Raw genomic sequence first — 60,948 nt, forward strand, 5'->3', positions numbered from 1 at the left:
AGGCCATCACAATTTTTACTCGAAAAGCATTATCAGTTGATATTCAGTTTTGTCGTATTTTTTTTCCTCTTTTTAAGGAAATCAAATAGTTCAGATATATGATAACAGTCATGCTTAGCTTTTGAATGCTTTTCCATTTTAGTTTTTTCTGATTTTCGCTACTTGTTCTTTCATTAGGAGAGCCTGAAGTACCGATTGTTAGGATCTGAGGGTGACATTGGTTCATGGGGTCATGAATATGTAAGGTAAGAATGGAGCTCCTGGAGCTCATTATGGTTCTTGGCAAACTGTCTTTTGGTTTCTATTTGTTTACATAACATGCTCAAGTTGGATTGTTATGTAAATGCAAACCTACCTACTTTATTAATTGTTGTCAACTTTTGTAATGTTGTCCACTACACATGATTAATCCTTCTGTTTTGTGCTTCAAATTATTTGTAAAGTTAAATTTTGGGAAAGTTAGAGCTTTGCCTGTGTGAATCGTTTGGGATGGTTAATTTTGAAAAGCATTAGGTTTTATATTGATCAGATCATACAAATATATAGAATGCTTTTATTGTCGAATTTTGGATGCTAGGTTAACTCTTTTAATCTTAAATATAGTCGACAAATAGCATGAATATCAATGGAGTTAAATGAGAAGTTTTCATAGTTTATCTTGTATTGTACTTGAGCTAAATTGTATATCATTATTGTTGAATTAGATTGAACTCATCCTATGGAAAATAAAGGTCATTAATTAACTTCACAGATCATACAAGGGAAGTTCTACTAAAGTTGGGAAATTTGTCAAATTGCCATTCTTTATTTAACAGATCACACAATATTTGGATGCTTAATTCTGGAAAGAAATTAGGTCTTATATGAATCAGATAACACTCATATTTGGGAGTGGGTTGTTATTGAGCCTAGTTTCGAATGCGATGAAAGTTTAGCTGCTAACAAGATCAGAAATTACAATAGGTTTTGCTGATGGGACCTAGAACTAATGACAAATATTCAATTCCTCCTCTCAATGATGATGATATGACGACAAAGGGACTCTTTGACCTCCTTAGTGCTCTCCCTAGCACACTCTCTGATCCTAGTGGCATCAGAAGACCCTTATTTTGATACCCCTTGGACAAACATTGCTTGTGAGCTTGTGGTGCACCCTGGTGGAACAAGCCTTTGAATATTTTGTTCAAATTATTAATGAAGGTACAATAGAAGTCCCCTTTTCCTATTTAGTGCAGTTTTGCTTGTGCTAGTTTAGTATTTTTTATTGTTGTTCCTAAAAGCTGTCTATGCACCATGAATCCAAAAATTGACCATTCCCGATCCGGGCTCAAAATCAATCAACTAACTAGTTTTGGGCGAATCGGCCAATCTGGCTTGGGATCGGCTAATTTGGGCCAAATATGTCGGATCTGATCCACATCCGACCTGCAGACATCAATTGATGTTTTGTCTTCTTCCTTTCTCTCCTTTTCTCTTTCCTCCCAAGCAAATCATCGGTGCTTCTGCGTTGCAAATTCGGCCTCTGTTGATGTCGATCAAACTCTCCTGACATAGATTCAGCTTCGGTGAATTCCGGTGACCTCGGGTATACGAGTTTTTTTAATCTCTTCTCTTCTCTTATTCAGTGCAAAAAGTAGATTTTTTTCTTGCATTTCTTCTCGTTTTGTTCTCGCACTCTCTTGAGAGTTTCTTCTTCACTGCAGAAACAGCAAACTTTGTTTTTATTTTCTTCCACACACTCTCCTACTTTCTTCACTAAAAATCACTGTGCAACAATGATTTTTCATTTTTTCAAAAAGTTCTTTCAAAACGTTTTCTCACTATTTTGCACTGTAAAACAGAAAATATCTACTTTTTACATTTTGTCTCTCTATTCTGAGTATTCTCTTCTTCATTGTAGAGTTAGAGAGTATTTAAAGGGCAATTAAGAGAGATTATTATCGTCTTCAGACACAAGTCACACAATAAGAAGGGTGGTCATTTGGTATGACTAGTTTAATGCAATTCCTCTTTGGACTACCAAACTCTAGACATCACTATTTACCAGCTTATTATAATAATGATAGCAACAAGCATAGGAATTTACTAGATTCAGTTTGGAATTCATCATGATTTTGAGTAAGTGAATACTTTTTCTAATTTCTCAGCTTCATATATGAGTAATTATAACTCTCTTATTTTTCTATCATTTTTTTAATTTATTATAAATTTTTCCTGCATTTTAGAAGAATATTTAAAATTTTACATAATTTAAAAATAGATGGATCCTATACAGTTGACGTGTATTGTTTTTTCTAGCACTGATCTTGATACTTCGAATCTTTATGCTATATCTGGTGTGTATTGGATAGGAATGCCCCATAGCACGTTGGTTAAATATCATATACTCCCAATTGAGTATCTGATTGAGATAAAAAAAATTGGCCAAATATATGCCTTGGCTGGATTCTTATAGGATGCCTCCTAGCGCATTGGATACCTATCAAATAGTACCAATTGAGTATCTGATTGAGAAAAATAAAATATTGGCTATATCCTTGTATTTGCTTGTATTCTTCTAGGGTATATGAGGATTCAGTTCAGGATACAACAGTTCATTTTAGTTATTTGGTGATGTGTCATTTGGTCAAATATGATATCCAGGCCCACTAAGCATACTAAGAGCTTTGCTTTCTCTCTCTCTTCTCTCTTGGTTGCCCTCTCATTTTTTTGTAACTCCAGCTTGATAGAACAGTGGATTTAGTGTTGCTCCTTTCTCTCCCTTTTTTCTTTCTTTTGAAAGTTCTCTATGCTGGTGGATCTAGTGTTTGACAAACTGTCGAGGTCTCCGTTTCTCTAACACTCTTTCCCTTTACCCCACCTCTCTTTGTTCAGTAGTAGATCCCAATTTCTTCTTTTTTCTTTTCTTTTTTAACATCAATCCTTGTTATCCCTTTTAGATTGATCATTGATCAAGAGAAGGCTTGGTGCAACACTATTTGGGGCATACATATCATAATTTAAATGTCATAGATTGGAAGTTATAATGTCATCCAAGGATCCTTTTGTGTTATGATGTTATCACCCTTTTTTAGATGGAAGATAGAGCATATGCAATAAGTGCTTGTTTAGAGGGAAGTGTCTTATCTTCCATATTTTTGCTAGTCTTTTATTTCTTTTGTACTTTTGATTTCCAACTTGCTTTGCATGTCTATTAATATACGTACTATTAAGTATTGAATTAATGCTTCCACATATAGGTGGTTTCTTTAGTGTGGAATTAATCAATGATCACATCCTAATCATTCAAAAGGGAAGGTGATCTTGTTGGGATTCACATACTCACATAATCTTAGATTTGTGGAATGTTGTAAGATTTCTACCTTAGAATGATGATGGTTTTGGAAATTGATAAGCCTATGGAAGGGCAAGTTTGTGGTTTAGAGAGAAATTTATATCTTTAAGATATTAGAAGAACATAGGCTATACTTATGAATTCGTCCATTTGTGATCTTTAGTCTTACTGGAAGGGTCAACCAGTCAAATGCTCCTAGCTTTTTGATAGCTATGATGTCCCTAAACTCTGTATGAGATCCTTTTGGTGAATTTAGCTCAGAATTATTATTCATCTTTAATCCATAATATTTGAATTAGTTGTAGGGCCATGTTTACTTTTATTTAATCAAGGGATAGAGGGGCTATTACAATAGTTTTCTTACTCAAAACACAAAAACCTCATTGATATTAACCAGTGTATTCAGATTATGATGATAACTTTTTCCCATATTATGACTGTGGAAGCTGGTTATAGTCTCTTATATTTACGCCTATGGAGTAATGCTTGTAAATTGTTATGCAATCATCTATCAATTGCTACACCTATCAGTTCGATTGATCTCCCTTTTCTACTCATTCGAACTGAGGTTTAAATGTGAGTTTGAATAACAAGAAAGGTTCTTTTATGCAATGCATTACATTGGGCCTCTTGTGGATTCCTCCAACTCATGACTAAAAGGGGAATATGTGACTCCATTTTGTTCTTCTTGAGATTTGATTAGTGTAAGTAGTCTTCAGTGGATAAATAGGTAGTGGAATAAATTTACACTCTAATATATTATGGCTAATTTTAAAAGATGAAGAAAAGAATGATTATTTTGGATAACTAGAACGAGGCTCCTCCACTGTGGGTGTAGGAAGAACAAGTTGTATGCAGCCTAACTCCCATTGCTTGAGAAGCTGTTTTCCCTGAGCAATCTAAATAACCTAATGTAGGGAAACATTAGAGTGGAATAATATGCTAGCAGTCGCTGCAAAGTTTACAAGAACATACCAAACTATTGTGTGAGATGTGAAAAGAGATACATCCAGCAAATCAAGATCATCTTCTTGTTGATATGCTGATGCTTTTATGATAACTTGACAAATGCCCAAACTTTGCATATACATCCTGTTAATTTACATATTTTTAGTCGATAAATTCTTTTCTGGTAGTTATTTCCTTTGTTGTATATCCTGCTAATTCACATTTATTTTTCTTCACATGGCATTGTATGCATCATTTAGATCTTCTTCCTTTTCTTTTACTGTATTTTCTATAATATTAATGCAGTTCTTTGTGGCCTAACTAGTCTTTTTCTTTTTTCTGTTATTAAATATTGTTTTGGATGTGTATTTGCTGACAGTACTTCATTTTAAAAATATTACCCTTGAATATCAGAAACTTGGCTGGTGAAATCGCACAAGAATTTCAAAAACGCCAGGTTAGGCCTTCTTTCATTTAAATTAAGTGCTGCCAGCATTTCTGTTCTTATTTTAGTTATACTGTTGAAATCATCCTTTTGTTTTTGTTTCTTTTAGCTAGCATTTCTTCTTCAAAATAATCATTAATTGTGCATTTTTTTCTGATAGATTTATTTGGTTGCAATTGTTGATGGTTGATTTAAGACAGATTATAATTCAACAAGCTCTTGATACCTACAGCATTCTCACTAACTCTTTTGATCGTTATTGGTGGGCATGCCTTTTCAATTCACAAAAATGCAGATATTTCATAAGATGCTACATAAGATTATCGGATCCCCATGCATCATAAACTGGAGTTGTATGTAGAATGCTAGTGTTTTATCGCAAAAAAAATATTTTCCTCAAGATAATTTCCTATTGTGTACGAATATTTTTTTTAAGAATATAGTTCATTGAAGGAGGACTAAATACTAAAGCTTTTTAAGGATTTAAAAGGAGCTGCTTAATGTATGTGTGGGCATATCTTTTTTTGTTTTTTTGAAGTTAAGATATGTCTGCGTAAACACTTTTATGTGCTGCCAAAATTGTTGGTATTAGTCACACACTTTGCTTTTAGAACACTAGTTTATTAATTTTTTGATTTCATGGATTAATTTGTTTGTTTTCGACTTTTTGTATTATTTGAACCTCCTTGTCTTGGGTATCCACCAAGGCACTGAGAAAGAAGTTCCTGGTGTTTTCTGCCGACTGCCTATAACTTTGTATTTTTACATAATAAGAAAGAAAGTGATTTGTTGTTCAGTAATATATATGTATATATATTTTATTTAGCTATTTAGTCATTTAACTGATAACTCATCCCATGTAGTGGTCTAGGTTTAGGTATCATGGGGTTTATGCCTAGAATTCATTAGATGACAGTAATAATCTGCTCAGGATGGGGTATGCGCTTGGGTAGTATGCTACTAAGCCATATACTTTAATTTGAAGTTTGAACCACCCAAGGCCTAATTGACCAACCTGGGTCACATCCAGGTGGTTAGGTTTGGTACCTTGTGGCTGCCTAGCTGGGTTTTGATTCTAAATTCTGGCTCAGTTTTTGATGTAAAACTTCATTTGTTTTTAATTAATGTGCTTTTTATATAATTTTCCTTGTATCATAATGTTGGGATCATTTTCTTGATCGGAAGCTCCAAATGTTTCCAAGCCTGGGTCACACACATAATCTCAGCTAGGTAAATGTGGTTTCCTGTAAGCAATTTCTTTGTAAGTTATTCTATTGTTGGTTTGTTACATGTTCATCACTATTCATTTCTTATTGAAAGTTAAATTTCACCTTATTGTGGTACGACATGCGCGACTTAAAATTTGGTTTCAGAATTTCTTTCGTTGCCTCTCTTTATGTTAGTTTTATCTTAGTTCTGCCTTTTTTCAAGTCACTTGTACAATGTGAAACAGTAAACTTTTTCTACTATTACCTACAGAGTACAGAGCTCTGACTTTACTTGAAATAGTAAATATTGATTGTCTTGCTTGGAGATCTTGTTTTCAGGTCTTGATAGTATACTACTTGCTGCTATTCTACTGTTCATCTGCTGATTGACATGTTATTGCCATTAATAAATGGATACTGTGCACTGATTTTTCTTTTATGCAGTATGATGACATGCCTGTTGATGCTTTAATGGAGCTAGTGCAGCAAATTGTTGCTTTCCACATGAAGGTAGGCTTCATATGAAAGAGTTCAGAGATGAAAATATTGTGGATTTTCTTCCGTCATAATAGACTTGTACACTGTTAGCATTTCTACTTGTTGGTATTTTACAATTTTTTTGGCGTTTTATTATACTGCAGCATAATGCGGAGCCTGAAGCTGTAGATCTTCTGATGGAGGTATGCGAAAATCTATCTCTGAACTTTTACATAATGGTGCTGTATATCTGAACTTTGTTGGTAATGCAGGTTGAAGATCTTGATTTGCTAGTAGAGCATGTTGACGCTACAAATTACAAAAGGGCATGTTTGTATCTTACTAGTTCTTCAAGGTATGTAAACTATTTCCTTCTGATATTTATCTTTCTCCTGTAAGCATATTTTTAGCTGAACATATAAGTAAGCATATTTTTAGCTGAACATATAAGTAAGCATATTTTTAGCTGAACATATAAGTACTATGTACTTTTGTCTATATATCTGCATGTGTGTGTGTAGGCGGGTGTGTGTGCCTGTGTGTGCATGCATTAAGTGTATGTATATCTAAAACAACATACGGCTAGAACATGTTAACATTTAAAACAACATGAATCATGATAGGTTGAGACTTGAGACATATGGCTAGGACTCAGATATGTGGTTAAAGCTTTTTGATAATTTAATACATTATTTCTCTAAATGGTAAGCTGGTCTCTATGATCTCACTTACATGCTATTTTTTCCTGATTGTAGACCTCTAGCTCATGGATGCCACCCATGCCAATTGGCATGAGGGGTCTGTGCTATATTGATGAGTTATGGCATTGCCCATGATTACCAATAACACATACAAAGTGGAGATGGAATAAATTTAAGCTTTTTAAATTTTTTGACTGTCGAATTCATTAGAGTGGTAAATATCATAAAATCACTTCATTAGAATTGGATTTAATTTTACGGAACTTTATCTTCATCACTGTCGTCATCGTCATTGTGAGTCTTCTTCTCTAAATATGAAGTCAACTAGAAGGATTCATGAAGACTTGTAATTTTGTCAGCAAAAAGAATAGAATAGAAGCAAAGGGATACACAGGATTGCATGTAGCTGGCACATATATATGCACTAGTATGGCACGCTGTTTTGTTTGTCTATGTTGGAAACATTTTGTTAGCATCGCAAATGATGCAACTCATGACATCACAACCCATTGCTAACATACCCTTAGGTCTAAGCTAAGGTTGCGAAACTCGATATCAGGATTAGTATCAGCTGTCGGGAAAAATGATACTTATCGATTGTATTGTATTGGACCATTTTTTAATTAAATAAAGTTTTAAATATTATCTAAAAACTTATTTCTCTATTTTCTTCTCTTCCCTTCCCTTCTTTTTCTCTTTTAGCCTCTCTTTTTCCCTCTCCCTCTTACTGCTATAGCCCAACTCCCAAGCATTATTTTTTTATTTTATTCTCCATTTCTTTTCTCTCTTCTCTTTCCGTCTCTTTCTCTCTCCCACAGCCCAACTCCTAAGCATGTTTTTTTTTGCTCTATTTCTTCTCTTCCCCTCTCTCTCTCTCTTCTTCCCTCTCCCTCTTATCTGCAGCCAAGCATAGTTTTTTACTTTTTATTTTTTCTCCATGTCTCTCTCTCCCTTTTCTTCCCCTCTCTCTTCTTCCCTTCTCCCTTTTACTGCCACAACCCACAAACTCTCTTTTCCTTCTCTTTCTCTCTCTTCCTCGTTCTCTTTCTCTCTTTCTCTTGCTTTACCTCTCTCACTTCCCCCCTCTTTCTCTTCTATCTATACCAGTCTCGGGCGGGATTGGCCGATACTGATCGGAAATGGATCGTGTATCAGCCGATCTCGATCCGAAATGGATTAGGTATCGGCCAATCTGGCCGAAACTAGGATCCATGGTCTAGGCATGTAAATGTTTGCCTCACCTTCTCCTTAATATTTTATGCGTTACAGAAGATGAATTTTTAATTTTATTCCATCATTTGCATTAGTGTGTACATTTCAACTAGTGAGAAAATTATGCTTTCATGCCAATTTTGTTTGACCTTCTCATTAAGAGTTCACATTTTGTAGAACATAACTTATAGTTGTATTTGAGACTAACTTGTAGTTGTATCTACAACGTGCTAGAGCACATACACCAACACTTGCAATTTAGGCACTAAAATTCATGATATTCTCTAATGCATGTTGGATTATATTTTTGTACTGTGGTTTCACATGATACAGTAGGTGTTGTGTGAATTTGACATTCTGACATCTGCAGTTATGTTTTTCATGTTTTCTCTTGATGACAACCAAAATATGGGGCTTGCTATTTATAGCTGGAGTAACTATCTTTTGATTAACTTTGATTGATCTAACGATGGTTATAAATTAATAATACACTGAAATGATCCTATACTGAGACGATAGGTAGTGGAAGTGTTTCTAGAGGTACATTAAGCATATAAATGGGCGATAGCTACAATAAGTGAGTTGACTGTACATATTTTAGAGTAGTCATCTTTTCAGCTGTCATCTTATTTAACCAATAGATATTTCATCCTCAGTGTGTTTATCAAGTGAATTACTTTTGGCAATCACTGGGAAACTTAAGCTGTTATTTAAAATTATTTTGCAGAATTTAGTGAGGATGCCCTGTAACCGATATTCTAATCTACATTAGGTCATCGGCATTGTCTAAGATTATTTTGTAAGGGTAGATAGCAACTTTTGTTAGGTCAATTTGAACTTCAACTCCAGACACTCTTAATGGAAAATTAAGCTACTTGTGGAACTTTTACAAACAAATGCTATCTGTTATTGTTAGGGCCTTCTTTAAAGGATAATGGATTTTGGAATAATTGTCTGCTCATGCATTCTTATTGGCATTGCAATTTTTTTGGGAAGAAAGCTCCCAAGCTGTAGATATCCTTAATCACTAGTGCCATGTGTTAGTCAGGAATTCTTCTATTTGGACTGTGTCATGCAAGAACTTACAACATCGAAGGGAAGTACTTGAACAATCAAGATTAAGCTTGATAATCTGAAAACAAACTAGAACATGTTTAATTGAAGCACCTCCTTCTGGCTTTTCTAGTTCTACAATTAATGCAGGACAAGTAAAAAAATATATAAACCTTCAAAGGATACCGATCATGAGAATTTATTAAGTACGAGTATGGCAAAATCAAATAGCTAAGAAATAGGTAATACGAGCACATTTAGGAGTAGGGAAAATTCAACAGGGTGACCTTGTAAAGGAAAAAGGAATTTAAAGCAAAATATAAGGCCTTGTTTGGTTCATGCATAAAGTTTTTTATGATAATTTTATTCACGTCTTTTAAATGTAAATTAGGTATATCTATAATTTTACTTGCATTTTATTGTTTGGTTATAAAATGTAATGATTAACTTGAATAAATTTATGTGAGAATTTGTGTTTGATTACTAATTATGAATAAGTATATTAATTGTAATAAAAATTTTGTTTAGAAAATGTCCATAATTTTATCACTCTCTACTTTTGATAAGATTTTATGCATAACTTATTATGTGATTTATCTTATATAAGATTTAATTAAAATGTGCATAAGTGGGTGTTTTGTTGTAAAATATATTTAAGGAAGTCATAATTTATGAATAAGTATCCTTTGTGTATGAACCAAACGCCACCAAAAGGAATATCTGCACTAGCCAAGATTTGGTTTCAAAGATTAATATTTGAGGAAGAATAGCATAAAAGGAGATATCCGCATTTTGTTTTAGGCAACATAGCAATATAGTATATCCAAAGAGAAAAATAAAGAAAGAAGCAAGGGCAACACAATCTGCTATTGTGAAATGTGTTTAGCAAGTGCATTAATGCCCTGATATGCTCTGTGCGCAGAATGAAATTTCTTGCCCAAGGGCTATGTGGACATTAATGTTAAGAATAGTGTTCTTCTGTTTGATTCTTTATTACAACTCTATGATTGGACTTCAGTGCCTAAACTTCAGTGCCTAATGATGTTAAATTGGTAGTGTCAACCAATATTTTCTAATTCAAATTCTGATTTGTGAACACAGCACTGTGATCATATCAATTAAGTTTGATAGGAATAAGCAATTCCCATGCTCTGATTGTGAAGTTAATCATGCTGTAGGAATTTTAAATGATCTAACCATGTAAATATTGCAGCTACCTCCCCAGTCCCGATGATATATTGGCACTGGACATAGCCTATACTATTTATATCAAGTTTGAAGACCTCACAAGTGCCCTGCGTATTGCGCTTCTTCTTGACAACATTCAGGTCCGTCTGTGAACCATACCGGTCTAATAATAAAAAACTAGGTGTAATGCATATCTACTCACATGATTTTATGTCAATGGCAGTATGTAAAGCAGGTTTACACTTCAACGGAGGATCTGCTGCTGAAGAAGCAATTTTCTTACATTATAGCACGCCATGTAAGCCATCTCATGTTGTATTGAGATGTACAATAACACAGGCCTCTGAGATAACTTTTTGTTGGAGTCCTTATTTAGTATTAGTTAATTAATTTTTTATTGGGAGTTGACAGAGTTTGCCAAATTCTCTTCATATGTTCAGTATAGTTGTCTAACTGAACATTTCCTATTTCAATTCAGGGTTTAACAGTGGAGCTTGATGATGACATAGCTGCAGAAGACAATGATAGGGATATATTGCAAGATATAGTCAATAATACAAAACTGAGTGAAGGATATCTTACTCTTGCACGAGATATTGAGGTCATGGAGCCAAAATCTCCTGAGGACATTTACAAGGTGGTTATATTTGTACAATAGGCAATCAACTGTCCATTTTATAGCTGTGTTGCAAGAGTAGATATACTATGCTTGAGAAAAAAACAATGTTTTGATTGCTTTATTTTTGTGGCCTTTTCTTATGTTTGGAGATTGATCTTTTCATCTATTATATACTTCAGGATGATCCTTACTAAATGTCATAATATTCAGCAATATTTCATTGGCTACTGTTGTCTTATACTTACAAAATGAAATGCAAGTTAAATCATGGGGAGAAGTATTCATACACACACACACGCACACATATATATATAGGCATTCTTGTGTAAAGTTAGCTAAGTATTTTATTTGATTAGGTACATTTGATTGATGGCCGAGCCAGTGCTAGTTCAAGTCTTGATTCTGCACGACAGAATTTGGCCGCCACATTTGTTAATGCGTTTGTCAATGCTGGATTTGGCCAGGTAAGCTTTACAACTTGGTATGTGTGATTTTTTAACCATGAGATATAACTACGTATCTTTCCTGATCTTTGCAGGACAAGTTGATGACTGTCCCATCAGAATCTTCTAGTGGTGGAGCTTCAGGAAGTTGGCTATTCAAGAACAAGGAACACGGAAAGGCTAGCGCAGCCGCTAGTCTGGTATTGCTTACATTCAGTTCTCTTGCTGTGAAACTTTTTACCACTTTTTTAGATATTGATACTATAGTCAATTCAGGGAATGATTCTGCTGTGGGACATTGACAATGGACTTGCACAAATTGACAAGTATCTGCATAGTAATGATAATCATGTCGTTGCGGGAGCCTTGTTAGGTGTTGGAATCGTCAATTGTGGTGTGAAAAATGATTGTGACCCTGTGAGTATTTTTTTCTCATTAGATACTGGTAGTGAGTTCATCCGGAATGCTCTATTTTTGTGACATTTTTATGTGACTATTTTCCTTCTCTAGGCGTTGGCACTTCTCCTTGACTACATCAACAGGGAGGATACCATCATTCGTATTGGATCAATCTTGGGCCTTGGCATCACATATGCTGGTTCACATCAAGAAGAGGTTGAACCCCTGTTACTTATTTATTTAGTAATTGGTATGCATGAATAAAATTATATGGTCCTTGTTCTTGCTAACATTTCTTCAATATCAGCTTAGAATTCGTCTGTCACAAATATTGGGAGATCCAAAAACACCTCTTGAAGTCCTTGTATTTTCTGCTCTTTGCCTGGGGCTAGTATTTGTTGGTTCTTGTAATGAGGAGATTGCTCAATCAATCATTTTTGCCTTGATGGACCGTAGTGAAGCAGAATTGGGTGAGCCCCTTACTCGCCTACTGCCGGTGGCTCTTGGTCTTCTGTATCTTGGAAAGCAGGTAACTTCATATTATATACAAATATGGGCATTTTGTTTAATACTTGTTTTTCCTGTACCAAATGTTAGATGAGGCTAAGTGTATTTTTTCCTTTCTTTGTTCCAAATTACTTTGGTATGTCTCATCTAGCTTCATTCCATTTGTAGTGTGTTTGTTGTAAATGCATGCAAAAATGAAGTGATTAACCAGAATATTAGAAAAAAAGATACAAACTTTGCAAATGTGGAGGCCATCACTTGGTACAATGGTAAGGCGTGCCCCTTGCATCGAAAAAGGTCGTGAGTTCAATTTTTGGAAACAACTTTTTTGAAATAAGGGTAAGGCTGCCAATATATCCCCTGTACCCCATGTAGGTGGAAGGAACCATGTGCACTGGATGACCTTTTTTATTTTTGCATGCATTTGAATTCTATTTCCCATTCTATCATATATATTTTGAATGGATTTGAGTTGTTTCTCTTGCATTATTTATATTGAATATTCCTGTTGTTTCATTTCTAGAAAAATTTTCAGAAACCCCTTACGTCATGGACTTTTTATGGTTCAAAGCTTACCTAAGTCGCTTTTTCCAAAAACAAATGCTGCCTTTTATAAGAAGTATCCAATTGACACCCTACAGCTATCATTATAGCACCTTGATATTACTATCACAAAACTTAAGTAATCATACTTCTCAAATTATCAAAATACCTTTTCTGAGAGAATAATTTGAATACCCATTGAACATAGGAATAATTTGACATTGAAAATATAAAAATTAGAAAGAAAGAATTGAGACAAAAATTATGTAACTGATGAAAGTTAAAGTATTATATTTGAGTTCATTGTGGGCATTGATGAGAATGATTTAGAAATTTGAAAAATGTCACCTTGACTAAGATTGGGTATTCCTTTGTAGATTTATATATATTAAATTAACCTGAGGTGTTAAATGTATATATATATATATATATATTTTGCAAAAAGATAGGGGCCTTTGTGGAAAAGAAATAATTTAGTGTTTGAACCAAAATAAACTCCTAAAGGTTTGGGGCCTTTTGCAAATTTACCTAAAATTCTGTCATGCCATATGGATGACTACTTGAATGAGTTTGTTTCCTTTTGCTAGTGTGATTCATTCAGTAAGATACAGTTAGAAAATTCTCTGAGTTGTGCATATGCATTTCTTTTATCTTTTAAGCTGTGGTTTGTTCTTCTCTTGAATGAAGTTTAATGAAGTGATTGCTTGCATCATTCTGTTGCTTGCTTACCACTCTATTTCGATTTGCCTGACAGGATAGTGTTGAGGCTACTGCAGAGGTTTCGAAAACGTTCAATGAGAAAATAAGGAAATATTGTGATGTCACACTCATGTCTTTGGCTTATGCTGGAACTGGAAATGTGCTCAAGGTTTTCTAGTTTGCCTTCCTCACTGCTGGAATTAGAAACTATATTGTTATGTTTGGAATCATTGTCTACTTTTTCCCATGCAGGTCCAGAATCTCTTGGGTATCTGTTCTCAACATCTCGACAAAGGTGAGACCCACCAAGGGCCTGCTGTCCTTGGAATTGCTCTTATTGCTATGGCTGAAGATCTGGGTCTTGAAATGGCTGTCCGATCATTGGAGCGGCTTTTACAGTATGGGGAGCAGAATATTAGAAGGGCGGTACCTCTAGCTCTTGGTATACTCTGTATTTCAAATCCAAAGGTACATCTTTATAGTAATTAGCTTACAGTATTCCCAGTTAAGAATTTGCTTTGGTTTGGAACTAAAACAATACCAAATTTGGTATGTGTCTGATCAGTCTCAAGGATTAGCAGTGATAGGCTACGATAGAGGGACTTCAGGGAGTCCAATTATTACAGCCATTTCACATGACTCACCATCTAGATTTGGCACATCCTGCCCTTCCAACTTGCACAGATCGACGAAGTTTATGGTCTAGATATTTATAACTGTGCCTTTAGTAGTGAGTTGGGTTAAAAAAGCAACCCATCTCCATCCTGTAAATTCAAACCAGGACATCTTACCAACAACATGCAATCTGAAAAAGCTTGCAGAATTTTCCGATGAATGGTTCATAAGTAATGACAACTTTTAGTACCACTGGAAACTATATTCCATCCTTTCAGCTAATTGGTTAATCTATCAGTAGATGCAGCTGATTTGGGAATGAGTTACGCTATTAATTACTGATATGAAACATAAACTGAATAAATATGGTCTTTTGATTTAGAGGTATTCCGTAAAGCATTTCCTTTTTCTGCTGCTTATTGTTTTCTTCTGATTAGGTTAATGTCATGGACACGTTAAGCAGACTCAGCCATGATGCAGATGCTGATGTGTCTATGGTTAGTTTTCCGGCACTGTGAATTATCATGTTCATTTACCCTGTCAGCAGTATTTCCAATAAAAAGGTTTGTTCATATGCAGGCTGCGATTATCTCATTGGGCTTGATAGGTGCTGGTACCAATAATGCTCGCATAGCTGGCATGCTTCGTAATCTCTCAAGTTATTATTACAAGGAAGCTGGCCATCTCTTCTGTGTAAGCCTGTGATAGAATTTTTATACTATGTAGTGGTCATGGCTTAAAATTCATCGTTAATCGAATCAAACATATATGCAGGTAAGGATTGCTCAAGGTCTTGTGCACTTGGGCAAGGGTTTACTTACACTTTCTCCTTACCATTCTGATCGGTTTCTGTTGTCTCCGTAAGTATTACACATTTTGGGCTTATTAGATGTCATAATGGCTGTATATCCTAAAATTTATTCATATCCAGGACGGCGCTTGCTGGACTAGTTACTGTTTTGCATGCTTGCCTGGACATGAAGTCTATCATTCTGGGGAAGTATCATTACATGCTTTACATACTCGTCTTAGCCATGCAGGTGCAAATTTATTCTCTCTTCTTGTCCTTTTTGTTGTTAATGCTGGGACAGTTTTGGATCTGAAGTTTTATTTTTTTGCTCATTGTAGCCAAGGATGCTGTTGACAGTGGATGAGAATCTGAAGCCTCTCTCTGTACCAGTGCGGGTTGGGCAGGCTGTGGATGTAGTTGGTCAGGCCGGAAGGCCAAAGACAATTACTGGATTTCAGACACATTCTACACCAGTCTTGCTTGCTGCAGGCGAGCGTGCTGAGCTTGCCACAGAGAAGTATGTCATAACTCTATAGGCCTTTTATTAATTTCATTATCTTTTTGCAATCTTTAGTTTCTAGCTCATCTCACAACTTGTGTTGAAAATGTTTGTTTCCAGATACATTCTGCTCTCGCCAGTACTCGAAGGCTTTGTTATCTTAAAAGAAAATCCAGATTATCGTGAGGATCACTAAGGAATCTGGTGTTTCACAAGCAAGTCCATGTTTCTTTGGTGGATTGTGGTGCTTCTCCCCATTCATTTGTTGCTGGCGCTAAAGCTGCGGCAGTTGAAGGATATGTAAGCAGTAACAAATTTTCTGCATGCGGATACATATGGGGATGAGATAGCCAAAGATCATAAATATCAGCACAATGTTATAGTTTTCGACATCTAAAAGAGCTGAAAACCGGTAGCCAACATTATCTTGGTTTTTTATGTCTAGCCAAATTTATTGACCTTCTATCAAAGGGAATAGATATCAGTCTTAATCTATGACACAGCTATCTAGCTTGGATCTGACATAAAAACAATACAATGTGTAGGATAATTATGAGCATCTACTTACACAAAATGCTTATGATTATTGTTGGACATCTGAGAATTTTCGTTTTTCTTCCGTTTATTGTGTTTGATACTTGTTAAACAAAAAAAATTGCTGGTACAATGGATACCTTATTGACTGCAAAGTCCCTTTGTCCAACACAACTAGATCAGCGTCGAACTGACTGAAGAATTGTTTGACATCTGCTCTATAGTAGTTCTTTCTAAGATTTCACAGCTATATCAGGCTTTGTTCAAAATCGTGGTTATGAAAACGTGGACATGGAACCACTACTGTGTCTCGAAATGATTGAAGCTGATTAGATATTTGATCTTTGGTCGTTGCTGGACTACACCTGATGCATTTAGCAATTAGTCATTTCGCTCTATATGAGTGTCATAAAGAAATAGTTATGAATGTGATGGAAGATAAGAGAGATTGCATTAAACGTGTCGGCCAATTTGGACCAAGTCTTGATTAATTGGCAATGACATGATCATGGAAATCCAGATACAACTTGTTCTTGGAGTCATTTCTTTTGTCAATTTGCATTCACTTGGTTCATTCAACTATGCTAGGGAGTAGTGACTCCGATCAAGCCTTCCACTGGATAGTGTGTAGTTATTTGGAGTTTCCACCGGATAATGTGTAGTTATCTGGAGTTTTTGGACGGTCTCATACTTTCACTTCTGGGATTCTCTCTCCGCCTCTTAAGAGATAAATATATCATTTCCCTAGATTTCTTTATCTTTCTCGTGAGAGCTTTTCCCTAGATTGTAGTACACTCGCAGTGCATGTAATCAATAACTTTATCTCCAACCTTACAAAATTGGGTCTTCTACGAAGTCTGGGGAAGGAGCAGCAGCTTGTCCCCCTCTTCTACTTTACCAAGCAAAAACTAGGCGTAGAATCCAATTCCTTTTTCGTTTTCTCCAATAAACTCCTCTATTCCTCCTCCCCCTAGTTGATAAAAGAATAATTCTACTCTAAGATAGAGATGCCTAGGAAGAAGAATACCGCCTACGGTAGCAGATGAGGTACTGCATTCTTTCAGCAATCGGAAAAGCTAGCAATTGGTTTGGATTTTGGTTAACGTGATGTTATCATGGTGGGGTCTAAAGGAAGAAGTGCGTGTCTACTTCCTAAATCTTCCACTAGACAACAATGGGACCACTGGTACCTTCTTTTGGTGACATTAGTACCAAATCATTAATCTCGAGATTTGGGTTATGAGGATGTAATCATGGCTGCGCATGAGGGAGATTGAAGGGCCCATCACACGCAAAGAGAGCAAATTAGGGTTGTGGTTGTCAACCAGAGAGTTAGGTCAAAATTAGGGTTGTGGTTGTCAACTAGAGAGTTAGGTCAAAATTAAGGTGGTATTTAGTTTCTAAGTAATTCTACCACAGTTACAACAACCTTAACTTATTTAATTACTTGTTTCAGATACGTACTAAATCATACCGTGTCTTAAAATACATGCTTTTTGATTCATTTTTACATATAAAATTAATGGAAATAGTTGCATCTTAGGATTAGTTGATATACGACGGAGCATATGCATACTTTTATTCCTCCCCAACATTGCAACTGTCCATCTACTCCAATAAATAAGTTTAGGGTTTATGGTGTATCATTGTGTGAAAAAAATTAGGCAGACTAGGAACCCTCACTCTGCTGCCTTTTCGCCTGCTGAACTCTAGGCTTTATTTGTTTCCAACATTTTATCTTCTTGATTCAAATGGTCTTCGCATTCATTAATTAACACTAAACCCCTAAACCTATAGTCACTTAGCCATTCCCTAAGTTCGAAGTTAATTAATACTTTCATCATATTTTATCCATTATTAATCTATAGTGGATCGGTCATACTTCTTTGAAACATATGCCCTGTATATTCTTCTTTTCTCGTAGAAAAAGTTACATAATTCACAAATTCTATAATTAAAATCCATTGTTATTGAATTATTGATCTACAAATTAGGCTAATTAACCCATTCTTACTCTATAGTTAATTTGCAAAGGATCTCTTACAAAAAAGAACACTGTTGAATTCTCACAAGAGATGAAGGTGGTTTCAAAGAAAATCCTCTAAAAGAAAAATCTGCAAGGCTGTTTTACATTGTCACACAAGCAAACTTATTATTGGATATGGGTATATGCAGGAGCCTCACAAGAGAATCATAGAGGGCATACATTGCTAATATGCTTTGGTTAAGAATGTATTAGTGTTTAATCGATCCAATTCTAAAATTTATGTGTAGTTAGTCTACGGCAAAGCGTAGAATATGATTTCAATAGTGGAATTGGGCATGTGAGTAGGTTAAATTGACGAGAAGAACGCCCTAGTTGTGATAGTGGATGGAGCAAATGACATAGTTTAACATATGATAAAGGTTAGGTGGTAAACTTGGGTAGATTGCATAAATGATGTTAACTTGGTAGAACGAAAGATGGGATGAGAGAGAAGTTGAATCGTTCTTTAGGGTCAAGGGGGGTAATTAGTTGAGGAGGAAGGAAGCAATGACGTTTCTAGATCAACTAGATTGGCTAAAACTTGGTGTTAATCGAACTAGAGAGGAAGAGAGTGAGGGAGATGAAGTTAGAGATCAATATCATTCAAATAATCAAAAGAATAATCAAAATGAGTTACCTAGACATGTATTTATAGGTTAGCCCACGTCCTAAAGTAATTTAGAGTTATCCTAAAGTAATTGAAGAGTCCTAAAGCACTAAAAATACGTAAATAATCGATGTTGGTTTTTGAATGGGAGGCATTTGAACACCCAAGATGGTTTTATGCTCTTAGACATCGACGTTCGAATTCCAGGCTTTGAACACCCTGCTCAGGCATTCAAATACTTGGACCTGAGGTAATGCTTCAGGGCTGTTTTGGTTCGTATTAGTCACCACACTTTCCTTACTTTGCCGTCAAGGTGAAAAGTTAGGAAAATAGTCCATAATATTTGTCTCAAAATACCATATTGCCTCATTCATTTTGTTGCCATGTTTCGCTCAGGCCCACCATAGCATGTAAGGTTGGGCTCGACTTTGTCTTCACACCCTCTAGCAGCACCACTCCACATGCTGCTGAAATCAAAGGTTATCGATCTTAGGCTTTGAAGCCATTCATTATCTAGGAGAACATCAACTCCTTGTATAGCAAGAAAATACAAGTCCACCATCAAATTATGGCTTTGGACACAAATCTCTACTCAACAACATAAATTGTTCATTCTTAACCTTGTGCCATTATTGATTACCACTTCAATCTCGGTAGAGGGTTCCACTTTTAACCCAATTTTCTCCACTAACCTCTCATCTAAGAAGTCATTCATACTCCGATGAGGATATGTATGCAATGCTTCTTAACTAAGCTATCTACTCAAAGTATCTTTGGTGTAGTGGTTCTCAAGTACGTGTGCATAGAAAGTTCAGCTTGCATTTCTTCTTCCACATACCCTTCTATTGTCTCCTCTAGTTTCTCCTCGTCTCCCTCAATATCAACTTCAACATCATCTTCCTCTGTCTTCTCAAGTCCATCAATCAACATTATGCTTTTTGTCATTCTCGCACACCTGTGACTAGGTGTCACTCTCTCATCGTAATGAAAACATAGACCTTTTGCTCGACTCTCCTCTACTTGGGCTGGTGTTTGAGTATGAATAGCAGGTCTAAAACCTCCCCCCACATCTACTAAGATCCGACAGGGTGGTCGTTGTCCAGAATTTATAGCAGCAATGTTCAGTCCAGTAGAAAAACTTTTCGCCGTTAGGTTTGACTAAACTGGGTGCCTCTCATCTCGGCTGAGTCCAGCAATCCATATCTAGCTTCGGAGTCCTCTACGCTTCTTTTCCATGAGTATATCATCTTCATAGTCCTCCTCCAAGGTCTGTGGTAGAAGCGCTTTAACATCCGCTTGGACTTCACCCCACAATCTTGAAATAAAAGTGCTTTTCAATAATGAATCAGACCATGGTAGAAAGTAACGAGCACTAATTCTATCGAATCTCTCTTGGTATGCAAGCACGGTAGTTCACCAAACTATCTTAGTGAGGAGAGCATCAAAATTTTCATAGCCCTCTGCCATAAACAGTTTAGTGAGGTTGAAACCAAAAATTTCTCACAGATCTAAGTTTCAGTGTGCAGTAGCAGTTTCGTATTAATGTAGGGCTGAACCCTCAAGATTAAAGCTTGCAAATAAGATTATATGATCCTCTGGCATCCTCTAAAAATTAAAAATTGCTTCGCATGTATAGCCAATCAATCGAATCTCCGTCATTGAATTTTGGAAAATTAGCTACATTCTTCGCCCTTGGATCCCACTGTTGTCATTTGAATCATATCCTCTTTCAGGCCTGACCTGAGGTGGTCATGGCCCCATTCTATGATGGTTTCTCCTCCTTTCTTCCTTAGCTCAACGTGGTTCAAGGTCTAGCTTCTCAGGCCAATAGCCCTCTTCGATGTTGTTCTCAAAATCAACCTAGTTTTCGCGCTCACTTTCAACTGGTTCTTGGGAACCAATATTTGCTTCTCTAGCCAATCCTAGAGGGGGGGGGGGGGGGGGGGGGGGGGGGGGGAGAGCAGCAAGGGTTCCATATTCTGGTTTGGAGGTATTTGAGAGCCTTGAGGAGCCGACGGTTGTGGTGAAATGGTATGAACAGTGGTGAAGAAATCGATTGCGATGTACTTGGGTTGGAGAGTTGATATACTAATTTTTGCATCATCTCCATCTAGTTTTGTGATAACTCTTGTGTGATCTTCATATATCTTTGGGCTCTCTCTGCATTTCTTTGTGTCATAAGAATTAATTGTTGCATCATAGCTTCCATCATTGTAGGAGGAGTTTCGTTGAGGCTTGTGTTGATTGGAGTTTCCTCTAATCTTCCATCCATTGGTGTTGTTTCTTCCGTAGATTTTATATCTCTTGTGTTCACCATTGATGTGGCTCTGAGGTGGTCCAAGGATACCAAATGATATGCCCCGATTAAGAGCGTATTAAGGTTTAATCAATCTAGACTTCAATTCTGAAATTTATATGTAGTTAGGCTATGGCAAGGAGTAGAATATGACTTCGATGACAGAGTTGGGCATATGAGTAGGTTAAATCAATGAGAAAAATGAGAGGAATGAGTTGGTGATTGTGATTGGAGCAAATGACATATTATAATAAATGATAACTTTGGGTAAAGATTATGTGGTAAACTAGGGCAGATTGTGTAGATGATGATAATTTGGTAGAATAGAAGATAGGATGAGGGAGAAGTTGGATCTTTCCTTAATGTTAATAGGGGCGACCAGTTGAGGAGGAAGGAAGCAATAGCGTCTCTAGATCAACTAGATTGGCTAAACTTGGAGTTAGTTGAACTAGAAAGGAATAGAGCGAGGAAGATAAAGTTAGAGATCAATATTCTTCAAATAATCAAAAGCATAATTAAAAGGGGCTACCTAGACTTGTTTTTATAGGTTTGCCCACGTTCTAAAATAATTCAGAGTTATTCTAAAGCAATTGAAAGAGCCCTATAGAAAATAAAAATACGTAAATAATCAATGTTATAATCAAACTCGTCATCGGGCGCTTGAACAGGCCCATGGGCGTTTGAATCCCTAAGATGGCTTTTTGCTCTCTGGCATTGGCGTTCGAATGCCTAGACTCGAGATGATGCTTTAGGGTTGTTTTGGTTTGTATTAATTGCTCTAGTTTTTCTTTGACTTCCCTTGTGTTTCCTAAGAGCCCTTAGTATTGTAAGTTCTTATTTCTTAGAGCCATGGGTCCACATTTATATTCAGTTTAAACATAATTTAATTAGAGGAGACTATTAGTTACTAGGTTTGCCTTTATACAAATTTGAGACGACTAAACAAGAGGAGGAGGTGTTACAAACATATTCTATTCTTAAATAGGCATATTGAGAAGAACAACTTGACCAACCATTAGTGCTTGGTGGTTGTTCAAGAGTGTTTGTCCAGTAGCAAGTTGGAAAAATATATACTCAATTTTTTTAGGTATTACATATTTAACTATTTATCAACTATAAAGATGATTGCAATTAAGTATATTTTATCATTTAATTGATTAGACTGGTCTTAGATATGAGTATGTTGATGATATATAGAGATGATCGAGGATAAATAGATTATCTATATTTTCTATTAAGTTGATCTCTAGTATGACTATGTATCTATCAAATATATGATTAGAGACTAATTATGTTCTAAAGTAGCAACTATATTTGCTCACTAGAATTAGCCTAATATTTGAAAGATTTTCGTATCCTTGGCTATTATTCGTGGCCACAAGTCGTGCATTCCTATCTCATCTACTCCCTTTAGTTTAATGCAATCAAGGTACAAAAATGACAAAGAGGGGGAGTGAAACACATCATAAAGATGTTCCATCGGTAGAATGAAAGAGCGAGCATTCAATCGACAACCTGAACCTTGGAATACCATAGTTTGAAGCCCAACGAAGCTTGGTCAACTAGCAAAGCTGAAAACCCTAAAGTTCCTTCATTGACCGGTTGAACAACATCGTCACATTTGAGTCATAATGGCACTGCACTAATGTGGAATAGCAGACTTTATTGAGGAATGCCAGCCATTCATCAGCTAGGATCTCTTCCACTAAGAGGGGATCCTTCGGGTGCTATTACATAGATTTCTTATTACAAAATAAAGCCGTAGGAAAGGAGAGATCCACTACTATCATATGCCAAATTCTATTCTATTGAGCATTGAAGCTATATTGGGGAGATGAACTTGTCTTCACCACCGCCACCTACCTAGAAGACAAGATGGAAGGCTTATAGATTGCGGAGCCTTCCATAGCATGGGCACTAAAGGAGTTGAATTGATTCATCAGAGGAGTTTTGTTAAGCATTTCTAGAAGGGAGGCTTGAAACTAACTATGTGTGATCGGTGTGACTAAGGTTTTTAAGTAATTTATTTTTAGTTGTATCTCATTAGTGATTTGTTAGGGAAGGTACATGATTTTTCTCTTTGTGTCTAATTGAAAAGTTTTCACATAAATCTTTATTTTGCTTATAGTGGTTTTGCTTACATGTCTTAGTTGCCTTAGTATTCTTGTTAAGACAACAAGTTAGGGTTAGTTATCTTGTATACTTGTCTTAGTATTATTTTACATAGAGAAGTAGATATTGCAAGTATATTGGCAAATAATATGTACAATTTAATTAGCATGAATGTTTTAGAACCTGCAAGTGGTATCAGAGGAGGTCATCCTAGGATTAATCACTCATTGTAGAAAATTTGCAAACTTATGAGTCAATGTTACATTTGCTCAAAAAACTCATGGGCATTACTTTTTCATCCATCAAAAGGGATGATTTAATTGATGATAGATGATAAAGGAATTGATATGAAATTCATAGCATTGTTTGCTCAAAAATTTATGAAATTTTTAAAAACACCATGGGAATTCAAGGCAACAAGCTATGACCTCATTTGCTCAAAAGAACAAAGAGCTTGAAAAGAGAAACGTCTATTTTGAACCCTCTATTTGTCATTGTCATCAAAGATACCAAGCATAGAAGCAAACCTTCAAGGAGAAAGGTGTTACGGACCAGATCTGGAACGATCCGTCCATAGGATGATTATAAAAATTTAGGTGGAGATAGCATCGTGAGTTAGAATTCTAATGGCTTTGTCTTCACCTAAATCGGAGGTCAGGATTAAAAGATAAAAATAAAATAGGCAAAACAGTAATTTCTGACGTTGTGACGGTCGTCGGAGGGTGGTGGACGGCCGTGTAGTAAGATGGCTGCTAGAGGTAGGAGGTGGCTAGGGTTTGGACACTTGTAAGGGATCTACGGTTATAATCTATTTCTATGAAGATAAAGATAATCTAACGGCTAATGTAAAAAGATAAGGACGAAAATAATAACTGGCTAAACTCAGATTTCTCTCAATGATTCAATTCAATTCCCTAAAATTATCAATACATGTCCACTCCTATTTATAGGAGTAAAAATCTATAGCGGATCGGATCCACATGTGGATTATCCGATTTATTTGAAATTCCAAACAATAAAATAAAGCTAACTAACTAACTAAATCAGCTTTCTTTATCTTTCTCGGATTAATCCGTCATTTCTCTACAAATAGATTTCGAATCTGGAGAAGTCGTGAATACTAAAGTTGTAGATCTGGAGGTTGGCGATCTTATCCAACTAGTTTGATATTATTCGAATATTTGTAGAATATTCTGCGAATAGTTTTATGAAACTGCACAGAATTAGACGTAGGTAATTATCCTAACCTTCTAACTAAACCAAATAAGCAAATAAGATAACTAGACTCAATCTATTAAGCCCAATCTCTCCTTGATGTGATCCGATCTGACCCAGTTTGTATAAAAAGGCTCATTGTTTTGAGTGCCAAAGTGTTAAGAACTATGTCAAGGATTTCCCTAATCTAAATATCAAATTGCGTAATTAGAGTTTATATTCACTTGAATAGTATAACAAAAAAATTGGGAAAAAAATGTGGTCTAAGTTGTGATTGATAATGCTTTTTGTAATGTTACAAATATTTGGACATCATATATTGCTCATTATTTGGATGTCTTACTTGAAGTTATTGGAAAAATGTATAAGATACATAATATGATTATTAAAAAGATCAATAAATTTTTATCTATATTCTCTATATCATTTTAAACATGATTGAGAGAATGGTGCATACACCACCTTTAGACATATGTACTTGAGCATGCATAGAAATGCAGCATGCATAAGAGTGCAACCCATTTGGTGATATTTTGGTTGAGTGACATGTTATGAGAGACGGCCTTTTATGTTGGAGAGTAATTTGGTCTTTTTATGTTTGGGTATGTTAGCCTATTTCTCTTTTGCTTTTTGTGCCTATATAAAGGTTTTATATATACTTATTGAAGGTTAATATAAAATATTATATTTTATGTAGTTAAAAGTAGAAAACAAGGAGCTAGAGTGGCTATATATTTATTAATTGCTTGATAGAAAGAAATTCTTGAATCCTTTTGAGATAATTCTTGGCAAATCTTCATAAGTTGAGTACTAGCCCTCAATATTTCACTTTTAATACTCTGATTAATTTAGGGTTTCTTAAATGAACATCAGTTTACTATTTCATTGGTATAAAAATAATATTAATTAATAAAAGAATACTAAGCTAAGAAAAGCTAAAACACTAAATCTATGTGAAAAATCCTTCTTAACCACAAAATAGAAAACCATCGGGCATCAAAATAAAAATTCACCATCGATAAATTTGCTATAAGAAAGTCCACCACAACAAGCTCACACAAGTTTGCTGGCAATGTCACCTCGAACCTCCCGCTATTGATGAAATCCTTGTCAAATTAGAGGTTGATAGAGGCTAACATAGCAGGCAACGATGAAAGCTTGAAAACTGAACTTGGAAGTTATAAGATGTGAAATAGTGATGGCTTGGGAGGTGGGTTAGGGCTAAGTGCTAAAGAGAAAAACTAAAGTAAACTGATGAAAGCAGATTGAATATGAATTTGGGCTTTGATTTAAGTACTTAAAAATTAGAGATGTTGTTGCTAATTTGTAACACTAGGCCTTACCAATTTAATTTTCCTTGTTCACTCTCTGATGTAGAATGAGAGTATCAATGTAGAACAAAGGAACAAAACACACAGAAGCTACCAATAAGATGTTGGCATTCACCAACATGAAAAAATAGATAATCTCAAAATATCTAAATATTCATTAACCTTCAATAAAGGAATCTGAAAAAGAGAAATAAACTAAAATACCATAACATAAAAAGATCAAAATGCCCTCAATTAAAAGTTTAAAAAAAAAAGAGAGGAGCTAGAGTGGCTTTATATTTATTAATTGCTTGATAGAAAGAAAATCTTGATTCATTTTCAAATAATTCTTTGCAAATCTATATAAATTAAGTACTAGCCCTCAATATTTTCACCTTTAATACTCTGATTAATTTATGGTTTTTTAAATGAACATCAATTTGCTATTTAATTAGAGATGGCAACTTTGGGACATATAAGGTGATCAGTTTCACTATAAAGACTTACTTATTGGGAGATGTTAATATGTTGTGAATGAACTCTCTTTCTCCATCAAAGAGTGCTATCACATCCATATACATGAACTATAAAAAATGATATTAATTAATAAAGAAATACCGAGCTAAGAAAAGCTAGAGCACTAATTTACGTGAAAAATCTTTCTTAAGCATAAAAAAGAAAATCATTGGGCATCAAAATAAAAATTCACTATCAATAAATTTGCTATAAGAAAGTCCACCACAACAAGCTCACACAAATTTGTCAGCAATATGCCTTGGATATTCCGCTATTGATGAAATCGTTGTCAAATTAGAGGCTGACAAAGTAAGCAATGACGACATCTTAAGGCCGAACTTGGAAATTTTGAGATGTGAAATAGTGACAACTTGGGAGGTAGGTTAGGGCTACACTAACCAAAGTGTATAGAGAAGACTCAAAGATCTTAGAGACTCTAGAATAAGGTGACATATGGAGAAGATCTAAAGATTTACAAGCTTTAAAAGTATGAATAACTTCAAATAAACTCATGCCTGTAGACCTATTAATGGATTTGTTATATGCAAACTGAGCTATATGAAGGATAAAATCTCAGTTTCTATTATGATCACTCACGAGACATAACAAAGTTTCTAAATGCTACGATTAACAACCTCAGTTTGACCATCTGTTTGAGAGTGGTAAGTTGTCAATTTATTTCATTTCATGTCTACCATGTGCCATAATTTTTTTTCAGAAGTAGCTAGCTCATAAATCAAGCATCCGGATCCAACACAAGTACATAGTCCATACTCACATCTTACCACAAAACAATATGTTATAGGTAACAAAGTGTACAGACTAGTATTTTAGTTGCAATCTTTGCCAATTGATATATTTGACACTTCTAGGTTAATTTGGCTACATTATGTTTGAGGCTCAACCTACAAAATTAGCGTTCAACCACCACAATAATCTTATCTTGCTTGAAATGAGTTGAAGGGCAACCAGCTTGAATTGTTCAAACTAAAAATTTCATGTACAGATATACAAGACCTTCTGTGATAGAGAGATAGGTGGACGACAATGAATGGTGGAGCAACGATGGAGAGAAGAATGATGATTGAGAGTTAGATCTCAACTTGGGAGAAAGGGTAGAGTAGTGATAGAGCGCTTAATGATGGTAGTGATATAACAATGGTGAAGATCAACGAACATTGACGGATGCTACAGTGGTGCGTGGGGGAAGCAGCAGTGATAACAAGAAAGAGGAAGCGACAACTAAAAGGAGTGGATTGTGGAGGGAGGAGGCAAACTAGGGTTTAAGAGAGAGATTAAGGCCAAGAAATCAATAGAGAAGATAAAGTTGGTCACATGAGGGTGGGGTTGACCTAATGGATTAACAAGTTGGGTCAAACGTGTTAGGCATGATTGGGTTTAGGTAGGTGTTGGGTATAGGAAGGGCATGCAAGAATAGGTGAGGAATTTTGGTGGACTTAGGAAAAAGGTAAATTCAAAATTTTGGTGCATTTGGATAGTTATAGATAATTGGGATTTAATGAGATAATTAAGGAAAAAGATATTAAGATAGAGGTTGTTGGAGTTGATTAGGAAAGAAAAAAAGTAAATTTGTTGAGACATTATGGAAAGTGCAAATCACCAACAACTCAAAATTCAAACTTTAGAATTTCGAGAAGGGAAATATCAAAAATAAATTTTTATTTTCTAGACAACCTCTATCTTAACCTATCATGATAGCGGTTATTGGATGACATACAAACAACAACCACGAAGATGATTGATTTGTCAACAGTCGGCTATTGGATGACATAAAAACAACTTGAGTTTGGCAATCATTGAGTCTCGCTTCATGGTTCCACAATGACGATAAATTCTCCTTTTTCCTCAACGATGGTGATCTTCTCGTACAACTCGAAACTCATTGCACTTGACATGCACAAAGTTTGAGATGATTTAGCGTTCACTACACAAGTGACTGGATGAAGAATAAATGGGGAGTCGCACAAAATAAGGGAGGTGTATCATTCATATATTAGGACCTTCAATGAAGTAGTAGAAAGATGACTGTTAGGTTTTTAGTGTTAGCAAATATGTACAAAATATTTCAAATATTTTTATTCATATATATAAGCATATCTATAAGTTTCGATAAGATTTGGTTTTAGAAATTTTAAAATTTGAAGACTTTAAGTCGAGGTGTTAGAGGTGCATTCTCAAAGGGCGCTCTAACGCACCTTGAAAAAGTTTAAAGTCATTAGAAGATACAGAGGCATGTTTTTAATCATTTGAATGCAACTTGAGAACTGTTTAAAGTCGTTCAAAGATCCCTGTGTTTTTGGCCGTTCGAACGCACTTGGAATTCTAATCTAGTCGTTCGAATAGGCTCGAGTTGCATTCGAACAGGTCAGGAAATTTTTGCAAAATCTGGGATTCCTTGAGACCTAATTTAACTTAGATTTAGCCTTATCTTTATAAGGTATATAATGGTTATGATGCCCTAACCTTAGGGATGTAAGTTATTGGTTCTGAAGAGAACTTTTTTGAAGAAATAACATTTTTCATTAATGAAGGTTTTGCTTATCTTCTACATCAAAATAATTCGTCTTAATGGTCATCAATACAAAAGAACAATCTTTATGGTTACTAAGATTGGAGATCAATCACAGAAGTAGTGAATCACGGGGTTTAGCGATTAAGACTGTGTCAAACAAAATTGTAAGGATTGACGGATTATTTTATAAATCAATCTTGTAAGCTGCTATGTTTATTAGTGATTGATTTGATCTGAGTTAGGATCAGTGGTTTCTTACCCGTTTAAGTTTGTTTCCATATAATGGGTGTTCCTCTTTGCTTCACTTGTTGATTTTTATTCCATATTTTTACTTAAGCAAGAGTTGGAGATTTTGCCGAGGGTTTAGATACATACGCATGTCTAAGTATTCTCGATGATAAAGATAAATAATATAAACTTTACTTATAATACAAAAAATAATGTAGAACGAGAGTATTGATGAAAAATAAAGTAATATAATGCCACGAGATCTACCAACGATGTGTTGGAATCCACCAATAAGAAAAAAGTAGACAATATCCAAATATTCATGTTATAGATAATACTCCATTATTTTTTAAATTAAAATTTAAAATACATAATTTTTGTCAAGTAAATAAAACAAAAATCCCTCATTTTACTTTAAAATTTGGTTCCATTTTATTTTTACCTCAACTTTAAAGAATTTCCTTAAGAGTATCAATGACATGTTACATCTATAATTAATTTAACTATTTGGATAGTAATTGACCCTTAAGAAAATGAAGCAACAAGTTTTGGTGGTATTAAAAGCAAAATATAGGGGTCAAATGATAAATATTTATATAATACTATGTCAACCACAATAAAGGCAAAATATATGTTGTTTTTAAGAAATTACTATAATTTGTTCTTCAAAATATTTCAAGTCCAAATACAAATCATTCTATAGTGTCCAAAATTTTTTATTTGGTTGGTAGGTACATTCCCGATGACTAAAGAGACAAAATTGTTTGATAGTTTGGTTGCTTGACTCAATTAATGGCTCAATAGTACAATGACTTTGAAGAACATCTCAACGGTACGATGATTTGAAACGATATCTTAATGGTGCACATAATTTAAAGTCTAAATTAGGCGGCGTAATCTATTAGCTAAAATCTAATGAGGCTCTAAGTGCCACTGTATCTAAAAAGGGTTAATTTTTTTCGATCCATATGTAGCCAAACAACTTAAAATTTTGAGAGTAACAAATTATACTTACAGGTAACCTAGACATTTGTTGCTTACCAACCTTCTCAATAAGCGCACAAATTAAAGTGATCATCTTTTCTTGCCATTAATTCAAAATGAAGTAGAATGATTGAAGAGAGAAGATTAATCCCTCTTTCTCATTCTAATACAACTGCCTACAATGAATCTTTGCTTCCATGCTTTTCCCCTTTAACAAACGAAAGAGACTTTTAGATAAAGAAGTCTCATCTTGGAATGGAAGAAAGAAAAGAGAGAAAAAAAAAATCTAAGTGGAGGATGATGCATTACTCATCCATGATCCATTCCCACTTTAACATTGTTTGAATGTGTCACACCCAAAGTGGTGGGTCCCCAAGGCCATACTCTAGAGATTAAAGAAAATAAAACTGCAAAAAGAGTTTTGACCAAATGGGCCTACTTACAAACTTAGATATTATTTTGATCCACTCATCAAAGGGTTTTAAGAAAGGGACTATGTTTTTGCCAACTCAGTTGATAGGTCATGAGTCTCTTAAAATATTATTAAAAATGATTTATATAAAAGATAAATTACCGAAGAATTCAACGCATTTATAAACGGTTAAGCGGTTCACATATATACTCAGTTAAAATAAAATACTTAATTGATATAATACTCAAAATAATATGTAGAAATAATAGAATATTTTTTTCTTTTAATAAATCGCTTAATTATTCGGTGCTTACCTCTTCAGGTAAAATGTTAAACATTTCAGTATTTTTTATATTAACTTTGACATTGACCAAAATAGACCTATTTTTAATATTAAGGTTTAGTCCAATTTGATAAATCATATTTTAAGAAGCCCTAGTTGTTGTTTTTTTTTATCATCCAAGAGTCCAAAGGCTAGATATGAGTTCGACAAAGAGCCAACCCTCTATGGATACAATGGCACTAATACTTCATTAAGTTTTGACCAATATACTAAGCCACCTAAATACTGTTGAGATATCTTCATTAAGTTTTGACCAATATGCGTTGTCGAATTATTGCGCCGAACTAAATACTGTTGAGATATTGCTCCAAGCCATCACGCTGCTGAGCTACTTTTTCAAGTCAACCACACTGCTGAGCCATCAACTAAAACAAGTCAATGAGCCCATCAACCACCAAATAATTTTCTCCGTGAACTCCTTGCATAGGAAAGGTACCTACCAATACTACTAGAGTTAGTTGGTTAAGAAGGCCCCATGTTGGTCAAAAGCTCAAAATTGTAAGTAAACTGCATAGGAAAGGTATCTACCAATACTACTAGAGTTAGTTAGTTAAGAAGGCCCCATGTTGGTCAAAAGCTCAAAATTGTAAGTAAACGTGCAAAGTACTTTGTATATCTTACATAGATTGTAGAAATTTCCAACAACCAAGCTAGTGTATGTGGCATTAGCTCATTAGTTACAAAATCATGGTTTGTTGAAATTAAAGCTTCATTGTCACTTTTGCTATCAAGTACATTTGAATTACCTCCAAAATGGGCCTCATCACAATTTTTTTATATCATTTTAGTCTATCCACCAAACGTATTACCAATAAATCAATGGTAAAACCATTGTTTAGCTGTTTATATAAAAAAATAAAGCATTAATTTGTTCAACGATTTCACTAATAATAAGATATTAAATAATTCAACATTTTATTAAAGGAAACAAATACTCTATTACCACATAATATGCTGAATACTCTATCTGTTAAATTGTACTTGAGTATTCTATACGTGAGTTGCTGAACTGTTTAGTATTTTATGAATAAAAAAATAAGCTAAAATTTAAATTTGTGATAACTCCCTTGGTCATGATATACTCGTAATTACCTAATTAATATTATTTTTAATATAAAAATAAGCAGTTGAGAAAAAAGATTACTTATGAAAAGTAATGACTTTTGTATCAAAACTCTACGGTGCACTCAATTATAACAAAATATTTTATATGCTAAATCGAAAAACTAATACAATTAAATCGAAAAACTATTATTTTTTGTTCCTATTTCCATATAAATGAATGTAAATTACTATTGCCACATAACCAGGTTGTAAAGATCTACAGTGCTTGCAGACATATCACACACAACCAAGATGCAAGGCAAGAAGGGAGGCAATTCACCAACACCACACATGGGCTGCCCACCCACTCTTGTCCCCACTCACACACTATGCCATCATTCTCCTACTCCCTTAAAAACCACCATCATCTCTCCCCACTCATAACCCTACTTCTTTCTTCTTCTTCTTCTTCTTCTTCTTCTTCTTATTTCTTCTATATCTCTCTCTCTCTCTCTTTCTCTCTCATGGAGAAGAGCAGGTCTTTCCCTGAGTACTCCTCCTACTCCAACGGATTCGGCTACGACGACCGGTCGAACTCGTACACGTTCAACGGGCCAAGCGGGAAGCGAGAAGGCTTCGCCAGCTCCACCGACCCTGAGCTCAAGAGGAAGCGGCGGATCGCCTCCTACAACGTCTTCACCGTCGAAGGGAAGCTCAAGAACCAAGTCAGGAACAGCTTCAAGTGGATCAAGGGCAAGTTCTCCGACATCCGCTATGGCATGTAGAACATTACCTATTCCTCTCTCTCTCTCTCTCTCTCTCTCTCTCTCTCTCTCTCTCTCTCTCTCTCTCTCTCTCTCTCTTCTCTTACTCATGTAAGCAGCGTAGAAAGAGCTGGTATGTGCTTGTGTTGGAGATGTTGGAATCCTGTGTGCTTCATGGTGTAGTAATACTCAGACAAGAGCTGCATGCTTTCAAAGCTAGATGCTTAATTTTGGAACATCACACTAGGTTGGATGGATGGTCCTGCATGTATATGGTTACAAATTAATCTATGAGATGTGTTTATGTTTACCACTATCTATCTAATAATAATAATAATATCAAAGTGAGTTTTTTTTGCATATAAAATTAACTAGCTGATTAGAATACTTATTAAAGCGAAAGAAAAAGAAGAAAATCTAAGTCTTTGTTATCAAAAGTAAATTCTTCTCCCAAAGGTAAAGTGTTTAAATAAAAAAACCAGATACAAAATTTTGAAGCATTTTGTTTTAGTCTACAAGACTCAAGATTGTTATTAAAAGTTTGTCTTTCTAGAATTGTTCTCCAGATCACTTCATTCATTTCTATGAGAATGTTGTTATGTTTGGTTTTTAGGTTAATTTGCAAGCTTCTTGATGGCATGGGCTTTTGGCCCATTCGGATCCATTTAGGTCCTATATTATTATTATTTTACCAAACATATTAAAAAAAATTAAAAAAAAACTTCCTGAGTAAACTTAAACTCAATTTAGCCTGACAGAAAAGAAATATTTTGTTTTATTTAAATTAATATTTTAAATTTTTAAAGTTACTTTCGCCATTTTAATAGAAGACTATTTTCTATAGAACAAGGTAGTGAGGATAACTTTAAAATTTTTAAACTATTAATTTAAATAAAATAGAATGTTCTTGTTGTGTTAAATTAATGTGAGTTTAAGTTAACTCTGAGGCTTTTTTTTTGAATATTTGTTGTAAAAATTAGGGGCTTGTTTAGAAGAAGTGATAAGGAAAGGTTCAAATAATGAAAACTCTATTATATATAGGGGCTTTTTCTTTTGTTGCAAATAAATTTCTCTTTAAACTCTTACTTCCTTTGAGTTGAGTTGAAGATTTTAGATGTATAGATGTGGATGAATTGCTCACTGAAGTCAAACAGTGCAAGAAGGATAATGAGAAAGGTCAGCCATAGCCACATCTATCACTAGTCCCTTTCTATTTAATAATTGTAAATATCTTCGATATAGATGACAAAATAACTTAAATAACTACAATTGTGTTACATAAATATATATTCTGAGAGAAAGTTTATTAACTTTAGATGAAAAATCTAATAATTACAACCTAGTTAAAAATTCAGAGGGTCAAAATGATCCAAAGTATAAAAAAGATACAAATATATTCAATGCTTAATTTTATAGTTTCCAAACAAAATTGTGTAAGAATGCATACATCTTGCCTCCAAATGCCCACATTGAGGAGAACCTTAGGGAGTACATCTTGGGTTATTTTTTTTTCTTTTTCTTTTTCTTTTGATAGTATTTTAATCCATCTTTAGTGTTGGTAGTAAACTAGTATATCAAATCTCCAGAAGAATGTTTATTCTATGTACACTGTGGGAATCAAAGCTTATTGACTATTTCTCACTTGATGGAAATGTGGATGGTTGTCACCCCCCAAAAAGATTTCTGAATGTTACCCATGCTTAATGATCCCAATGTATAAGTGGTGCATTTAATGATCCCAAGATAGAAGCATTTATAATGATGGGAATTTTAAGGATAACTTTATGTGCACATCTTACATGAAGTTGGATACATCTAAAATATACTCATATTTTATTATTTGATTGTAAAATATACTTAAAAAAGTTTATATAAAAATTTATATTTAATTACTAATTATGAATAAATATGTTAATTGTATTAAAAATCTTGCTTATAAAATGTGCATAATTTTATCACACTTTTTATCTATATTAAAATTTTATACATAATTTATCACGTGACTTATCTTATACAAGATCTAATCAAATATGAATAAATAAGCGTGTAGTTGTAAATATGAATAAGTATCTCTTATGTATGAACAAAATGCCTCCTAAATCATAGTTCACTTGTGGAATGAAAATAAGTTTTATTTTGATATAAGTTTCTTTATATTAGTATAGTAGGTAAAAAACTGTTTTTCTTAATATTAGTATAGCAATGTCTACTACTTTCTTCTCTCTTCTTCCATCTAATATCTTTATATTTCTCAATTACTATTTTACCCTTTAAAAAATATTACCTTAATCAACTATCATTTTAATCACATTCTCTCTCCTCTTTTCTCTCTTCTCTCCTTATCATCTTCTCTCCTTATTCATCCATTGTGATCCATTGCGAAGAGTATAGTTATTTGTCAAACTATTATTTCAATTTTATGTCACTTCAAATATAATTTTTTTATACTATACCACTTTACATAGAAATACAAGAATAACTTATAGTAGAATAAGCTCTCTTATACTGATAATAAAAATTAGCATATCTATACTAGTATTAAACTTATTCTATAAGTAAACGAGGCCTTATGTTTAGTAATTTTCTGATTAATACACCGAGTTATTTGTAATTAGACCGCTCTTTGTTTGGTCCATAATTTTTATATGAAACCCTAACTTGACTATGTACTCTTGACCTTAGACTATAGTTTATCTAACTTTATGAATGAAATATTAAAATTACCCCAACATATTTTCTAATCTAACCTCACACTAACCAAATTTACTTAAATGTTACCATTGAGACAAATGTTCTTGAAGAGGTTTGGATTAATAATAATACTTTAGGCAAGAGTACTTTGTCAGTAAAATGGAAGAGAAATAAGACTAAGGTAATTTTAGTATTTTAAAAGGTAAATCTAGTATCTGACACTATTTTGTTAGAGATTGGTTAAGTTAATTTAATTTAGTGTTTGATAAAAAAATTAAAAGAAAAAAAGGAGTGGGCAAATTACAACTAGCTCAATGATGGGTTAGTAATCACAAAACCACTAAATGTTAGGGTTCTAAAACCAATAAACTTATTATGAATTTATTTGATAAACCAATTATTAATTATAGTATCATATATATTATTATGTGTATGAATCTTCATACTTTTATTAAGGTTTTGGAGACATTTTGTCATTTTTATAAACAGTTTATATATGGTATTTAAGCGTATATACATTACACCTAATATGAAATTGGATTTGGACAACTGAATGCAATCCAATTACATCCTTATCAATATCCTTATCTTGATGAAATTTAGTTCCTAATTGTCCAATATTTTGATCCACAAATAATCCTTTTTTAAAATATAGCCTTCAAAACTTTCCCTTCAGCTTAGGAGACCTGAAAGCTTCTTGAATTTTTCTTTTAAATCCATTGTAACTTTCTGCGCGATACTTTCAATTTTAGATGATATCTAACGTAATTAGCAGTGTCGTATCTTTTCAATTTAGACAATGAAAGATGAACCTTTGCATTTATGTATGTATATATATATATATATATATATATAATAGGAGGGAAAAAGTAAAGAAAAAACCCTAGGGTGCTTGTTTCAACAAGTTCTGACAGAGAAAGATCATTTGACATATTAAAAAAAAATACATTGGGGATGAATGAGAAATATTATGGAACAATAAATTTTTTTGACTATTTTAAGTCTGTCGCTAATTTATTTTTTTTATTTTTTTTAACCTAACGAACAACTTCCGGATATGAATTGTAAACTGGTTCAACGACTTATATAAAAATTTGCTGAGTTTTAGAAATAAATTTCAATATAAGTTGATTTTTAGTTTAACAACTTTTAAATATAAATTGGTGGTGCTTATAATTGTTACAGGAAACCTATGTTTATCTGACATCTTTGTCCTTGGACCAAGAACATTTCTCCAAAAAGAAGGGGGAAAAAAGTAAAAACTCTCAGGAGCCATTCCAGTGGCTATCAAGTTGTGGCTCTGGAAGAAGACCTCTGTAGGAAAAGACCTCTTACCAACCCAGAATATTACTCTCTACTTATTACAAATCTATTTGTCAACCTCCACAGAACATCTCTCTCATACCTCCTTCCCAATCATCACCAAAAAGACCCAAATTAGCCTGTCTCAAATAGTCCCATCTCCAAATATAAATTAGGGATAACATTTATGAACTCCACATGCAAAATACCAAGATCCTTAATTCATATAATTTGTTGGAACTAAAGACTACACTGCATTTGTCAACTCTCCACAAAGAATAAATTGCAAACATGTAAACCTCTAGATATCCCAGATAAAAAGGTGCAAATTTTTAAACCTCTTTATGAAAACATAAAAGAATAATATGGTCTTTTTTGCAGTGATACTGCTCCCCACCTCAGGGTGACAATTGCAGATATTCAAACATTCAGGGGTTGCGGCAAAAAGCACACATTATATGTAATATCCTGGTATTTACAATGGCAAGGAGACACTTTTCACAAAATAAATTCATTACTTAAACATTTAAACAGCAGCAACATTTGCCTAAACGAAAACATCCTTCTTGGACAAATCATTTCCTTCCGATCTGCGAAATTCTGATGTGGAGACTGACCTCTTCTCTAATCCATAGCGGTGAATGCTCTTCATATGCTCTCCAGTACCTCCAGCATCAACTTCCAAGATAGGAAGTGGCAGAAAGTTCTTAATGTTCTTAGAGGCTGAAAAATGAGCCTCTGTTCTTCCTGATTGTTCATTAGGTAGATATGATCCTCGTGATGGGGATTCTCTTGGGCTCTCTGCAGAAATTTTTAGCTTCGAGCTGGAAGAAGTGCTGCTAGCCGTTCCAATATCTAATTCTTGGCTTTGTCTTGACAGATCAGGAGCCTTCTACAAAAAGAACAAAATGGAATAGTAAAGTTAGTCCCTATAGCAGAATAACAACTAATAGTTTGGGATAGCATTGAAAAATGGGACTCCGTGTTATCAAAGGATTTCCTGTGATTTTCTTTTTCTAGTAATTATATTGGATTACTCGAGATGGAGGCTAGACCAGGAAAAAAGATTTTAAGGGCACTTTGAAAAGTTCTACGGGTGTAGAATTGGATATTGATCCTTCTAACTGCAAACACTGCACAAAGAAGACAGACAGGCAGGGCAGTCAAACCATAAATATCCTCTCCCTTATGTACATAATAATGTGCATATAAATAGGTAGATTTATATATACAATGTTGTTGAGGATGAATAGATAGTTTGACAAATTTAAAAAGCCACTCAAATTAAACCATAAAACAGGGACCACAAGGCCTGTAATAAACATGACTCAGTAAAAGAAAAACTATACTGAGGAGTGAATTATCAGCCAAAAGAAAATTGTAGACTAGTGGCATTTCTATTTTCTATTTTTCATTATTGTTGCAAATCTCTACCTCTTTGGAAGATCCATAATCAGCATTTCGTCTTGCCATAGCTTGCTCATTTTCCTTTTCACCCTCTCTTTGCTTGTGAGAACGCTGTTTCAGTTTATAAGATTTTCTCCTACAAGAACTCTGAGTTAATAAGAAGAGATCAAACTTGTGATATATAATGTACTATTTAATAAAGAACTCGAAAGACATTATCATTAGCCCATGAATACTTGAAATAAGTATCGTCATTGTATATAAATTAATCTTGCAAGTAGTGCAAGATAGCAGAACTTTCTTAATTACATTTTGGATGCCAAAATTATTATGTCTTCTAGAATGAAAAGAAAGGGCAAACCAGTCTAACTGACATATTCAAAAGCTTAAGAGAAACACATCACATAGTAGATATTGATGGGTAAGAAAATTAGATTGGTTGTCTTAGCAAAGAGTGCCCTCTAGGATTATGAATATCAAAGCAGAGTTGATAGACTAAACTTTATGCAATGTTATGAAAAGCTTGGCAGCTAGTAGGGGCTTATGGTGCTCAGCGAATGACAAGTGCTACAGTGGGTGCTCCTTGACCCTAAAGTGGGCTCTTAAATTAATCTAAATTCCACAATAAAAGGATCATATTTTATAAAGTACAGTTACAGACAATTTAATAGACAACATATCACGCTCAAGAAGAAGATGACAAAAGCATATTGATGAAAATAAAAGATGAACTGGAACCATGACAAAGAAATGGTTAACCCACCTCAAACCAAGGGAAACCCTATAACTTGACTAGGTTAAGGTTCCTGAGTAACTGCAAAATTAGCCTTTATGCTACTGAAACTTTCTCCAAGGTTAAATAAGTTAATATTACATACCATATTACCATCAGAACATACAGTTCCTAGTTCATTAATGAATCGGAAGCAAGATCGACAAATCATTGATACAGCCAACCGAGGGAAATCCTCTGAATTTGATTAGATGATATGACATATGAAATTGGCCTGCATGCTGATTAGAATGTTGTTCAACTAGGTTGGGTAAGTCTATATATTAGCCTGATTATACGTGTACTTGAACATATATTAGAGTAATATATGAAGTATAAACAAGAACCCTTTTGAAGAAAGTGTCTTCAACCAAAGGATAATGGACAACTGGAAATTCCTCTAGTATAATGATATATACATAGGCTATAAGCCCATGCATTAAAGTAGGTTTTGCATTGGAGCTGCTTGAAAAAATAACATTGGCTGCAAGGCTAGCTTTTGAAAAGAATTCCCTACGACCCCAAATCTGAACCAGGTTGAGAGCCAATAACATTGAGATGAATCATAAATAGCATACTACTAAGCCCATTCATAATTTATGTTACATAGTAGAAAGATATTCTACTTTATATCTGAGTGCAGACCAGTTAATAGTGTAACCTTAACCTCGTCAAACTAATTTAAAGACTGCAAGTGGACCACACAAATTATAAGGCTGACATTGAAATGAGATTGTGATCATAAAACAGTTAGTCACTATGGAAATTGGCAACCATACTCTTCATGATATATGATCAGCAAGAGCAGGACTCAAATTTGAGAAGGATATAAGAAGAATACAACTCTTTTTAAGGTAAAATTTCCATAAAGTGCTTGTAAGAACCAAAAAAATAAAAATCTTTTGGAGCGCACATGCGCACCTTTCCATCTCCCTCACCGGCACGCGATGGAGCAGCCGCGAGTTTTTCGGCCGAATCCATATCTGTTTTGGATATAAATTCTTCTCTATAAATCAACCCGAAAATCCTCTCTGAAGGAGGAACCACAGAACCACAGCTCCCCCCAACCACCCACCTCCATCTCCATTTTCTTCTTTGCCGTCGAGGTCACGACGTGGAATCAAACCGAAGCATCGCCAGAGCAATTGCAGACCACCACTCGACTCATTGGTGAGTGCTCTCCCACCTCTCAAAGTTAATTAAATATTAGATAAGCTAAAAGATAATTACCTAATTATTTGGGCGTTTGTGGGTCAGCGAAGCTCACCAGTCGGCGGCTTTGGGCTGTTGCCACTCTAGAAGCTTCGCATCGTCGGTCTTGTGCCATAGGTACTTCCTTTGGAGCCCTTGTGGCACGGATTGCCGTCGACCATGAAGTTGACCCCGATTGTTAACGATCGGTTCGACCTCCTTCCTTTTCAAGCATGTGGCTGTGGTGGTGAGGAGCTGTCGGATACTATCGATGGACCTCCGACGGAGGTGATCGCCAATCTCTCTCTCTCTCTATCTACTTGTCGATCCCGTGAAGCGGGGATGGGCTCGGTCTCAACCCGAGCCAACCTATTTATGTTATTTGGGTTCAGGTTTGAATTTCGGATCCAAAAGAAGACTCGACCCAACCCTTTTAAATTAGTGAGATTGGGTGTCTAGCCCAATCCATTTAAATAGATTATTAGGTGGGCTACGAGCCAACTGCAGCCCAACCCATAAATAATTTTGAGTTTGGGCTTTAAGCCTAAACTATTTAGTGAGTTTTGGTGCGGGCCAGTCATAGCCCAGCCCAACCATTTGGGCTTAAACAAGCCTATTTAAATAATTTAATTAATTTTAAAATTTTAGAAATCATGATATTAGTTAAATTGAAATATGTTATTTATTTATTTATTAAATGTGATGATTTTTCTTAACCCATGGACTAGAGATTTCAATCATTTCACCTTGACACAGGTGAGTGGGTTCACTTACGTATTTATTTTATTTATTCGTCTTATAATTTGTGTTTTTTTATCAGATCACATATAATTCAGTGTGCAAATACATTCTTATATTTTTGTGCATTATTATGTTCTGTGTACAAAATATAAGACCCACTGGATTGCTATACTGTGAGAACCGAAAAAAATAGGGGTTAAGAGAGGAGGGTGCACGTGCTCTACACGTGTAACCCCCTCTTCTCTCCCTCTCCGGCACGCAACGAGGCGCAGCGAAAATCTCGCCTAATCTGAATCAAATTAGATTTGGATTTCTTTTAATCTATAAATTAAACGCTAATTTTCTCTCTCTCCTTAACCCCCCTCAGCCTCCTCTCTTTTCTCTCTTTCGTTTTCTTCTTTCTCACCGTCAGAGTCACGCAGTGGAATCAGCCTACCGAAGTGCCGCCGGAGCCATCGAAGACCACCACGTGACTCCTTGGTAAGCCATCTCCCACCCCTCAATTTATATTTCAGTTTAATAGGTTAAAATAAAAATACCTAATTTGTGGGATTTTGGCTTCGCCGGCGACTCACGTCGGCCGGCGGCTTCGAGTCGCTATCTCTCCTCCATTGGAAGCCTCTTGTCGTTGGTCTCGTGCCATGGGTGTTCGCCTTGGAGCCTTCGTGGCTCTAGTCGTCGTTAGCTTTTGAGTCGGTCGTCTGCGGTGGATTCTCCTCCACCTCGTGAGGACGACGAAGTCGCAAGAGGGAGTCGAGGGGCTTGAGGTGTAGTCGTTGAACCGCCACCGGCAAGGTCGCCAGCGATCCCTCTCTCCCTCAATTCTTTTCTTACTCACGTCGGTCGCGGGAAGGGAAGGATCTGGTTAGCTCAAATTTAACCCGAGCCAACCCTTTTCTTATAATTTTTGGGTTCAAGTTCAGGTTTGGATTTTAGATTCAAAGACCCAACCCGAACCACTAAATTTTGGTGGGCTGCGGGTTAGCCCATAGCCCAAGGCCCAGCCCGATTAGTTTTTTTTTTTTGGAGTGGGCCAGGCCAGTAGTAACCCAACCCAATCCAATGAGTAATTTAACCTATTTTAGTTCTTTTTAATTTTTTTTAATTTTAGAAATATTGATATTATTCAAATTAAAAAATTTATTATTATTTATTATTAAAGGTGGTGAGTTTTAGTACGTGAACGAGAGATTTGAGATTTCAGTTGTCTTGCCTAAACTCTGGTGAGTGGGTTCACTCACATATTTATTTTTATTATATTTCGTACCTTTGTCAGACCATGTAATTTTCTATGCAAATTTATTTATTTCATCCTTACTTGCAAATTTAATTATTACATTCTCTGTGTGCCTTTAATCATTATATTCAGTGCATCGCCATACCTTGTGCAAATATTAAATTTTAGTGAAAAGAAAAATGAGACTAGTATTGGTACGACTTAGATAACAGTCCCGATATAAATCGTTTACGATTTTCCGTGGTGACTCAAATCTATCTGGAAGTCCAGGGGAAAGTTCTAAATCAGATCACTGCGGTGACTTTCTTAGGTGACTCTGGCAGGGTTAGGGAACAGTTCTAAGATGAATGAGAAATTTCCTAGGTGACTCTAACATCTCTCAACGGTTAATGGAAAAGATAGGATGTATTGATCACATAGTGATACCATTTGATGACCCTAACCGAATCAGTTATGAAGAAAATTTCCGAGCATCATCTCGAGGTGACTTCTAGTTGATGTGGATCCACAGGGTATAAACCCATTGAGACAAATGATAGTATAAATATAGAAAAAATGTTAATATGTTGAAACTGTGCAAGATTACAAGTTATGACTCTCTATTGTTATCATTGTCATTATTTAAAGAGCATGACTATTGCAAATTGTTATGTATATTGTTGATCTTAGTTTTTATTCAACATTAATAAAATTTAGAATTTATTTGGTTTTCGAGTGGATTCCACTCCCTAAGCTATAGTTGTTGGCTCATGGATCTTTTTTTTATTTATTTATTATCTCAGGTAATAGTCAGCGTGGTGACTGAGCGAGACGTACCCAGATCTCACCTCCACTTAGGACCCACCTATTTATCTTTTCGCTCTTTTGGATTTTATGCTTTAGATTAAATGTTAAATTTATTTCGTTTAGACTAAAAAACAATGACATTATTTAATAAACTTTGCAATTAGTTTAAATTTAATAAAGCAGATCTTCGTTTATTTATTCTTGCCATTGTACACTTAGGAAGTATTAGTAAGGCTTCGTGTATCTCAAGCATATTAAGGTGCATGGCCGGTCATGATTTCTATCTCGGGTCGTGACATATACTTAGTACATATAGTCATTTATATGATCAATAATATTAGTGGAAAATATAATTGATACGTGGTAAGACTTTGAGAATAGACACAGGCTAAATATTCTTCATGCATCTCCCTGTGGTGACCGAAGACTACCTTGAAGTCTAGGGGACAAATCTATTCCTAATTAACATATGATTCATTTAAGTGACTCTGGTATAATTAGAGAACAGTCCAGGGAACAGACTTATATCTGATCAACATATGATCTATTTAGGTGACTCTGGCGTGCTTAGAGAATAGTCCAAGGCTAGATTAGCAATCTCCCTGAGGTGACTCTAATCTTTCTCTATGGTAGTGAAAAAGACAGGGTAAGTTTATCACATAGTGACACCTCCTAGTGACCCTAACTGGATTAACTATAAGGAAAAGACCTGAGTGCATATCGAGATGACTTATAGTCGACATAGATCCTCAGGCACAGTCCCAAGTTGAAGCATATGACATTATTATAAATATTGAAAGAAATTCAACATATTGACGCAAACCATGTTATGAGATATGATTTACTCTGTTATTGTACTGTTATTATTATTGTTATCATAAGCAAGCTTAGTAAGATTCTAATTTTATATTTATTTTACTAATATTTATTAAGGTTACGTTATGAATTCGGATTTATTTGGCTTTTGAATGGATTTCACTCCCTGAGCTATAGTTGTTGGCTCATGGATTTTCTTTTTTAATATTTCAAGTGCTGATCCACGTGACGACTAAGGGAGATGCAGCGGGACCCCACCTCCACTTAGAATTTTACTATTTTAATATTTCTTGGTGTTTCTTTATTATTGGATTATATTTATTGGAGTTAGCTATTCATAATTAAATTTTTGTTATTTTACGACTTAGAAAATATTAGTTAAGGTTTCGTGTATCTCAAGTGCATTGAGATACATGATCGGTCATGATTCTAATTTTTGGGTCGTGACAATGCTCTTTATTCCTTCACTAATCATGGTCTTGACTTTTCATGATTTAAATTCAAGTATCATTCATGCCATGCCAGTTGTTTTATTATAGTAGCAAATTGAACAAACTTGATTGCAAGGACTAGACAGCTTTTGTAAAGCTTTTTCCCTTTCAATTATCAAGAAACATTTTGTTTATGTTAACCATTTCACATATGCTCAAATGAACTTCCAGTTGAGATTATTTTAGGACACCTCATATGCTATTCATACGCTCCGTGGATCACTTGTTTTACATCAGATGGAAATCTAACAGTCGTGTATATCACCTATAACATCCTCTGTCTATTTGAAAAATCAGAACTTGAAGTCAACATGCTTGATATGTGCCTTCTCTAGTTCAATGTAGTTCCTCTGCATCGAACTAGTACTATTCAATACAGATAAAATATGAAAATTTTGAAAGCAAACAATAAGCGACCGTCAGACTTTGGGATTTAAGAGTTCAACAAATTATTAGGATCTAGTGCATGTCTCTCTCAAATAAACTTGACGTATATTTCAGGAATAATTAGACCTAGACTTGTTGAACTATCGCCCATTTAGATAGTTAAAGAGGTCAACATACCACAAAAAATAAATAAGAAATTCCGCACAAAAATATGCTATAGTTCAGGGGTAGAGGTGTAATTAAATCTATATTTACATGAAAAATCCAAATTACACAGCAGACATTTCTATGAGTTGGCTGTGAAAATACTTAAGTTTAAATTATCATTATTTGGCTTCTAAAAGCCAATGCACATCAAAATAACTTGAGATTGACTCTTAATGTCTTATAGAACCAATTAAATTAAATTGATGGAACTAAAGAAGAGAACAATTACAGTAGAAGGTATCCAAGGAGAGTAAAGGAGTACCCCTCAAATAAGTGGCATCATAAGGAACATGTTTAATTGTCATCATAGTCATGCCATCTTTAAAACTTTTCACTTTGCTACAAAATATTATCCTTTCATAAGATGCCGCAATACTCACATTGAATGCAAATTGTGTGGATTTATGACCTCTTTTTTTCTGCTACACATTTGATAGATCTTAAACTTTCCAAGTTTCATAAGAAGAATGTGGACGCTTAAGCATGGTTTACAATCTAATAGAGAGACATTGAATTAAACTTTAGATAGAGAACATGAACTTACTTTCTTCCATCACGTGGTCGAGTACATTCATCATTAGCTTCTTTACATATCACAGGAAGACTAGAGAGGTCACAAGCCAAGGGGCTTGTGGTAAAGAACTGCAAGCAAGGAACCATACATCAGCATAGCAGAAATAGTTGAAGCATCAAGATAGATAAGAAATTAATATGGTCACCAAACTTGAAGGACAAGACTGGAAATAAAATAACAAATTGTACTGCAGTAAGCATGATTGACAATGCATTCCGTAATCAAGTTGAACTGGAAGCCTATAAAATCATTTGAGTAACAACTACAACATGATGAAAACTTAGCCAAAGAGAGCAAACTCTAAGAGCAAATTAGTTAATGTGCTTCAAAGTTCAAATGAAAAGATATCTTCATAGAATTTTCAGCATTTATAAAACTCACAAGCAAGAATCATTCAAGAGGTTTGAGGTCTTTTAGACTCAACCTGGAACTCATATAACAAGAAAAAAAAAACTATATTTGGTGGCAACTGGATAAGAGATAAATTTTTTTTCTATTTGATCCCTTTTCCTTAGTCCTTATACTCAAGGTTGATCAGTTGTCATTAGTTCATGAGAACAGCGCATCAACTTTTATACATATTGTTTTTTCGAGAGGTTAGTCCTAATCCCGATTTTTCGGACCTTGCTGCAAATCATCATACAATACTATCATAGTTTTAAAATGCACCCACAATGGGAGTTTGCGGTAGGTAAACCGGGGCATATGCATTATATAGTCATCATATGTGGTTATACTGCATATGGATCACGCAGCAAACTGTATATACATATGAACTCACATATGGACTGCCTATTTGCTGCATATGTATTTGCAAAATATATATGATACTTATATATTGCATTCTCGATATGTCTATTGTTTTAAGTTTTAGGGTGATTAGTATTCGTCAGTGGTCTTAAACTAATTTTATTTGCCAGAAATATTTAATTGTTATTTACTTAGATAATTATATGATTACAATATAAGCATGTTTGTAAATATGATTTGATGAAGATAATTCTTCATCAATGATAAAACTTCTTTTACCTATTTACTGGTTCATTATTGCTATATTATTAAATATACTATGTGGCATGTACTTAGACTATGTAGATAAAATTTGTAATGTTTATTGCTAGGCTGCTAGACCACAAAGGCACCCATTAATGCGCCCATAGTATATGCGCTGTGAGATTGCTTGTGATGCTTTTCAGTTTTCACAACAGATACTACAGAACCCTTAGTCTACTAATGTGCAGTGGTCTACAGACCCTGTAGTTGTCTGCAAACCAATGCAGAGGGCTATAAAGCCCTATGAGCTCTAGAGAACCACCACACCTGTAGGGCTATAGAACCTCGTGCATGGCTTTTGTTGGCCAGCATGTACTTGCTTGTCAGCACAACTCGTGTTGTCAGCTATATATATACATTTATCTATTTATTTATTCATGTACATATAAATATATACTTGCTGATGTACATAAGTTTAGGGATAAGGGTGTAATCATGGCTCTTTTAGTTTCAAGCCTATTTCATGTCAAGCAGCGCTAAAGCTTAAACAAGCCATTTGATAAACATCCAAACATATTCCAAAGCCAAGCCTCATGCGAGCTTAATTCAAGCTTGAATTGGATCAAACGAGAGTCAAGCTTTATAATTGAATCAAGCTTGAATCCAAGCTTGCATTTAATCAAGCTTGATCATGAGAGCAGATATGAAACTGTATATATTGGTATTTCAATCCTCATCTAACCGACCTTAAGAGAGCCTACCTCAAACTTGGCTTGAAAAATCCAATGAAACAAGATCAGCTTATTTACGAACGAGCCAAGCTTAATTCAGCCTTATCAAGCAGGCTTGATTATTTTGAGTCCTACTTAAGAATTGATTTTGCAAACTTAGTGATAGAGAAAACTAAAAATTTATTAATTAAAATAGTTTATATTAAAGATCACAATGTAGCTTGTGTCAGCAGAGCATATATAGAAAGGGAATGAATACATCATTTCTAATCAAAGAGAGATTGAAGGAGAGAGACTATCACTTATCCAGGAGAGGAAGGAATGAAGACACAATCACCAATCAAAATGACTTAGGCAATCCTTGCCACCACATTCCCTTGAGAGGGACAAAAGAGGAGAGAAGACACCATCACCGACTGAAGAGAGAGGAAGTGGAGTTGTAGGGTTCAAAGCTCTCCTCCTAGAGAGAGAGAGAGAGAGAGAGAGAGAGACTCGTTTTTCACATCCTCTAACGGGTGTCAACCCCCGGTACACTCATGTTGAGTGATTGCTAAATACGATACAGTATAGGAGAGGATGTTGTTGCACACCCTTATACAGTGTCATTTTCTTACCAAGCATCAATTCTGATCTAGACATCTTGAATCCTTAGAAACAAAGATCATATGTTAAAGATTTCTCAATAATGGATTAGGTAAATTGAGGATCAAATGTTCCAAGTATCTCTTGAGCCTTGAATGCATCAAGAAAAGTGACAGTAAGACTTTCCATCCTGCACCCTAGTGATGCATGCTTGAATCACGTAATCAGCCCCTCTAGCAATTGAGGTAGGGTCACCTGCATCTTGCACTACTGAAACACTTTGTGGCAAAGCCTTGTGCACTAGAAATACAATTTGATATATGCATCAGGTAGATAACAGTGAGAAGATTAATTGCACTTGATTAAGTTAATTAATGCAAGAATCAAATTAGTTCATATTCTGTTTTAATTGTTCAGATAAAATCATATCATGGTCAATGTCTTCAATATATATGGTCTACAACCTGTTTTACCAAGCTAACTCTGTGTGTAATTCGTATTCTAAATCCTCTAGGAGACCAGTTCATCAGTTTGAGATTCAAAACAAGAAAACTGTTTCAATTATAGTAATTACAGGAAGTAGTAGAACAGAACTCAGAGTCTTAACTATGGAAAGTCATGTTCTCAATATAATGATTTCAAAGAAAAGAATTCAATAGTGCATTTTAACTTCCTTCTAAACTTATGAGATAAAACTTATGATACTTAATGAGTTAATGTTAAGGAAGCATAACCTACTTCATTTTGCAAGGCAGAATCTGCTGTACCACGGCTCGGGGGTTCTAGAGCAAGAAGCATGGTCAGCAAACCCAGTGAGGAAGAAGGAAAATGTTCAAAAGTTTCCAGAAGAGTTGGCTTGTAAGGTTGTGGAGGTTGGAAGCTAGCAGACAATTTCAGTTTCCACCAATAATCTTCAGGTGGGGATCCACAAAGCTTAAAAATTTTGTGGAGTTGCTCAATCTGAAGACAAAAAATTATGAGTTAGAGTAAAAGTAGATGTACTATTCTAAGCCAAATCTAGAGCACTTGGATGCATTCGTTGTTGTTCAATCAGTATATCAAGCATGACAATTAGTCATAATTAACTACTTCCTTCCTGTAATTGAACCAATCAGTTACTAAACTGCTAGGATTCAAAGACCACAAGCCTGAGTTTAACATTGTCTGGCTGTAGAACAAGAACACATCCCAGAATACTAGCTCATATAGGAGCTAAGCTTGAACAGGAAACATTAGGTTCTGTGGATATGCTCAACTTGCTCCAAGTCACTTAAGAGCTAGCCACTATGACAAACCAAGTATGTGTCCAACATTTGTCTTAGTTACTTGCATGCTAGTTACTTTTGGAGCGGAAACTTATACGAATAAAGAAATGAAAAATACTTCAATGAGTACCAAAGGAGCAATTCTTTATTTCTAAATATATTTATGTTCCTCAAGGTCAAATTTACAACCTCATTGTGTGCTTTATGTAACTTGCACCAAACGATGTCCTACAAAGACTTACACATGAAAAAGGTACAACAGAGGCATGTGCCTATAAGCAAATAAAACATAAATGATAATCAGATAATAAATAAAAGATTTTCCTGAATAGAATCTTAGGACAACAATATGAGCAATCTTTACAGCCATATTCACCCATGAATTAAAAAGGACGAGCTAGTAGCAATGACTTGGTAAAGAAACAGATGCAACTATGAGGCAAACTACTTCCTATTTTTAAGGTTCAAAATATCGGGATCAATTATGTATTGATTGTATCGATCATATCGGCCATTTCGGCTACCGGTATTAGATTTTAATATCATACTATTTTTAATTACATAAAAATTTTAAAATACAGAATTCTAAATTTTAGAAATTAATAATAGATAAGTATAAATAATTTTCATATAAAATCAAAAAATTTAAAAGTACCACTCTCTCAATCTCTCCCATTAATTCTCACTCTCTCACACAAATAAAATAATTCTTACTCACACTCCCTACTGCCATGTCTCTATCCTATATCTTTTTCTTTTTTTCTCTCAGTCACACTTTCTCTTTATTCACCTTCTAGCCTTTCCTCCCTCTTTCTCTCCTCTCTCTCTCTCTCTCTCTCGCTCTATGTTACTGCAGCAAAAGGATTGTTGTAGTAATAGACTCAGAGAAAGAGATCGAGACAGGGAGGAAGAGAACATAGCAGAAAAAAGAGAGAGAATGAAAGGCTAGAGAGAGAGAAAGGGAGGGGAGGAGTCAAATAAAAAGAGAGAAGAAAGAAAAAAAATAGAACATAAAAAGACAAACATACTCGAGCATGAGGGAGTCAAATCTTCGTCAAAGTAGCTCATCGGATGTCAATAGAGGACGAAACTACATCGGATGGTTTGGGAGAGAAAGAAAAAAAGAGAAAGAAGCGAAAGAGAGAGAAGCTCTCTCTACCATACTACGTCTTGGATTGCAATCAAGGTTGGCCGATACCGCGATCTATGCTTATTTTCCAATATTGCTATCACTCATGCTGAAAACTATTTAAATGTTTAAGATAAGAGAGATCCAAGAAGCCATAATGAAATCAAGTATACTCATATGAAATGTAGGAAATGGACGAACAAAAATCTTAAATACATGGCCTGTCATGTCATCTGACATGCCCAATGCCAATTGGCATGTTCTCTTCGGATAATGGCAGGACCATCATTTATGTGATGGCAGAGCAGCTTCAAAAGTATGTGGCTCCTCTCCCTCTCTCCATCACATTAACTAATCAATCCACACTTGCAAACCCCCACCCCCGGTGTGCAAACGGTACCTTCCCTCTTTAGCTATGGAATATCATTTCACTTGGATTCTAGACCATGTCTGGGCAACCTGTTATTATACCATTTAATTAGATTTTATAATACCCTACTTTAGATTAGATGTACAATTTTAGGAATAAGAATCTAGAATAGCTATTCTAGATGTTTCCTTAATTTTAAAGTGATTGAGGCCTAAGGGAAGGGCTGATCTACAGAATGGCTCAAATAAGCTTTAAGCTGTGTGCCTGTTATTGGTTAATTTTGCTTGCTGAGTCAAGAGTGTCTCACCTCAGTCCTACCAGGCAAAATTGGCCTTCCAGCAAACATTTCAGCAAGAAGGCAACCTGCACTCCATAGATCAATACCAACTCCATAGTCTGTGGTTCCTAGCAGCAGTTCAGGTGCTCTGTACCAGAGTGTGACCACTCTACTTGTAAGTGGACGTTTCTGCTCTAAGTTAAAGAAGTTAGCAAGTCCAAAGTCAGCAATCTTCAGCACTCCATAGTTATCTATTAATAAGTTTGAACCCTTAATATCCCTGTGTAAGATCCCACGCTCATGGCAATGCTGAAGACCAGATAATAACTGCTGCATAAAACACTTAACCTGTAGAAATTATAACTGATCAGAGACTTCAACCAACTAACAATTCTACTGCACAATGAAGAACTATATGCTAAAGTTGTCGACAATTAGAAGATAATGAAGGATATAGTGAAGTACAGTGTCAGGACATGTTATGCAAAGAAATCAAAAGTTTGATGATCAATAAACTATTGAGGGCAAAAAAGAAAAGGTTTTTCTCACTTCTTTTGGTACCATTATATTTTAATCAAGTTAGTATAAAGACCTGAGGTTCTGTAAGTCTCTCATCAGGACGAGATATCACCCTTGCCAGATCAGACTGCATAAAGTTAAAGACCAAGTAAATGCTGTAGTGCATTCTTGATGTTGCAAGACCTTCGAGTTTGATGACATTGGGATGATCCAGCTTCTGCAGTATCATAATTTCTCTTGCCATAAATTCCACACTCTCTGGTTCTGAGGTGTTAAAGCGAACCTTTTTCAGAGCAACAATTTTTCCAGTATCACGATCTCTTGCTTTATAGACATTGCTGTATGTCCCCTGTCCAACCTAAACCAACAAGACCATACTGAGTTTCTCATAAAGGCAGCTGCAGTAGGAAAACATTCGTGATAAATATGACCTGATAGCAGAAGCTGCAGCAGCTACAGACTATCCTCATAATATTAACAGTAATAAGAATCACAAGAACTACAATAACAACAACATTGATAGTGGTATATATAATGATGATTACAAGAAGAAAGAAATTAAAAGAGAATAATGAAATAAAGAAAAGGCAGAGTGGTATAATTGCTGGAAATGCATATCATTTGAAAGCATAGTTTAAAGTTTCATTGAAATGTTTTGCATTTTGGTCCTATCCAATCCAAAACTGCCCCTAAAACTATTATCAGACCGACACATCCCTAATAACAATTCTTTTAAATTATGTTTAGATTCTAAGCTACTTTAGACTTGAATCTAACTTGCACCTAAGAATTTCAACCTCATTGCTTAATCTTGTCCAATGCATTGGAAATTAAGATAAAGATATTATTTATCAAAAGAACTCTAAAACTGACACAATGAAACTGCAACTGAAACCAACCAAAATTTTCGTTCTGTAATGAAACCAAAACTGAAACTCCGAAGTTCGAACTATGTATGAAAATCTTGTTCCATTCTATAACAAAAGTAATATCTGTCCACAGAAATAAAATAAAGAACAAACATCAATATCTATTGCAACAATAAACTAGATAGATCAACAATGCTTATATTGCCCAAAAAGGTTCAAGGAACCAATATAGGTTGAATGCAAAAAGTCTTTCCAAGGAGTAAGGACCTCTATGGTGTTTCCTGAATCTCACCATAACTATACACAAGTTTTTATCACCATAACTAGATGGCTGATGGAGGACAAATCTAAGTTGAGTATGCATTGTAATGTATATTTTCCAGATCAACTAAGCTTGACTCTGGATGTCAACTTAACCAAAAGATACAAAAAGAAAAAGATTAATTTTGTTCCATATATCTGGTCATGTCATCTAGGAAAGAGGCTGTCATCTGTTAATCCTAACTTAGTTTAGCAGGCGTTTTACAAATTACAATTCTATCAATAAATGGGCTGATACAATCACACAAACAAATATAATTAGCCTCCCATGGATTTTAGATGAAGAGTCAAGATAGCAAGCTTTGACAAGCAACTAGATAAATCCTGACATACAAAATACAGTTGAAAGCAATGGCAGAGCCAGAATTTCAGTCTAGATGGGGCAGCTATATTGTATAGTTATATTAAATTTCAAAATAGAGGGTTTTGGTCCAAAACTCATGAAAGATTTCTAAGTTACAAATAGGAACTTAAAATTTTTTAAGAGAACCATTGGTTTTTCTTTAGTCTTTTTTTTTCCTTCTTTCTCTAATTTCTTTTGTTGTTTCTCTAATTTTTTTCCTCTAATAGCTAATTTATCTTCTTTATATATATACATAAGAATTAAACCACCCTAATATGTTTAAATTAAGGTCAAATTTCACGGGGGACAACTGTTTGGCACCACCATTAGTTGAAAGAGACATGATCAAATAAATTTTCGAGATAATCCACCTGACTGATAAAGAAGTAACAGGAACTCAGGAAAGTAGAGAGATGTGCATGAATGGGAATATACAAGAAAAAACAACCAAAAGAATATACAGAAAAGGATACAATAAGAACGAAGTGACACAAATCAAAATGACACCGATCTGGTCACCTAAAGCAACAGCTGAACAGAATTAATGAACCCATCTATGGCTCTTACATTTGAAAAAGGTTGAATTAAAGTATGTTGGATGCATACACTTGTAAAACTTGATTAAAAGAGTGTTCAGTAGAAAAATGTAAAGAAATAGAATTTAAAAACCAGGCAATTGGTTCAAGTAAACACTGGACATGAATGAAACATTAAAAAAAACAAATTAAAATTACTAAAATTTACTAAATTTGAAATGGTATCTATTATTAGCAATCAAGTGAACATTCAGAACACCAAAACAAATCAAAAAAGTTCAAAAAGAAGATAATTTTTAATTCCCAGGAAAGAGGAGTACAATACTTTATCGAGCTTATCATACGAATCGGCACTCTTGGGAACCAATCCAACAAGAGCCTTCCTGGACACGTTCGCCAACAACCACCGAGGCCATCCGTCCACCAACTCATCGACGTCTCGAGGAGGCAAAGGCATGTTCTTCTTCTCCGACCCCTCCCTCTCCTCCTCCTCCTCCTCCTCCTCCTTGTGAAACCTCTCCTTCTCCTTCTCTCTCACGCTTTCGCCCGGCACGTAGCCGTGCTCGAGCTTTAGCTTCTCGAGGCCGCCAGGTGGAGAGTGGAAGGACGGCTTCGCTTGGGCGCAGCCCATGATCGGATCGGACGGAGGAAGTAGGTTTGCGGGGGAGGAAGGAGGGGGCGGGAGATGGAGATGGAGATGGAGATGGAGACATCGAAGAAGAGTGGGGGGGATGAAGGAATGGAAACAAGATGCTGCCGGCCAAGGGCGGCTTTGGAAAGGACTCCACTAGCTTTGCTCGCTTCCTCCACTTCGGACAATCGTTTACTCGGAGTATTGAAATCTCCGCTGCTTTGACATCGCTCCACCGAGCAGAAGAAAGAGCGTTTAGATTCAAATATTGTAGTACAAATTGCATATCTCTAACCTGTTGGATATAAAGCTCAGGTTAATAATATGAAACTTTAGGGAAAATTTTTATTTCACTCCCTCTTTTTTTAAGTTATTTTTATTTAGACCCTGAACACATTTACTATTTATCTATTGTTAATTTTCGTCACATAAATTTTTAAAAGAAATTCCTCCCTAACCTTTCTTTTGCAAGTACTCTTCCTATTCACTACTCAACTATGCTTCTCCACTGAAATTATTTAGTGGTTGGTGGTTTGGTGACTTAACTCGATTCGGTTGATGGCTTGGCAGTGCGGTTAGCTTAAAAGAACAGCTTAGCAATGCAACGATTTCGAGCAGGTCTCGGTGACATTTAATTTGAAGCAATTGTTCGGCAACACATATGGCTTAAAGCCTAGACTAGACAACTAAAAACTCGGTGGGACCTGAAGTGCTTCTATATCTAGGGATGATTGACCTTTTGTTTAGCCTATATCTAACCTTTGGGCTCATGAATAATCAAATAAAAAAAAAAACTATACTTCTCCGTCATGCTTCGTGCATTCATGAGAGAAATCCCTCCCAAACCTTTCTCTGAGCTCTTCTTCCCTATCGTTATATTTTTTTTACTTTTTCTTTCTCAATGGATTATTCTTGTTTAAAAAAAGAAATGATAGGGTGAAAAGATATGAAACCAAATTAGTAAAGTGTCATGGCAATTTTAGTATTATAAAAATTATGTTTTAAAAATAAAAATATATTCATTAAAAAATGTCATTCCATCCTGTTTTGTAAGGTTAAAATAACTAAGATTATTTTAAAGATTTGCAATGAAAAGTAAGAACCAATTTAGACCGGTGAAAAATGAGTTGTCAAAATATGAATAATGTAAATTAGGAGTGGGCCAAATAAAATCTTCCCATTATTGTATTAGTTTAAAATATAATATAAAAATAGTATATAATTTGGCATTCATTCAATTGTGGAATAAGAATTAGTTTCTTATAAAATAAGTCTCCTTATTTTACTATAGTAACTAAATAACTACTTAAGCTTATTACAATGTACTAATTCTTATTTCTCTCACTTTATTTCATACGTCCAAATTAGGTCAATTTAAGAATAGCACAAATCACTACTTTACTCCTTGGTAGGACAATATCATTAATCGATCACTTCGCACTTGCTCTTCGTAGTTAGATTCTCTCTCTCTCTCTCTCTCTCTCTCTCTCTTCTCTCAAAAGACCGCCACCCTCACTTGCTCAATGAGCCCACCATAGATTTATCTCATCCTTCAACAAATCTCAACATCCCTCTCCTCCAAGAAGGATTTAGCATCACTCTTTTATATATGGTCTCATTACAAGAGCACTCCTCTCCCACCTTTTCAAGCAAGAAGAGGCAACGAAGGCCATCTTTTCTGATTAACGAACAACCTAGGTAGAGGAGATCGACCATCCCACTTTCTGCTTTCTCCAGCAAGATCGTTTTGTTCCAGCACTAATCCCATTGTCGCAACATCCCAGCTCCACAGGTAATTTTCATTTTCGATAAGAGCCTATTATCTAAATTGTGTTGTCTTTTTTCAACTATATCATTCATATATGAGGCCACCATTTTTATAAGATCTATTTGTATCCTATAGTTATATGCCTTGCAAACGTTTTTTTATTCAATGTGAACTTATTGATACAATCACGAATAGGAGATCCATAAAACATATCGAATCCACCCGTCGAATCGTGGGTTATGGTGGGTGAGCAGCTAAATAAAGGAAAAAATAGGGAGGATTAGAGATGAACGGTGGAAACGAAATAGCTATGAATGGTAGACGGAAGCTTATGGAAGGAAATAAGGAAGATTTAGAAGGATAGTTAATAAATAGGAAACAATTTGAATTAGAAGAAGATTGAGATTTGACTCAGATCTCAATATAGTTGTACTTCTTGGACCTTCTCAAATTTAGCTGGTTGATAGATCTCTGCGTCAGCTTTTCGGAATAGGGTCATGCATAGGATCAAAAATAGTACTGTAAAATTGACGGAATGGAGGTCATCGACAGATGGTGGAAAGCCTATGGGCATAAGGAAAAGTCTTAGGATGTGAAGGAGGTGTATGAGATGGTGTGGGCTTAGAAGGTCGAATGAGATGAAGTTGGTGGATCCTAATCAAGTCCACCTAGTGACTCATGTCAGGTTCATCCAATTGATCTGGCTGGTGGTGGTTGTGCTCATAACCATGTAACCCACTCCGTTGATTAAAATCAAGGTCAAATGCATCCAGATACAAGCAGACTCGACTTAAGTCAAGCGGGGGAGATGAGAGGGGTTTTTAATCAGGTCCCCCTATTTGTAGGGGTGAAATGGGTCAGATTAAGTACGACCCAACCCACTACCCGATTCGGATCGGATCAGATACGAATAAGAAAATCCTACCCGATCCGGATTTAGATACGGATACAGATAGCCATTTACAAAAATGTCCAAATCCAGATCTGGATGCGGATAGCCTTTTAGAAAAAAAAAATGGATCCAGATACGGATACGGGTATAGTTAATTTTATCAGATACGGATTCGGATAACAGATATCCGTTTACCCGCTTAATAAATACCCAACTAAACCCTACCCTCTATCTCTCATCTACTCATCTCCCATCTCTCCCAAGTCCTAAATCTCCTAGATCCACAAATGCCTGTCGCCACCATCTAAAATCCATCATTGCCATCACCGCCGTCCCTCCTCCGGCCCGCCCTCATCGAGCTCGGCCCTCCCTCCACAGGTCCTCCCTTCTCCCTCCGGCCCTCCCTCCACAGGTCCTCCCTCCTTTGGCCCTCCCTCGCCATCACCGCTCCTCGAGCTCGGCCCTCCCTCCACCGTCCCCCCTCCTCAAGCTCGGCCCTCCCTCCACCGGTCAGGTACTACCATTTATGCTCTCTTATCTCCTCTGTTTCTGCACTTTGTTATAGTGTTTGATTAATACCCTACTTCAAATCTAATATGTAACTCCAATTTTTTTTTTCTTTCAAGCAAGCTGCACATACTTTTGTTGCATACTGCATTCTAATGCTCATAACCTGAAAGAAGGGTGCCAAGCACTTTTTAACATAGAGATTTATCTCAATGAACCATTGAACTTTCTTTACCTTTTCTTTTCACTCTACCGTACAAAGTGGAGCATATCTTGGTGTAAAACATTCCCTATGCAGCTATGCTAAAAGAATGTCAAGAACATGCATGTGCAAGAAATGATAAGAAGTAGGGCATAGCACAAGTCTATAATTTCCATTACCTCCATGAACCAATAAGTTTTGCTCCATAAAACTCTTGAGGAACTCCCTCGTGGGTAGTTACAACTATGACCTGCATTAGACAGATAAGGCATTGCATGAGTTTCTAAGAACTTATAAGTTGCATTATCCAATCTAAGACATAAATTGAGAAGGTCATAAAAGTTAGATAATCATATTCTGAACTGTATACAACTTCAAGAAGTTAGATGAGAATGTAAGTTACAAGATTTTTCTTTGCAATAAAGGATTGCAAAGCCTATCACTTTGTTAACCTATGAATTAAGATCAAATCTACATAGTTCTATTTATAGTAGAATGATGTCTGCATAGTTCTTTTTTATTGTATGTTTCATCTTTGAAATCAAATCTGCATAGTTCTAATATGCATGATTGTATTTCTCTTCCTATATCCCACATAAAGTGGGATTTATGCTTGTAATAAAAAAATAGGTAACAAGATTTACTAATTGCCTCTGTTTGCACATTTTGCAGCTAGTTTTTTTTTTCTCTCCTCTCTTGTCTGATATTTTTTCAACTTGGAAGAATAATTAGTTTTCACAAATTATTAGACTAGTAAGAATATCTTTATATTTAATGTATTTTCTCTTTTATGCTTTGACCTTTAATGTTTTAGCTATAATTAGTTTTAATATTCATGTTTAAGAGTCAATGGCATTTACAGGTGCATCAGTTCAAGGTGACACCTCAACTAGTATTTTTTAATGATGATAGAACAAAGAAGAAGAAGAAGTTGACATCGAATGTTTGAAATAATTTTGAGAAAGTTGAAGAGAGAGAAGTAATTGATGGAAAAATAATTTGCAAGTACAAAGCAATATGTAAATCTCGTCGAAAGCAATTTAGTATGGAAAGTTGTGAGGAACATCACACTTGAGGAACCATTATAAAAAGAAACATAATAGAGATAAAGGGTAAATGGTACTCAATCTCACAAAAGTTAGAGAAGATGGAATGTTAGAGTTATACAAATATAATGAAGAAACAAGTCAAACAAAACTTATCATGACAATAATAATGCATGAATATCCTTTCTCTATTGTAGAGTATGAATATTTTATTGACTTTATAAAATCTCTACAACCTGATTTTCTAACAAAGTCACGGATTACTATTAAAAAAGAGATCTTGGAACTATATGTTGAGCAAAAAAAGATTTTGTATGATATGTTTACTTCACTTTCATATCATATGAGTGTTACCATAGATCTCTGGACTTCTATATAAAATAAAGGATATTTGTGTGTTACAATACATTTTATTAATGATAAATGGAGTATTCTAAAAAGAATCATAAATTTTATGCATTTAGAAGGAAGACATACAGGGTTAAATCTATGTCAAGCATTTCTAAAGAATATGATTGATTAGAATATTGACATGAAGCTCTTTTCATTAACTTTAGATAATGATCGGGCTAATGATGTTTGTGTTAGAGATGTGGTTACTCGGCTGAATGGACAACAAACTCTTATTTGTGATGGCATATTTTTTTATGTTAGATATGCCACATATATTATTAAATTAGTTGTGCAATATAATTTGAAGAAAATAAGAGATGCAATAGAAAATATTCGTCATATCATTATAATTCTAAAAAAATCATTTTTGCAATAGGAGGAGTTTCTTAAAAGAGCATGATAATACAATTTAGATACAAATAAGTCTCTTTCCGTTGATGTATCTATAAGATGGAATTCTACCTATTTGATGCTTAAAGATGCTATATATTATAGCAATGTGTTAGGTTTTCTATTTGTTGGCAATTTTGTACAAAATATTCTAAATGTATTTTTTCATGTATATGAGCTTTACACAAGTCTAGAATATCACTGGTGTGAAGAATTGCAAAATCATTGGAGAAAAGCCGTCGCGTTCTCACCGCGTTCACAAACGCATTCGAACACGAAATCTGCGTTCACACAGACAGAGAGCCGCGTTCACAAACGCGTTCAAACGCGGGCACTGTGTTCACACAGACAGAGAGCCGCGTTCACAAGCGCGTTCACAAGCGCGTTCGAACGCGGGCACTGCGTTCACACAGACAAAGAGCCGCGTTCACAAACGCGTTCGAACGCGGGTATTGCGTTCACACAGACCGAGAGCAGCATTCACAAACGCGTTCGAACGCAACCTGAAGAATTCAAGCTGTCGCGTTCGAACGCACCTGAGATTAAGTTAGGCTGTTCGAACGCACTCGGGCCGCGTTCAAACGCACCTATGAAGTTTGCAATTTATTGGATTTTCATGAGTACGAATATGACTTGGATTTGGCTCTATCTTGGAGATCATATATAAGGATAGTGTTGCCCTAACCTAGGGGAGTTAAAGAAGATTATTCAAGGAGACTTTTGGGAGGCTACATCGGTTCTTCAACAAACAAGGCTCTTCGCATCTATAAATCTTAATCTTTCGTCTTAAGGGCTATCTAGACGAAAGATCAATCTCGAGGGCTACTGAGATTGGACTTCAATCACAAGAAGTAGTGAATCGTGGGTTCTAGCGATCAAGACTGAGAGGAACAAAGTCGTTTGGATCGACGGGTTGTTTTGTGAGTCAGTCTTGTAACTGCTACTATCATAGTGATTGGTTTTGATCTGAGTTTGGATCCGTGGTTTTTTTCCGTTTGGATTTTCCACGTTAAAATCTTGGCGTTCATCTCTACTTTCGTTTTTAATATTTCTTCCAACTTTTACTTAAGCGAACGAGAAATATCATTGCCTAGAGGTTAGATACATACGTGTGTCTAGGGGTTTTTCACAATGCATTTAAAAGATTTTATTGTGTTGATCCAATTAAATTTGTTGCATGTCCAACAAATGAGCAATGGAAGAAAGCAACAGTCTTATGATGTTTGAAAACATTCTATACGATAATTGAATTGTTTTTAGAAACTTCATATCCAACAGCTAACTTGTTTTTCAAAAAAAATTTGTGCTATTTAGTTGCAAATTAAAAAATGGTGCAAATGTTTTGATGAACTTGTTCTTTCTATGGCAACATCAATGCAAGATAAATTTGATAAATATTAGAAGCAATACAATCTTATACTAGCAGTGGCTTTATTTTTGGATCCTCGGTATAAGATGAAACTTGTGGTGTATTACTTTTCTAAAATTTATCCTCTTTTGGGTGTTAAGGAACTTAAGGAAGTTCATGAAGTCATAAGGAATTTATATAATGAATATGCATCCAAATTTTCTTCTCTGTCTAATCCAGATATAAATATTAATAATAGCCAAGTATTGCAGAGTGGTAGAGTTGATCTTGATGTTAATGAAGATTTGGCGCAATTTTTAAGTAAGAGCATCTACAACGCTAGCTCTATATTTGGAGCCCAAGAGCTAAAATTGGAGCAAGAGCCTAGTGCACTCCAACAAACCGGGCTCTATATATATTAAAATAATAATATAATATATATTATTATATTAATTATTTTAAATTACTTAATAGATCATCTTAGCGTTATTATTTTTTAATAAAAAATATATGGTTAGAAAACTCTCATCGAGATCTTTAAAATAAGACTAATATTCAATAGTTTCAGAAGTAATTTTAAATTACTAATTTTTTAATTAAATGCATCGAAATTACATTACACGAAATAAA

The 60,948-nt window shown here is 35.1% G+C and overlaps 2 protein-coding genes across 5 annotated transcripts in view; one reads left to right on the forward strand and one right to left on the reverse strand.

Moving 5' to 3' along the window:
* The window catches only part of LOC140760003 (26S proteasome non-ATPase regulatory subunit 2 homolog A-like), a 21,771-nt gene extending 5,472 nt beyond the window's left edge, over positions 1-16,299 (forward strand). The window contains exons 5-25 of the mRNA XM_073096760.1: positions 178-245; positions 4,697-4,739; positions 6,380-6,445; positions 6,577-6,615; positions 6,685-6,767; positions 10,592-10,706; positions 10,790-10,864; positions 11,045-11,203; positions 11,542-11,649; positions 11,724-11,828; positions 11,905-12,045; positions 12,139-12,243; positions 12,335-12,556; positions 13,832-13,945; positions 14,029-14,244; positions 14,829-14,888; positions 14,971-15,084; positions 15,166-15,251; positions 15,323-15,431; positions 15,520-15,698; positions 15,801-16,299. Of these exons, the coding sequence (XP_072952861.1) occupies positions 178-245; positions 4,697-4,739; positions 6,380-6,445; positions 6,577-6,615; positions 6,685-6,767; positions 10,592-10,706; positions 10,790-10,864; positions 11,045-11,203; positions 11,542-11,649; positions 11,724-11,828; positions 11,905-12,045; positions 12,139-12,243; positions 12,335-12,556; positions 13,832-13,945; positions 14,029-14,244; positions 14,829-14,888; positions 14,971-15,084; positions 15,166-15,251; positions 15,323-15,431; positions 15,520-15,698; positions 15,801-15,876 (2,283 nt within the window). The 3' untranslated portion in view covers positions 15,877-16,299. The remainder of the gene's footprint in view (positions 1-177; positions 246-4,696; positions 4,740-6,379; positions 6,446-6,576; positions 6,616-6,684; positions 6,768-10,591; positions 10,707-10,789; positions 10,865-11,044; positions 11,204-11,541; positions 11,650-11,723; positions 11,829-11,904; positions 12,046-12,138; positions 12,244-12,334; positions 12,557-13,831; positions 13,946-14,028; positions 14,245-14,828; positions 14,889-14,970; positions 15,085-15,165; positions 15,252-15,322; positions 15,432-15,519; positions 15,699-15,800) is intronic.
* Positions 16,300-36,918: 20,619 nt separating this feature from the next.
* On the reverse strand, positions 36,919-54,050 carry LOC140759859 (probable serine/threonine-protein kinase At1g54610). Of its 4 annotated transcripts, none has more exons than XM_073096526.1 (7): positions 53,467-54,050; positions 51,146-51,430; positions 50,584-50,901; positions 48,251-48,472; positions 45,177-45,274; positions 38,032-38,140; positions 36,919-37,486 (listed from the first exon to the last, which is right to left on the reverse strand). In XM_073096526.1, exons 1-7 carry the CDS (start codon positions 53,770-53,772, stop codon positions 37,145-37,147), a joined length of 1,680 nt encoding a protein of 559 aa, XP_072952627.1. In that variant the 5' UTR covers positions 53,773-54,050; the 3' UTR covers positions 36,919-37,144. The 4 variants fall into 4 exon arrangements, with proteins under 4 accessions (XP_072952627.1, XP_072952626.1, XP_072952629.1 ...); XM_073096525.1 differs by having other exon boundaries at positions 36,919-37,489; XM_073096528.1 differs by lacking the exon at positions 50,584-50,901 and having other exon boundaries at positions 36,919-37,489.
* Positions 54,051-60,948: the final 6,898 nt, after the last annotated feature.

The sequence above is a fragment of the Typha angustifolia genome, chromosome 5 (genome assembly GCF_048772165.1).
Source record: "Typha angustifolia cultivar Huaian chromosome 5, ASM4877216v1, whole genome shotgun sequence".
In the NCBI taxonomy this organism is placed as follows: Eukaryota; Viridiplantae; Streptophyta; class Magnoliopsida; order Poales; family Typhaceae; genus Typha; species Typha angustifolia.

Excerpts from the sequence above, each read along its gene's own strand:
- LOC140759859 (XM_073096525.1), bottom strand. The coding sequence starts at position 53,772 with ATGGGCTGCGCCCAAGCGAAGCCGTCCTTCCACTCTCCACCTGGCGGC. Across the intron at positions 50,902-51,145 it reads AGAGACTTACAGAACCTCAG|GTTAAGTGTTTTATGCAGCA; the intron begins GTCTTTATACTA and ends TAATTTCTACAG. Across the intron at positions 48,473-50,583 it reads TTTTGCCTGGTAGGACTGAG|ATTGAGCAACTCCACAAAAT; the intron begins GTGAGACACTCT and ends TTTTGTCTTCAG.